Source organism: Quercus lobata, chromosome 6, assembly GCF_001633185.2.
Source record: "Quercus lobata isolate SW786 chromosome 6, ValleyOak3.0 Primary Assembly, whole genome shotgun sequence".
NCBI classification, from domain to species: Eukaryota; Viridiplantae; Streptophyta; class Magnoliopsida; order Fagales; family Fagaceae; genus Quercus; species Quercus lobata.
Window position 1 is genome coordinate 16,841,379 of NC_044909.1, and position 60,948 is coordinate 16,902,326.

The window sequence follows — 60,948 nt, forward strand, 5'->3', positions numbered from 1 at the left end:
TTCCACTAATGGCTCATTTACCATGTTTGATAGTCTGTGCTTTTGGAGTCGCCTTACTTCCGATTCGATTCATATGCACCTAACCCCATATTAGGATTTTTTTAATCTTGTGGTAAAAAAAAAGAACCTCACCGGCCAGTTAACCAAACTATCATATCATATTCACACGTCTTTGTTTTCCTTTTAGGGGTTGGTCACTAGGTTGGGTCAGTTCACTTTCCTGGTCTGTTTCACTTATTGCTAAAAACAAAAAGGGTTGAGCTGGATTGCTGGTTGTTACTCTGAAGGTTCCCATCTTCTACTTTTTCTCTAGCTATAAAAAGAAGTGATTCTTTTTGTCTTTCCAATACACAGAGACAGAAAATGGAGGCCAATTATAAAAATGAGGCTGAAGTTGAATCTGTTTACGATCGGCAAAGTGAAGTAAAAGCTTTTGATGATTCAAGAGCTGGTGTCAAGGGACTCATTGATGCCGGGGTGTCAAAAATCCCACGCATGTTTATCAATCAGCAACATGATCTGGATGATAATTCTGGTTGCAGTGACTCTCAGTTCAGTATCCCAATAATCGACCTCAATGGCATCGAAAAGGAGGCAAATATCCGTGCTGAGATTGTTGACAATGTCCGAAATGCATGTGAGAAGTGGGGTTTCTTTCAAGTGACCAATCATGGAATTCCTGCAAGTGTTCTGGATGAAATAATCAATGGCATTAGAAGATTTCATGAGCAGGATACTGAAGTGAAAAAAGAGTTCTACACGCGTGTTCTAAATAAAAAGGTGATATACAATTCCAATTTTGATCTGTTTACTGCAGCTGCAGCTAATTGGAGGGATACCTTTTCTTGTGTTCTAGCTCCTAGCCCTCCTGAGCCAGAAGAATTGCCTGCAATATGCAGGTATGTGTGGTAATACCGTAATACTAGAGTGCAGCTCTAATACGTGCATTAAGAAACAGTAAATTAACTATTTACCATGAGTCTTTTGTTTTTTTTTTGGGAGGAGTTACTAAGATTAAGCTACCTATCTTCCCATAATGGTAATTGACCTCTCCTGCGTGACTTATGTCTGGACTTTTTGTTTCATTTTGTTCACCTCAAAGCTAGACCACATTAGTACATATGAAATAGTTTAGTTTTTAACTATCTCAATAGGCAAAGGCTTACCTTCCTTCTAACACTCTCTCACACAAACAAAGCTTAGCTTTTAACTCACTCACAAATGAAAAGTTTATCTTCTATCTTTCTCTTACATGTAAACAACTTAAGCTTTTAGGATAATTTACCTTTTGATATAAGGCATATAGAGACCACTTAATCCAAAGGTTTAATTTATGGGTTTTGGCCTAATAATCTTATATGCATGGCTCATTTAACGTATTTTAGGGTCTAAGGTGACAACTTTAGTATGGTCTTTTATTAAATTTAATTATTAATTAAATTATTTTTTAATTATTTTTTCATTAAAAAATCTTACTTTTTGAGATGCAAAATTACTACTAATTATATTTTTCTGTTCAAGTTTGTGAACTTTTACTTTTCAATTGGTAATATGGCTAATCACTTCATATTTCTTGTGACATAGTTGATTTTAAATAAAATTTTATCAATTTTAATTTTGAAAACCTCCTTTTTGCAAACTCAACTGTAACATGCATTGTTAATAATATTTATGTAAGCGATACATGCATTAAGAAAAGAATCTATCATTTTAATATAATTTAGTGCGTTAATTGGATTATTTTAACTTATTTGTAAAACTTTTAAAACTTTCAATTCTAAAGAGAAATCTAAACCATCAATATCGGAATAATTATCATGTTTGGGATGGTCACTCTCTCTTGACAATGTTGAATTTTGAGTATTGAATATTGGATTTCAGTAATAAATTTTGTAAAAATAACTATTAATTTTGATAGAGAGAGAAATGAAGAGTTTATGGAAATTTCACGTGTTTAGAAGATTGAAGTTTTTTACATTCTTTAGTCTTGAACCACTGCAAATAAAGTAAAACATATTAAAAGAAGAGTCACGCTAACGAGTATCCTTAGGGCATTGGTCAACAATCAATTTTAGGAAAGTTTTGACACTATTTTTATGGGAAATGAAAAAAGTTGTCGAAACATTAATTAAATTTTTTTTTTTTCCCATAAAAACTTTCTTTAAATGGATTGTTAACCAATACTCTAAGGGCATTTGTTAGCATTTCCCTTAAAAAAATACATAACATTTGAAAAGACAAATTGACAATACATTTTATTGGTTGATAGAAAGGACCTTAAACTATTAGTTTTGGACTAGGTGAGCTTTTTTATTATTATGATTTTTTCTACACTATAAAACAATAGATATAATATAGTCTATCGTATAAAATACCTTTTTCTATTTGGGGCCTTAGTTCATTGCCTAATGGCCTAAGGGTTGAGCCCTCGCTTATATGTATTCTTTGACTTTTTTACTTGTCCTCTTTGTGGGATTCCACTCATGCCTGAATGTTCAACATAGTTAATAATTATAACATTTTAGTTTTGATATATGGTTTTTTCTCTTTTGGGAGCAAAATCATCGTTTTGATATATGGTTTAGTTCCTACTAGAGAACCTGTAGATTTATTTGAATGACAATTATGGCTATACATCACCTGCTATGTTCAATTTTATTTATTTATTTTTTAGCATTTCCAGTATTACATCAGATTCTGCTCCAACATCCAGAATTACCCCAACTTTTAATATCAGCTTAATCAATTTGCAGGGACATTGTAGCTGAATATTCAAAGCATATCATAAGATTGGGGTGTACTTTATTAGAATTAGTATCTGAAGCCCTTGGGCTCAATCCAAACCATCTGAGAGATATGGATTGTGCTGAGGGACTTCTCCTTCTGGGCCACTACTATCCACCATGCCCTGAACCAGAGTTAACATTGGGAGCGACCAAGCATACTGATAGTGACTTCCTCACAATACTCTTACAGGACCAACTGGGTGGCCTCCAAGTACTTCATGAGAACCAATGGATTGATCTTCCCCCCAAACCTGGCCATTTAGTAGTTAACATTGGAGATCTTTTACAGGCAAGTCTGTTAACGTACATATCAAGCTTAATATATTAATTACTTCCTTTGTCCCCAATTGTTGGTCCTTATTAATGCATTCTCTGTCGGGTAAAAATATACAAATTTCAACTCATTAATTAAAAAAAAAAAACATTGACGGTTTAGATAAAGTAAATTGTAAGATAAGAACTTTATTTATTAATTTTGAATAAAGGATTTTACTTTGGGACATCCTAAAATAGAATAGATGATTGTTGTCCTAAAATAGAATAGATGATCAACAATTTGGGAGTGAGTGAGTATTAAAAATACTATTATTATTAATTTATTATTGCTTATTGTTGTCAAAGCCTCTGAATTCAAACTAGAATGCACGAGTAGTTTTTTTCTAGAGTGAAGTAACTTCACAGGATATGGGCTCCCAATTGTGGCGGTGTTGGCTCTGCCAGCACCATTCAATTGCACTAGCTTAAACTGTAAGACATGGAATATTTAATCATTTAAAAATAATTTTAACAATAATCAGTTTTTTTTTTTTTTTTTTTTTTGTTGTTGATGGGAACAATAATCAGGTTTTAATTTTGTAACTTCTAAAAGATTCAATTTCTGACTTACTACTTAGGTTTAAACTTTTAACTTCAAACTTTTTAGTCTTTAGCCACATAATTTTTTCATAGAATTGTCTTTGAAAATTTGTGTTAGGTTGAGCCCAAAAAAGGTGAATACATGAGTAGGTGTGAAAATTTTGGAGATTTTTTTTGTCTGGCAGGACACTAATAAAATGTGCTAATATCTTCGTGTGTTCATGTGTTCTTCGGATGCAGCTCATCTCCAATGACAAGTTCAAAAGTGTTTATCACAGAGTGCTGGTGAAAAATGAGGGCCCAAGAATTTCTGTGGCATGTTTTTTGAGACCACAAGTTCAGATAGGAGATTCCTTGAAAGTTTATGGACCAATCAAAGAGTTGGTACCGGAAGATAGCTCTCCAATCTACAAGGAAACCTCTGTCAAAGACTACCTGCAACACTTCTATAAGAAAGGGCTTGACGGGACCTCTGCACTACCACATTTCAAGTTGTGATGTTAGCCTTTGTACTCATGAAATAGGTGTGAATACAAAACTCATGCTTATGTATTAGCCATGATGGCGATGCATGCCATGGCTATAGAAGGATTTTTCCCTAAGAAGCAGTATGGTTTTTTTTTTTTTTTTTTTTTGAATTATCAAATACTGTCTCAATGAAGTTTATATTTTAATACCAGTAAATTACCCACGATATCTGCGTTATAAATCACCAGTTCACCACTAAGGCACTAACTCTCTTGTCTCTAGAAATTTCTGGAGTTTCTCTCAATTTCTTTCTCTCCGGAATTTGCTTAACACTGTGTTTGGTTGCACATGGAAAGAGGGAAAAGAATGAGGTAAAGGATAGAAGAGAAAATGTTTCTCTCATATATGTTTGCAAACAGGAAAGGAAAGAGAAAAGAAAAAATAAATGGAAATACAAGAATTATTTTTTTACTTTTATACCCTTATGAAGTAGGAGAGACGAACAAAGAGTTAATGGCAAAATTGACATTTTGGGAGCTATTGAAAGTCAAAATTGGCTACTGGCATTTTTAATTGGAGTTTTCTTTCCATTCATCCCAATTTGGGTAGATAAAAAAAAAATGTGGGTCCGAGTGGTTTTCTTCCACTTTTGTATAATTTCATTCTATCAAAGCAACCAAACATAGGAAATACCATATTTTCCTTCCTTTTCCCTTCTCCTCTCTCCAATTCCACCATATCCAAACTGATGATGCCGAAAAATCACTAGTGAGCCACACAGTAGGAGAGAGAAACAAAGAGTTTATGGCAACATTGACATTTTGGGAGCTATTGAAAGTCAAAATTGGCTACTGGCATTTTTAACTAGAGTTTTTTTTCCATTCATCCCAATTTGGGTAGATAAAAAAAAAAGTGGGTTCGAGTGGTTTTCTTCCACTTTTGTATCATTTCTTTCTATCAAAGCAACCAAACATAGGAAATACCATATTTTCCTTCCTTTTCCCTTCTCCTCTCTCCAATTCCACCATATCCAAATTGATGATGCCGAAAAATCACTAGTGAGCCACACAGTCCTTACACACTCGAAACAATATTTGCACAATTAAGAGAGAAGACCTAATAGAGAGCATGGTGTGATGTCAGCCAAATACCCTACGAAGGTCAAGTTAGAACTTTTCACCACTCTAGAATGCTAGAGCTGGGGTAAATTATGTGTACCTGTTTTCTGAGGGTCTTTGGGTTTTTATAGTAGTGTAGAATCAAACTCCTTTACTTGCACAACAAGTCTTTTCTATGTAGGGAAGATCTTCGTTAATGGGTGTATTTTCTAGAATCTTTTTCGTATTAGAATTCTATTCATATTGAGATTCTATGAGTTAGGATTAATCGTGAGACGCAAGTCGTTTCCATTTAGGATTTCTTGAAGACCACATAATGACCAATTCAGCGCCACGTGGCCTTTTGAATGTATTTCTTACATTCACTCGATAGGGCTAGATGGGAACTCAGCATTATAACATTTCAAAATTTGAAGTTGGCTATATCAATGTTTGAGGTTAGCTTTAGTGATACTTACTGAACATGTTATAAGGTTCATCTTGTTCATGGAGTTTTAACACTGACCCTTAACTGTTGCTCCAAATGTGTTTATTTTTTAGGTCTTGCTTTGCTTGGATTTTCAATTATGTCCCATATGTGCATGTTTATTAACATTTTCTGACGTTTTAATGTTTGCCCATTGCCTAGCATATCAACTATCAAGCATGTCTTATGTGTAATAAATTTGAACTTATGTTGGTAATAGCTTGTGTATGGAATATCTATTACTTGTTAAATTGTGCACTTATATTGCTAGTAGCTCTGGTATAAATTGCTTGTAGAATCATGTTGTATTAATGTCCTATTTCATGCAAGTTATGATTCCATGATTCAGGTAAGTTATGATACTACCATTTGTTGAGACTAGGTGTTGGAGCATTTTAATATTAATTAATTAAAATGAATAAATATTACAACAAAGATGTGAGAATGAATATGGAAGATGAGGAGTTAGTGAAAATGTTTAATCCCACATTGAAAAGGAGAGAGATTATTTTATTCCTTTTAATTGTGGTGATTAATGGGCTAACATGAATTGTCTCAAATTTTGGGTTAGATACATGCGCAAGGGGAGGTGAAGGGCGGAGGATCGAAGGTATATATCTTTTAATTAAATCTCCTTAAAGAGAGCACAAGAATCCATCAGAAGTTTCTACCGATGAGATGAGTGAGGAAGAATGTAGTCTCGATCAAGAAAAAATAGATAAGTATACAAAAGATGAATATAATTGTCACTCTTATCTATTGAATTGTCTTGCCGATCATTTCTATGATTATTATGATACAACTTATAATTCTGTCAAGAAAATTTGGAAAGCTTTACAAAGCAAGTATGATACCAAGGAGGCTAGTACAAAGAAGTATGTTGCTAGTAGATTTTTCCATTACCAAATGGTGGATGGGAAATCGGTGGTGGATCAAGCACAAGACTTCCAAATGATTGTGGCAGAATTAAGATCCGAAGGCATAAAGATTGGAGACAATTTGGTGGTGGCTGGCATAATTGACAAACTACCACAATCTTGGAAGGAGTTCCAAAAGACTTTGCGGCACAGAAAAAAGGAGATATCCTTGGAGACTTTGATCACATGCATTCGTGTGGAGGAGGAGGCTAGAGGACAAGATGCACTCATGACACAAGAGAGCATTGATAATTCCACTACAAAGGTAAACCTTATTTCAACCAATAATAATATGCCCAAAAATCATTTTCCTAGAAATGGTCAATTGAAGCCTAAAAAGAGAGCCTTTAAAAATAATAATAGACCTCAAGGAAGGGGGAACCCGAATAAAAATTACAATAAGAACCAAGGACCCCCTTCACAAGATCAATTTAATAGATCTTGTTTTGTTTGTGGCAAGAGTGGGCATATTGCTCGATTTTGCAAATTTCGGAAACGTGAATTTGTCCCACAGGCTAACGTAACCGAAGAGCCTTTAGTGATTATGATTACAGACATTAATATGGTGCAATATGTTAAAGGTTGGTATGGTAGGCAAATTTTGGTGCTAGTAAGCATGTCTGCTATGACAAAAATTGGTTCAAGTTGTACACTCCTTTTGAAGAAGAAAAAACTGTTATGCTCGGTGACTCTAACAAAACCAAGGTTCTTGGGAGTGGTGAGGTTGAATTGAAATTTACTTCTGGACGTGTGCTAACATTGAAAGATGTACTTTACACTCCGTCCATGAGGAAGAATTTGATGTCAAGTTTTTTACTTAACAAGGCTGGCTTCAAGCAAACTATGGAATTTGATAATTATGTAATCACTAAAAAGGGATTATTTGTGGGTAAGGGTTATGCTTGTGATGGAATGTTTAAATTGAATGTTGAGAATAATAAAACATCTACCAGTTCAGTTTATATGCTTTCTTCTATTAATTTTTAGCATGCTCGTTTGTGTCATATAAATAGTAGATATGTGGCAATCATGAGTAGTTTAGGATTAATTCCAAGACTATCAAAAGAATTTTTAAAAATGTGAAACTTGTCGTCAAGCTAAGATTACAAAAAGGCCTCATAAAAGTGTTGTAAGAAATACCGAATTGCTTGAGTTAATTCACTCTGATTTATGTGAATTTGAGGGAATTTTAACTCATGGAGGAAATAGATATATTATCACTTTTATTGATGATTTCTCAAAATATGCAACTGTTTATTTGTTGAAAAATAAAGTGATGCTTTTGAAAAATTTCAAGATTTTTTAAAAGAAGTTGAAAATCAATTCGGTAGAAAAATAAAAAGAATAAGAAGTGATAGAGGTCGTAAGTATGAATCAAGTTCCCTCAACTCATTTGTTTAGTCTTTGGGAATTATCCATGAAACTATTGCACCATATTCACCTACTTATAATGGTGTGGCTGAAAGAAAATATAGAACTCTAATTGAGTTAACAAATGCCATGCTAATTGAATCTGGTGTACCTTTACATTTTTGGGGTGTTGCACCATATTCACCTACTTATAATGGTGTGGCTGAAAGAAATATAGAACTCTAATTGAGTTAACAAATGCCATGCTAATTGAATCTGGTGTACCTTTACATTTTTGGGGTGAAACTATTTTAATTGCATGTCATGTTTTGAATAGGGTGCCACATAAAAAATCACATACTGTACCTTTCAAGATGTGGAAAAGATATAAGCCAAATTTGGGATATTTGAAAGTATGGGGTTGTCTTGCTTATGTAAGGCTTATTGGCCCTAAAATACCTAAATTAGGTATAAGAGCTACTACCTGTGCTTTTCTTGATTATGCGATTAATAGTGCAGCCTATAGATTTTTTGATCTTGAAAACAAAATAATTTTTGAATCTAGTGATACAATTTTTCATGAAGAAAAATTTCCTTTTAAATTGAAAAATAGTGGGGGTGAAGAAAATATTTTGTCACAACCTAGTTCTTCTACTTCACATTTACAAAATCAAGAAAATTTTGAAATGGAACCTAGAAGGAGTAAAAGAGCTAGAGTTGAAAATGATTTTGGTCTTGATTATTATGTTTTTAACATTGAGGAAAATCCCCAAAATTTAAAAGAGGTTTTAACATCACCTAATGCGATATTTTGGAAAGAGGCTGTAAATGATGAAATGAAATCTTTAATTTCTAATAGAACTTCGAAATTAGTAGATCTTCCACTGAGTTGTAAGACCATAAGTTGTAAATAGATAAGTTTAAAGCTAGACTTGTTGCAAAAAGGCTTTAAACAAAAAGCTAATCTTAATTTCTTTGATACTTTTTTTTTGGTAACAAGAATTACATCTATTAGATTGTTAATTGCTATTGCTGCAATTTTTGATTTGAAAATTCATCAAATGGATGTAAAAACTGCTTTTCTAAATGGGGACCTAGAGGAAGAGATTTATATGGATCAACCTGAAGGCTTTGTAGAGCCTGGACAAGAAAGTAAGGTATGTAAGCTAACTAAATCCCTATATGGCTTAAAAGAAGCACCTAAGTAGTGGCATGAAAAGTTTGATTCCTGCATGATTGAGAATGGTTATAAATCAAATGAATGTGATAAATGTATTTATTCTAAATTATGGAATAATTTACATGTTATTATTAGCCTCTATATGGATGATATGTTGATTTTTGACTCAAATATGCATGTTATAAATGAGACAAAAAATATGCTTAAAAGCCATTTTGATATAAAAGATCTTGGTAAGGCTAATTTTATTTTTGGCATGAAAATTACAAAAACATGTGATGAAATATTTCTTGATCAATCACATTATGTTGAGAAAATATAATTTGCATGATCACCAAAGTGTAGCTACTCCTTTTGATTCTAGTGTTTATTTATTTCCTGTAAATAATGATGATGAGATTTTTAATCAAAAGGATTATGCTAGCATCATTGGTAGTTTGCGTTATGCTACTGATTGTACTAGACCTACATTGCATATGCAATAAGAGTGCTTAGCAGATTTACTAGCAAGCCTAGTAAAGATCATTAGCTAGCTATTGAGCAAGTTATGAGATATTTAATTGGTACCAAAAGCTGTGGCTTATTTTACAAAAAATATCCTGCTATGATTGAAGCTTTTAGTGATGCCAATTGGAATACTTTGTCAAGTGATTCTCTCTCTACCACTGGTTATATTTTTACCTTAGGTAATGGTGCTATTTGTTGGAAATCTAAAAAGCAAATAATAATTGCTAATTCAACAATGGAAGTTGAATTAATAGCATTAGCTTCAGCTAGTGAAAATGCAAATTGGCTTAGAGATTTATTATATGAAATTCCACTTTGGGAAAAGCCAATTCCACCTATATTAATTCATTGTGATAGCACTACCGTAATTGGTAGAGTTAAAAACTGTTACTACAATGATAAATCCAAACCTATAAGAAGAAAGCACAGTATCGTGCGATCTTATTTGAGTAGTGGCATTGTAACTGTGGATTATATTAAATCTAATGATAATCTTGCAGATCCATTTACCAAGGCCTTGGCAAAAGATAGGATTTGGAATGCATCGAGGGGGATGGGACTAAATTCCATAGAATCATGAGCCATGTATGAGGATACCCAACCCAAGGACCAAAGATCCTAAGAATTGGGTTCAATGAGAAAAACGAATCATACGATGGTCGTAAGAAATGCACTATTTATTTTTTTAATTATTTAATTGTAAATAATTTTTTAATTGTTCATCCCTATGATGTAAGCGCATTTATCCTGTAATGTGGAGAGGTTGAGTAAAAAACTCTTAATGTAATTTGTAACTCGTATGAGTGGGGTGTCAGAATTACAGGAGAACCCTTGACAAAATTTCACTTATGTGAGTATGGGAGTGGTGACGTTCTCTATGAGATTTGGACTTAATCTCAAATACACTCATGAAACTGGGATCAACACACGGCCGTAAAGTGCTAGCTATAAAAGCTCATGTCAACACCTAGGTTGTTATGTATAAGCAATGACGCTTAATTTCCCTAAAATAGTCCTAGTTCAAGTCGGAGACCACTACGACTCTAGAGTTGAGATTGTTGTTTTACTAAGTGAAGGTTCAATGCAGAGCACATCTTCATGATTCATAGTGACCTGTCTTTGCCTGGTAATCTCTCTTTAACTAAAAAAATTTAATATTAAAATGAGTGGGGGATAATTAATCTGATTAATTAGGTCCATTATTTTGATTTTTGATACCTCCCCTTTACGCATGTATCTAGCCCAATATTTGAGACAATTCATGTTAACTCATTAATCACCACAATTAAAAGGAATAAAATAGTCTCTCTCCTTTTTAATGTGGGATTAAACATCTTCACTAACTCCTCATCTTCCACATTCACTCCCACATCTTTATGTTTATGTTGTAATATTTATTCATTTTAATTAATTAATATTAAAATGCTCCAACACCAGGAATATCAAGTTTTGAAATCAAACAATTGAAAATTTTTCACAAATGTAAATTTGTATTAATCAACAAGTGTGTACAATTCTCTGTATTTATATTATAATACAATAGAATAATCATCTAATTCAATTTCTTTGGAAATGTCTTCAGTTCAAGTATTGTGCCAATGCAATCGTGAATAGAACAAAGGATATTTTCTATTTTTGGTTGAAAAGTGGACTGAATGTTCTTCTAATGCAATCTTGGGGAACCTACATGGAGGATGAGATAATAGTGAAACTCAAGAACAAGATGATGCATTTTGCTTGGGGATTTAAAAAAAAAAAAATCATTTTTAAAAATTAGGTGTATCTCTAGCATTACTCAAGATTTTTAGATCAACAGGCCAAGACACCAGTATATATATATATATATATATATATTTTAGATCATATAGAGTTTTTATGATGATTGCTCTTGATCATCAGGCTAAAACTTTGGTGTTTTAGTGTAGGTGAAGGGTTTGAACCTCAAATATCTTGTTCGGCACAACAAAAAATTATAGATTATATATATATATATATATATGTAGAAAGCATTATATGTTGTCTGTATGCAGGACTCATTTCACATTTTAAATGTGGATATCAATAAAAATTATGGACACCATTTAAACATGAATCACATAACACACCAAACTAATGACCCAAGAAAACCGATGACACAAACTATTTCACAATAAAAACTTGAGGAAATTTGACCATCAATCCTCAAGGCAACCACCACTAAAATTGAATGAAAGTTTGCATAGAATATTTAACACTAAATCTAATGCTACCCAATGGAGTACTTATTGAGGTGGCCACATGTAACTTTGAGATCCACAGACTCTTCTTCTAGGATGTGTTGTGCACAAACTCCTCGTTTATGATTCCAAGAAAACCACTTGAAGGTTTAGACCAACAATTTTGATGTAGACTGGATTGCATTATGGTTTCATAAAAGATTATCACTATGGCAATAGCAATACCATGTTGATTGTTATATATTTGCTCTTAAACTCTCACGGGTTGAATAGGTGGAAGTTTAGATCTAATTTATGAAAATCTTAGAGTTTCTACCTCTCTAGCCTCTCAATGACTCGTGCTTAATGGACCTTTATATAGGTTTTTCATTAGGGTTACAAAAACCCATGAGTACAACAAACTTAACAAATCACTTCAGATTTGAAAAAGTGAATCTACGATTCCTGATCTGTCGAACTTGGAATCTTTTTTTTTGAAAATGGACTGGGTGTCTTTCAATTAATCAAAATCAGAATTGTCCAAATACAAAGCCTCAAGGGCCGGGTGGGGTTGTTCTTCCAACCAAACAAGTTCCTCACTTACAAATTTAGCAAACCGGGCCAAGGAATTAGCCACACCGTTAGCACTACGTCTAACACAGCTAGCTGAAAGCCTACGGAACTTCAACGCCAGGCAGCGAGCATCCTCATAAATATTTCCTAGCATGGAATAATCAGGTTTTGTGGCTGTCAAACCCCTTATAACAGTGGCGTTATCTCCCTCAACAACCACCTCTTGAAATCCAGTCTCCACAGCAAACTCCAAGGCTCTCCGACACGCCAAAACCTCTGCTTCTTCGCTGCTGGATACCAGAGGACCCTTCACTGACAGCGCTGCCATCACAGCCCCTCTGTTGTTCCTTATAACAGCTCCAAAACCGGTCGACTCTGTATCCGGAAAAACTGCCGCATCAAAATTTAGCTTATACAAATTTCCTGAAGGTGGACTCCATGTCTGTATAACAACTGGATTTGTATGGACAGCCAGCTGGACTTGTGAAGCTTTAAACTCACCAAGCAAATCTGATGCCCGTGAGTTTAGTCTTGAAGGATCCTGGACTTTCCCTCCATGCACCACCGTGTTTCTGTGGTTCCATATTAACCAACAGTGGACCCAAAAAAGCTCTAACTCTTCCTCAGACAGTCTATGGAATAAGTCTTCTATCAGCTGCATGAAATCCCTATGTGCCGTGCCTACTTTCTGCAGTCTACGGGGACCACCTGCCCACACGTCTTGTGCTGCTCCGCATTCCCAAAGCACATGGAGAACTGATTCTGGGACCTGGTTACATCGTTCACAGTAGGCATCCGGGACTACTTTCCTGCGAAATAAATTCTCACGTGTAGGCAGAATGTTTTGGCAAGCTCTCCATGCAAACACTCGGATTTTATTTGGCACTTTCATCTTCCAAACTTTTGCCCAAACCTGAGATCCTTCCTCCAATTTTGAGCACTCCCCCATATCCTTTTCTTGCTTTTGAATTAATTGGGCAATGTGGTACCCCGAACGCACCGTGTACTCCCCATTCTTGGTGTAGAGCCATATCATAACATCTGAAACCAATCTGTGGCTCAACGGAATGCGAAGGATGGCTTCTGCATCCTCTCTATGGAATGCATCAATAATGAGTTCCTGGTCCCAAGTCCTAACCCGCCAGTCTATGAGCTCAGAAACTCTCCATTCCCACTCATCCACACGTGGTGGATGGAGTACTTTGTGTGTAGGATGGTTAGGAATCCAGCTGTCTTTGGTGACCCGAATAGAAGACCCATTGCCCACCCTCCAACAGCCACCTTTCCTTAATATAGGTTGAGCTGCTAATAAGCTCTTCCATATATAAGAACTATTTGGGATGTCTGTAGCTTCAAGGAAAGTACCATGTGGAAAGTATTTCGCCTTAAAGCACTTATACACCAAAGACTCCTGTTGTTGTAGCAATCTCCATCCTTGCTTGGCCAACATAGCTAGATTGAAATTGTGCAAATCTCGAAATCCCATTCCACCCTCCTTTTTTGATTGTGCTAGCACACTCCACTTCTTCCAATGGATCTTCCTTTCGTTGTCAATTTGCCCCCACCAAAACCGAGCACACATAGCATTAAGTTCTTCACAAAGTTTCATCAGTAGTTGAAAAACCCCCATAGTGTAAGTGGGGATGGATTGAGCTACCGCTTTGATCAGAATCTCCTTACCGGCTCTTGATAGTATTTTACCCTTCCACCCTTGGATTTTTTTCCACACTCTATCTTTTATAAATGAGAAAGTTTGGTATTTCGACCGGCCAACCAAGGTAGGTAAGCCCAAATAGGAGTCAAATCTTTCCACCTCCTTAACCCCCAATAAATCTTTTATCCCTTGTCTTCGTTTCTCCTTCACATTGCTACTGAAATAGACTGACTATTTTTCAAGATTAATACATTGTCCAGAAGAGACAGCATATAGTTGTAATACCTCTGAGATAGTTTGCACTTCATCCTGAGTAGCTTGGCAAAACAAAAGCGAGTCATCAGCAAATAGAAGATGAGAGATGGGTGGAGCCCTTCTACATACTGAAACCCCATGAAGCTGCCCCTCCTTTTCAGCTTTATCAAGTAAGGATGTGAAGCCCTCAGCACATAATAGGAACAAGTATGGAGATAATGGGTCACCCTGTCGAATCCCTCTAGATGGAATAATATTTCCATAAACTTTTCCATTGATGCGAACCGAGAAGCTAGGTGTAGTTACACAACTCATAACTCGATCAATCCATTTTTCAGGAAAACCCAACTTGGTCATGATACCCCTGAGAAAGGACCATTCAACACGGTCATATGCCTTACTGACATCCAACTTCAGTGCTAAGGAGCCTTTTTTCCCACTTTTTCTGCAATGCATGGCATGAAGTGTTTCATAAGCCACAAGGACATTATCAGTGATGAGACGTCCAGGAACAAAAGCACTTTGGGAAACAGAGATCACTTGGGGGAGGATCAGCTTTAACCTGTTAGCCAGCACTTTTGAAATAATTTTGTAAATAACATTACAAAGACTGATAGGCCTGTAATCCGACATTTTTTCCGGTGATTTTACTTTTGGAATGAGTACAATATGAGTATAGTTAATTTCAGGAATCATGTTTCCGGAATTCAGAAAATCTAAAACAGCTGCAATCACATCATTACCAACTATATGCCAAAATTTTTGATAAAACAAAGCATTCATACCTTCCGGTCCAGGAGCCTTGGTTGGTCCCATTTGGAACAACGCTGCTTTGATTTCCTCCGCACTAAATTCTCTGGACAAAGTCTCCTTCATATCAGCTGTCACCTTTTGGGGCACTACACTTAGGCATTCATCCATCCGGCTACAATCACCTGCTTCAAAGATAGACTCAAAGTACTTAGTTGCAACACCGGCAATATCCTCAATCTCCTCCACCCAATTGTTTTGTTGATCTTTCAATCCCTGAATAAAATTTCTCCGCCGCCTTTGTGATGCCTTGGAGTGGAAGAATTTGGTATTTTTGTCCCCATATTTCAGCCAATTAACCCGAGACCTTTGTGCCCAATAAATTTCTTGTTTGAGCAAAAGATCATCAAGTTTTTTACTTGCTGCCAAAAAATCTGTCTTGCTTTCCACAGTAGTCACCCCAACACTTAACTCTTCCACATGTTTCTGCAATCTTTTTATCTCCTTGGCATCGGGGTGGGTCCTAGAAGAACCCCATGCATGCAACTCAGCCCCACAGTGCTGAATTTTTTCTTTTGTATTTCCCAATGAATTCTGTGCCCTCCATTCTTTTGTCCAAGCTTCAGAGACAACCATTTCACACTCCTCCCATAAAAGCCACTTTTCTTCAAACTTAAAACTTGGAACTCCTCTGTTTCGCGGCCCCCCGTCATCCTTAGTTTGCAACAGCAATGGACGGTGATCAGAAGCATGGGAAAATAGATGCCTTAAGGTACTTGCTGGAAATTTTTCCCTCCATTCCATATTCACCACCGCCCGATCCAACCTCTCCCTAGTGTTCGCACTACCAGGCCTTTTGTTGTTCCACGTGAAAGGATACCCTTTGAACTTGGAATCTAATTGTCCATAATATGTTTTTCTACCTATAACAATAAAGTTCCTACATTCCATAATAATTTAGAGCTAGTGTTTCATAAAATAATTAAACATAAAGGATTATAACAGTCACACTATTTTAATGAAAATGGACGGTATGGCCAATATAAAACATAATCAAATATAGGAGGTCAAAATAAAAATTTTGAAATGTAAAAGGCGAAAATAAATATATCCCAAACTTTGAAGTGCCAAAACTTTAATTTAATAATAATAATAATAAATGGGTAAGAGGAAATGGGTAGGAATTTTTTTGGTTCTTCTCTATGGGCGAACCCGGTAGGAAGAAAAGTTGACATACCCAAAATAAATCTTTTACGATTTGTTGGATTTGCTTACTTTACTTTTGTGTGTGTGTGTGTGTGTGTGTTGATATCTTCAACGTAGCCACTCAAGGTTCCTAACTTCTTTGCCATAGATGGAGAAATTTACTCTTAGTGCCAATCAGTTCTTTTCTCCACAATTATACACCCTTTGTATTACACCTGCATTCTCCATCAAGAATTGTTTCAATCGTCTTTTTTTCCATTGGGAACTTGAGAATTCCATTAAAGTTTTTAATCCATTTGCAGAAATATAATAATTGATTAATCGAACAAGGTAAAGAGATTTGTAGGGTACTAGCACAGAATGTCCAAGAATCTCCATAGTTTTTTTCTGGGATGCACGGACGCGGCTCCGAACCCAGCGCACCCGCGTCCGACGCGGCGGGACACGCCGACGCGGGAGGGACGCCGCAGACCGCGCGTCCGTGCCGCGTCGTGCCACGTGGATTCTCCGACTCGCGCCGACGCGGCTCAAATCGGCGCCGACTCGCGCCAATTCGGCTCCCACGCACGCCGATTCGCGCCGAACCGGACGGATTCGCGCCGATTCGGGCCGAATCGGATTGTATCGGCAGAATATCGACGTGTTTCGGCCGGAAAAAGGAAATCGGCCGGTAAGGAAAAAAAAAAAAAAAAAAAGAAACCTTCTGGACTGGACTGGATATTCTTACGCTACTGTTGCCGGTGGACTGATTTGCTTCTTCGTGTTCTTCTTTGCATCATCTTCTGAGTTGTTCTCTGTTTTTTCTTTTTTTTTTTTTCTCTGGAAGTCTTCTGTAACGTAACTACTGTTTCTCTTTTTGACAAGTACAAAGACTTTTCTTTGGTTTTTGTCCCTCTCTGACCAAACGTGAGAGCCACATCCTCTCTCTCTTTTTTTTTTTTTCTTTTTCTTTTTTAATGGAAAGCTACACGTGAGAGCCTCCAACCTTTTTTGTTTTTTTGTTTTTTTTTTTACTTATTATTATCTATTTATTTTATTCTTATTATTTCTATACTATTATTATTATTATTATTATTATTATTATATGAGTTTTCTATTATTATTATTATTATTATATAAAAAAGCATGCTTAGTAATATATTAAAAATATTTTTAATAATTTTTTAATCGCCGAGTCCCGCCGCACCCGCACCCACTTTTTTCAAAAATTGCCGAGTCCCGCACCCGTACCCGCACCCGCACCCGAGTCCTAAAACGCACCCGTGCTTCATTGGTTTTTTTAGAACACATTTCAAGGAAGGGGATACCCATAGGATGTATGGACCAATCAAGAAGTTCCTATCAAAAGAAAAACCCCCCAGTTTACAGGGCAACAACCCTAAGGGAATTTGTTTCTAATATTTACTCAAAAGGGCTGGATGGGAACTCTAGAATAGATTAGAACCTTTCAAATTTTGAAGTTGGCTATCAATGCCCGAGGTCAGCTTTTGTGAGACTTACAGAACATGTTATATGGTTCATCTTTTTCATTCATTGGAGTTTTAACACTGACCCTCAGCTATTGCTCCAAATGTGTTTATTTTGCAGGTATAGCTTTACTTGGATTTTCATTTCTGTACCCATATGTGCATGTTAACATTGTCTGGCGTTGCAATGTTTTCACATCGCCTGGCATATCAACAATCAAGTGTCTTATGTATAACAAATTTGAACTAAAATTGTAAATAGCTTGTGTATGGAATGTCTATTACTTGTTGAATTGTGCACTCTTATTGCTAATTGCTCTGGTTTATGACTTGCTTGTAGAATTGACTTTTCAAAAATGCTCCCTCCCTCTTGTATTTTTGGTAAAAAGTAATAATAATTTTGGACAAAAATCTCAATAATGTACACCCCTAGATTTTGACTAAAAACATATAATGTATTTTTTATTCTCTCTAATTACTCTTATGTAATACATAACTCATTAAATTAAAGTGTAATATTTACTGTATACTATACATAGTTTTATTTTATTTTCATTAAATTGACTTGTAGATTTTTAGACATGTCAAGGCTTACTTTTTTTTTTTTTAACAAAGATTTAGACACACATTGGATGCAAATATTTTTGTTCATGTGAAAAAATATCATAAAATATTCTACTTCCTACCAAAATGCCAAACAAGCATTAAAGTCTATGGATGGCAATGGGGTGGGGCGGGGCTGGGTCGAAAGATGGGGTCTTCATCCCCCGCCCCGCATGGTTTTGTCTTGCCCCATCCCTATCCCGCCCCGCATGACGGGAAAAAATTTCTCAGCCCATCCCCGCCCCTTGGGGCCCTGCGAAGCCTTGTCCCACCCCATAAAACTCTACTTTTTGTTAATTTGCCCTACAACTAGTACAATTTTTTTTAATGAAATCTATTTCATTAATAAAAATATACTGGAAATTGCAACTAAATTTATCCCATCAAATCAAATCAATTTTTAGAAAAAATTGAATAATATATCCAAGTGTATAACAAGACAATCTTAAAAAAAAAAATCTCATAGTAAAACACAAAACAAAATAAAGACAGAGAACCACATTAGGTAGAATAAAATATGATACTATTAATATGTTTGTTTAAATAGTAGGGTTTTAGGGTATGAAAAATTTACAATTATAACCCTTAGTAACGCAAAGCGAGGCGCGGTGGGTCTAAAAAGTCTAAACTCATCCCCGTCCTGCCTATCGTGCGGGGCTAAAATCTTACCCTATCCTCGCCTCACCACCTTTGCGAGGCGGGGAAAACCTGCGCGGGACGAAGCGGGGAGGGGAAAAATTGCCATCCCTATTAAAGTCCCCTAAATGCATAAGAGACTAGCTTAAAATGTTCGTAGCTAATGCCTAATAATAGTGCTGATTTAGCTGGAGTGGGTACCTTGCATAGTTGCATAGGATCCAACCGCTCGCCAAGGCTGGCCCTAGGCCTAGGCCACTTAGGCCATCGCCTAGGGCCTCCTACTACAGAAAGGCCCCAAATTTTAGGGCAAAAATTAATATATTTTTTTGAGATATAGGGAAAAAATTAGTTTTACATTTTTCCTCTACTTTTAAGAAGTTCCAAAGAATTAAGTAATGTTAGAGATAACATAACTTTAAATACATAGGTCTTACAAATATATGTATACTAATCACAATAAATAATTCAGATAGGAAAATACTAGAAATATTATTAATTTTACTTGAAAAACTTTACAAATTGATGTGACAATTAATATGATATGTGAACGTTAACAACCTATTAACTACATTTTTGAATTACTTTTTGTAATTGTTGATATATCTTTATAAGTTTCATGTTATAAAATTTACAGTATTTCTAACATCATTCATTCAAATACTTGTTTATTATCTTCTTGAAATGTCACTAATCATATTCATTTCTACATCGTTTGTAAGTTGTTTTTAGTAAAATTTATTATAGTTTTAGCATTTTCCCAAAAAAAAAAGTATATTACAAATAAAAAAGAATGGATTTTTGTTATAAAAAATTATGATATTATACACTAGTTAAATATTATTTAAGTGATAACAAAAATGCCAAATTTAAATATATCGCTGTAGGCCTCCAAATTTGTTGGGCCATGCCTGCCGCCCCTGGTTGGGGGGGGGGGGGGGAGAGACTTAAAGTGCAATAATTAATAGTAATATTTAAAAAAAAAATTTAAAATGGGTTTTGAATTTTAATTAACTCAATTGGTAAAGTTTTTACATCTGGGATTTGAATATTTTCTACATAAAAAATCAATTGGTACTTTAGCTTAATGATAAATATAACGATTATCATAGAACGGATATTATAAGTTAAAATTCTATTATATTAATAAATAATAAATAAAATAATTTTTGAACTTTTATGGCATAGTCACGATTTAACACTCTTATTACTTACCAAATTATTAATAAAAAATAAAAAAAAATAAAAAGAGCTATCATGAACTCGGGAGTTGGTATAATTTTTTTTTTTTTTTTTTTTGATGATAAACTAGTATAAAAAATTGTTAATCGTTCATAAACCTATTACTCTATGCTTGTCTTGAAGTGGAAAAAGAATACCCTATTTTCGTTGCATGCTTCTTCTTCCTCACATGAGAGTGGACCCTACACTTCCTCACATGAGAGTGGACCCCACAAGTGTAGGGTCCACTCTCATGTGAGGGAGAAGAAACATACAACGGAAACACAGAATACTCTCTTGTAAAGGCATTCCTGATAATAACAATAAGTGGTCCTGTAAAAACAACATAAAGAAAAAATAAAAAAGAGACCTCATGGTGTTTTTGACAAATATGATAAATTATGAGTAGCGGATAAAAAATGATAATTCTATATAAAAGTGATACACAATAAAAAACTATTGGTCATACCAAAATTATAATAAAAAAAAGTTGTGGTACTAGAACCGGTGTTTTTTTTATTCTATTTTGTGTTGTTTCTTTCTTTAAGAGTTTGTTTGGAAAAGTTTATTTAGTTGAACTTGAAAATTTTTTGCTGAAATAGTACAGTAGGGACTCATGAATATTATTAAAAAAATACAATAAGACTCATAAATAATAGTAAAAATAAATTAAATAATAATTAAAAAAAAAAACTAAATAGTCAAAAAGATTAGTTTTTTAAGCTAATATCAAACGCATCCTAATTGACTTTATTAGAGAATTCAATGATTCATTCAAGGAAAAGTTTTCTGAACAGAGTTTTATATTTCACAAGGGCCACAAGTTTGTCAAGCTATATTGTTATACTTATTCTAAAAGAGAATACGAAATTTAAGAAAAAAAGAAAAAAAAAGAAAAAAAAGAAAAAAAAAAAATGATAGTCACAGGCCCAGGAGAAAATCAGGCTGAGCTTGAATCAAAGTATGACAGGAACACTGAGTTGAAGGCTTTTGATGACTCTAAAGCTGGAGTTAAGGGACTTGTGGATGTCGGGTTGGATAAGATCCCACGGATATTCATCCATGAGCAACATAAGCTTGATGAGAATTCAGGTAAAGTCTCCAACTTTGGCATTCCAATCATAGATTTGGAAGGCCTTGGCAAAGACGCTAGTCTACATAATGAGATTATAAACAAAGTCCAGTATGCTTGTGAGAAGTGGGGATTTTTCCAAGTGATTAATCATGGGATTCCAGTAAGTGTTTTGGATGAGATGATTGATGGGATACGTAGATTTCATGAGCAAGATCTTGAAGTGAAGAAACAGCTCTATTCGCGTGATTACACACAAAAGGTGATATATAATAGCAATTTTGATTTGTATCAAGCACAAGCTGCAAATTGGAGGGATACCTTGTCCTGTGTTTTGGCTCCTCATCCTCTGAGTCCTGAAGAGTTGCCTAATGTTTGCAGGTAATTAAGTTACACTACTATCATCCTAGCAAGATTTCTTTTTCCTTTTGTTTTGTTTTTTGTTTTCCCCAATAGCACTTTCTATTCATGGAAATACTATATATGGGTTATATAGCCAGTATTCATTGTTCACTTGGGTGTTGATGATTCATTTTCTTTGATAAATGAGAATTTCATTATTTACAGAGAAAAGGAATACCTAAAATCAATAAACAACACCAGAAGTAGGAAAGAGACACCCCAACAGATGCACAAAACTCTATTCTGTATAAACATTGTAACTTTTTTCTACAAGCTCCTACCTAAGCTCTAGCATCATTCCTTATAGCTAGATTACTATTCTTATTAGTTTTGATTAGTGTATTTAGGTTAGATTATTTATTCTAATTAATCAAATAATATTTATTTATAACATTCTTTTATTTTATTTTTTAAAAGTCCCATCCCAAATATACCATGTAATTACTTTGAGGAATTCCTAAAAGGTAGTTCTAAGAAATTGGTTAGGAATTTTGAATTTAAAACCTTCTAGATGATCTCATGACATTTTTTTTTTTTTTTGGTTGATAATTAAGAGTAATTCTATTAAGAAGAAAGAGGGGCCTAAGCTACCTCTACCATATGGGTAGAAAACCCAATCAGGAAGGTAAAAGATGGTTAAAAGTTTATCCCAATTACAAAAGGTGCCTAAGAAATTGTTGGGATTTGTGGAGCCTAGTTATGTTTGATCCGGTTGATGATCCAATCCAACCTAAATAATGTTGCGTGGTTTTTAATGGGAGATTTTATGAGGCTTAGTCCATGGAGTGGAAGCTTGGTATTTTTTTTCCCTGATAATAATGAAATCTCTGCAACTCCGTGAACATAAACAAATTGCCGAACCATGTAAATATTGTCTTAAGCATGTGATTGTTTTTCTTTAACGTGTGTTTTCTCTATTTTTTGTTTCTCACAGGTTGGAAATTTTGTGTTAATTTCCCTACAGAAACAATATTGTGGGCCAAAATATTTAGGTTCGTGGGAACTGAAAGTTCAAATATGTGTATAAACACTCTTGAACGTTTAGACCCTCAATTTACAAATTAATCAATTCAAGTTTTATGTCAAACAACTAGTGTGCGGAAAATGAACCTAAGCTATAATATAGAATTGGTAAACAATTTATGCCAATTAAAATCACATCCACAACAGAAAATAAAAGGCAAAGATAAAGGGAAGAGAGATGCAAACACAAGGATAACACACGATGTGTTATCGAAGAGGAAACCGAAACCCTCAGCGTAAAACCTCTCCGCCGCCCTCCAAGCGGTCAATAATCCACTAGAAAATGTAGTTGGGATACATGAACAGCAATAGACCCTCCAAGCCTAATCTACCCGATGTACCTAAGCCCTCCAAACTTCTTGCTCCAACGAGGTTGCGCCGAACCTTTTTCTTTTCTAACTTACCAGATTCCGCTACTAGACCGTAGCATCCGCCATCCTTGGCATCTTCCAATACTTCCCAAAACTCCAAAAACACTCAACACTCTAAATTAGTGTGGGTAGTGTTTGGATAGAAATCTCCTCTCAATAGGTATGACAATGAGAGAGGCAATGAGAAGAGACTACAAAGGTTTCTCTCTAAGAATGAGTAGCTCTCTCTAATTGGGTGGATGTTTTGAAGAAACCTCTCTTAGGGTTTTTCTTTCTGAATAGTCACTCATATTTTGTGGGAATGAGGGATATTTATACTGGTGTGAGAATGGAATGCAAAGAGTCAGTTTTTCCAAAACAGGGCAGGCTAGCGACTTGACCTCGCGACTTGACTGAGTCGCGAGTTCAAGCCGTGAGTTAGCTGAATGGCCAGTTTGGATTTTTGTCCTGTAGTTCTCCAGCTGGCATGACTGTTCAGCTCCCTTGCATGCTCTGCACGTGTGTAACTTTTGGCGGCTTGCAAGCCACGAGCCTCCCGCAAGTCCTAGCCACGAGTCTCTGCTTCACTGCACTGTCTTGAACATTTCTTCACACTCTCTCACACACTACCCTTACATGATTCCCACCTAAATACAGGGTTTCTAAGTGCTGTATTACAAGAAAATTTGTTATGGAATAAAGTCAATATATGGTTGATTAAATTCAACCTTACAGGAACAAAATAGAATTCCTAGCAAGAGAGGGATTTTAAAGAGTCATTTTCAACGTTCAAAATAGGATCAAGGAAATCTAGTGAACAAACCGTTAGGGATAAGAGGGCTACATTGACTTCATGAAGGAGGGGTTCTGATTCTCAGTTGATATTTATAATATTCTAATTTAATGTTGGTGGGGGAAATTAATTGGAATTGGGAAGTGCCAACTGTTTTAGGGTGTAGTTGACATTTTTATTTTTAATTTTGATATAATATAATTTTGACATATTTTGAAAAGCTTTGCAATATATATAAAACTATGTGTTACCAAATTAAGATTTTGGTGCTTGTTATTGCAGAGATAGGAACTAGAAAATATAAGCTAGTGAAATTTTATTCATGACTTCATGATATGTACTTTTGCAGAGATATAGTGATAGACTTCTCAAACAAAGTAATGAGATTAGGGGTTACTCTATTTGAGCTGCTGTCAGAAGCACTTGGCCTCGATCCAAGCCACCTGAAAGACACTGGCTGTGCAGAGGGACTCTTTTTCCTTGGCCATTACTACCCAGCATGTCCTGAGCCAGAGCTGACTTGGGGCACTAGTGCCCATTCTGACAGTAGCTTCCTCACTGTGCTCTTACAAGACAAAATTGGTGGCCTTCAAGTTCTCCATGAAAATCAATGGGTTGATGTTAACCCCATTCCTGGAGCTCTAGTAGTGAACCTGGGAGATATGTTACAGGCAAGTCTATAATTATAAATCTATATATTATTTAAAAGAAGACAAGAAATTTCCATATTATTATGTGTTCAAGCCCAAATTAAGCATGAACTTAAGATGAACACTCACAATAGAGTATGTCATACTTGGCTGCTTGACTTGTGAGGCTTGATTTGGTTGTCAACCATGGTGGTATCTAGTATATAAGCATGACACGCTTTTTGAGCAACCATTGAAATCAAATGTCATCTTTATAGACATTTGACATACAAGCTGAAAAGTAATTGTTCAACAAATGAAGGGGGGGAAATATCAAGTAACCTTATGCATCAGCTTGATTTTAATAGAACAAACTTACACTGGCACAATTATATTGTGGGGGTTATGACTAAGAGCCTTTTAGCGACTGGATGGCATCTCCAGTTGTTTCCAATGGAGACATCCAATATTCAAATCTCCCTAGATATTGAATTGTCCAAAAAAAAGATATTCAGGGGTTACAATAAAAAAATTTAAAAAAAAAAAAAAAAAATCAGGGGGGTTCTTTTACTAATTTCCATCTGTCTTTGTGCAGCTAATCTCTAATGACAGGTTTATAAGTGTCAACCACAGAGTATTTGCCAAAAATGTAGGTCCAAGAATTTCAGTTGCAAGTTTCTTCAGAACACATCTTCCACCGGAAAATGCCTCGAGACTATACGGGCCAATTAAGGAGTTGTTATCAGAAGAAACGCCCCCTAAATATAGGAAAACCACTATGAAAGAGTTCGTGTCACACTATTACATGAAAGGGCTGAATGGAATCCCTGCACTAGATCATTTCAAGCTGTGAGGCCGTGGATAATTTCGGTCAGCTATGGTAGCTTTCCAGTACTCAATGCATGGCATTGGATTCTATATGTAATTAATAATAATATAATAAATTTACTCGTAAACTTAATGTTTGTCCCTAGAGAAACCAAATCCAAGATATGTGAAATGCAAATTAAATAATTAAACTAATTGCTAATATGTACGATGCATGAGTTTATCTCTTTGAGTAGCTTTTGTTATGAAACATGTGAGTGTTCTTAGCGTTCATAAAGATGTTACTAAGAAACATTACCTGAAACATTTGGACATGTAATGTGGTTCTAGTTGTTAGATAGTTAGCTGATGATAGTCATGCGAAATGTTTGTAGATTGAAAGTGTGAAATGTTTATAAATTGAAAGACAAAAGCTGATAGTACATTTTAAATAGAATAAAACGTTTGTGCTTGTTGCATACTCTCATAAATAAATAATTAGAAAACTGATACTAAATTTTGAACAGAAATTCATAATATATTTTTGGCTTGTATAATAACCCATAAAACAAATAATTAGAAAGCATGAAATTGATCTTCTAAAGAGAATCACATCTTTCAATCCTTTGCCTCTGAGACAACTTGAAGTTTTCTAACATCTTAGTCCACGTGTGCAATATATTGCAACCTGTTGAGGTATTTTTCTCTCTGGATTACCCTCTGGTTTTTTGGGGCATCCATTTAGGCCATTCACTTTCCACTTTAAATGCTCATCATCCAAATTAAAAACTTAAATTGAACCTCCACCCAAGATGAAAATTCCTACACACTTTCTTTTGGCTCAAGCATTAAGATTATCACACATATATACAAAATTACATATATATTCAAACTAAATAATATGCTTCTAAGATCTTAGCGAAATCAATTTGGATGTAAGACACTAAAATCCATGTCCAAGATATCCATGCAAATGCTACAAAGCAGTCTCACACACATAGAAGAATTCAAAAAGCTAGAGAGTTTCTACATAGAAGTGTTTGTAACTTTTAGTTTTGGTTGATTTTGATTTCTTCAGATAATAAATTAAGTTAAGCCTAATGGTTTAGTTCAAATTTCATATTATCCATTAGTTCAAATTTCATATTATTGTAATTTATGTATTATTCCTTCATTCAATATTTGAATTTGGTGACCAAATGGTTGATCTTGATCAGCATATCCAACAGTGCAAGCTCATTTGCCAGGTAAGGTAGGTATGCACTTTGATGCCAAAAGGCATCAATGTATTGGGTTGATCAGCATCTCCAAGATATATATATATATACACACACACATAGTGGTTGTGGACCTCGTACTCGGTCTTGGTCTTTTTTCTATATACAAATTGTTTCTTTTTTCTTTACCTATCTTTAATAGAGAATTCATGCCAATCTTTGTAGGAGCAATTGGTGATAATTGCGGAATTCAGGAAATTGGTAAAGACAAGACTCAAAGAAGTTCGATGATAGCTGGAGCTCAAAGGGTTCAAATTCAGTGGGTAGATTAAACTTAAAGGGTCTCTTTCTATTCATGTACTTCAACTGATTTACCAGTGGATCATTTTAACAAATCGGGCTACGAAGAGGTTTTTCTACCAGGTTCTCTAGTTTTCTTCTTCAATAACATATCGTGTTATCTTGTATTTGCTCCCTTCTTCTCTTACTACTTGTACTTTTACTTAATTATCAATTATATTTATCCCTATACAAGTTAGTAGTCCTAGTTGACTATCTGTTTATTTCTCTTATTCTCTATTGTTTAGAGTAAATTAAAAGTAATTTAACTGTAATTTAAAATTTAGGGGTCTAAACTTATTCTAATGTTTATACTAGTTTGCTTTCAAATATATATATATATATATATATATATATATATATTTATATAATGTTGCACTAATCTACCACCTCGATCCATACACCCTTACACTATAAGAAAAAAATGGTGAGCTGAGTTCTGAGATTAGAAACCTAAGAAGGGAGTTGCATGGGCTTTTGGACGATGAGGAGCTATATTGGGGTCAAAGAGCCAAGGCACATTGGTTAAAGGAGGGCGATAGGAACACAAAATTCTTTCATGCCCATGCTTTAGAAAGGTGTAAACAAAACACAATCCTGGGATTATAGGACGAACATGGCAGGTGGTGTGAGGGGAAGGAATCTATTGCCCGGGCAACTGTGGACTATTTTGAAAACATTTTCTCCACCGCTTTCCCTACTCAGGTTGAAGAGGTCGTTGAAGCTATCCCCTCTAAGGTGACCGAGGAGATGAATGAAAGCTTATCTTGTGCATTTACTAGAAAAGAAGTGGCTACAGCTCTCAAGCAAATTCATCCTACCAAAGCTCCCGAACCTGACGGTCTGCCCGCTATTTTTTACCAGAAATATTGGAATATAGTAGGGAATAGCATTACTAATACGGTCCTAAATGTCCTCAACAACAATTTGCCCATGAATGAAATTAATAAAACTAATATTTCCCTCATCCCAAAAATAAGCAACCCAAAGAAAATGACTGAATTTAGACCCATTGGCCTTTGCAACGTTATCTACAAGCTTATCTCCAAAACTTTGGCCAACAGACTCAAAAACCTTCTCCCAGATATCATCTCTAAGAACCAAAGTGCTTTTACCCCGGACCGCCTCATTACGGACAACGTGTTAGTGGCTTTTGAATTAATGCACTACCTAAACCACAAAATAGCGGGAAAAGAGGGTTATATGGCTGTTAAGCTTGATATGAGCAAGGCTTTTGACAAGGTAGAATGGGCTTTTATTAAAAGGGTCATGGAAAAGCTTGGTTTCTGTTCTAAATGGGTGAATCTCATTATGCAATGCATTACATCAGTCTCCTATTCAGTCCTAATAAATGGGGTGGCTTATAGGAACATCACTCCATCTAGGGGTCTATGCCAAGGCGACCCCCTCTCCCCAAGCCTTTTCCTTCTTTGTGCTGAGGGTCTCTCGGCCATCATTCACAAGGCAGCAAGAAATCACTCCCTTAATGGCATTTCTATTTCTCGTAATTGCCCTAACATTACCCATCTCTTCTTCGCAAATGATAGCATCCTTTTTTGTAAGGCTAAGCCCGAAGAGTGCCAAGAGCTTAAGCAAATTTTTCGGAGGTATGAGGATGCTTTAGGCTAGAAGATTAATATAGATAAATCCTCGGTGTTTTTCAACCCGAATACTCATCAGGATATAAAGGATGCAATCTTTGCCATTTTGGGGCCAATGCAAGACTCAAGGCACTCCAAATATCTTGGACTTCCATCTTTCATTGGAAGGTCAAAAAATCAAGTCTTCTCTATTCTTAAGGAGCGGGTTGGGCAAAAACTAGCCGGTTGGAAGGGTAAATTGCTCTCTATGGATGGAAAGGAAATCCTCATTAAGGCGGTCGCCCAAGCGATCCCCACCTACACCATGAGCCGTTTTCAGTTCCCCCAGGGCCTATGTGATGATCTTGAAAGCATGATGAGGAATTTTTGGTGGGGCCAAAAGCACCAAGAGACAAAAATGGCTTGGGTTGGTTGGAAGCAAATGTGCTATCCTAAATCTAAAGGGGGTTTGGGCTTCCGGAACTTGCAAGCTTTTAATCTAGCCATGTTGGCAAAACAAACTTGGAGAATCCTCACAAACCCAACTTCCCTTATTGCTTAGGTCCTCAAAGCACGCTATTTTCCTTCCGGTGACATTCTTAGTGCAACTCTTGGCTCTAATCCATCCTACTCTTGGCGGAGCATTTTTAACAGTTTTGAGGTTATTAGGAAAGGAACTCAGTGGCATGTGGGCAATAGCAAACAAATTCACATATGGGATGACAAATGACTTCCCACCCCCACCACACACAAAGTCATCACTCCCCCTAATAATCCCCTAATCTTTCCCATGGTCTCTTCCCTCATTGAGCCGGCCACAAAATGGTGGAGAGTTGATGTTATTAGAGCAACCTTCCTTCCCTTTGAAGCTGAAACAATCCTCAAGTTGCCTCTTAGTCGAAGCTTGCCTGAAGACAAATTAATATTGATGGGGAACAGCCATGAGGAGTTCACTGTGAAGAGTGCATACCACTTTGCCCACTGCTCGGTTGAAGATAAGGATGATGTGAGAAGCTCTATGGGAGATCCTCTCAAGCCCCTTTGGAAGTGTTTGTGGCACCTCAACCTCCCTGCAAAGATTAAAATCTTTGCTTGGAGGGCTTGTGTCAGTGGGCTACCTTCCAAGGAAAAGATGTGCTCCCGTGGCATTATAACCAGCAATGAATGCCCGATTTGCAATGGGGGGATTGAATCTATTTATCATACTTTATTACATTGTGAGTTTGCTACCCAGGTTTGGAATCTTTGGTGTGATGGGCTGCAACTGTACCAAAGGAGCAATTGGACTCTCCCTGACTTGGCCATGTTCATTCTTGCTCACAAGCCTTCTCAAGATCTTGAATTATTCTTCACTGCAGCTTAGGCAATCTTGTATAAGAGAAACAGAGTTATTCATGAAGGCAAGTGCTCTTCCCCCTTACAGGTCTGGCAGATGGCTAGAAGTTCCATTGAGGACTTCTCTGATGCAGCAACCATTGATTTTTCTGCTCCAAGGCCGACCCTTGCTAGTTGCTAGCCCCCTCCACCTCCTGGTGTATTAAATATTAATGTGGATGGAGCCTCTTCAGACCTTGATGGAACCTCTAGTATTGGAGTCATCATCAGAGATTACAATGGCGAAACATTTGCTGCCCTCTGCAAACCTCCAGTCCCACTTCCCAGCGGAATTAGCAGAAGTCCTTGCTTTGGAGCAAGGCATTTTGCTCACCCAAGATTTGCAGCTCACTCATGTGATGATTGAAAGTGATGCTTCCAATGTGATAAATGTTGTCAATGATTCTGCCTTAGGGACTCCATTTGGGCACATTATTCAGGACGTTATTCAAGCCAAAGAAACCTTTGCTTTCTGCTCTTTTAGGCACCTAAACCAGGCTTCTAATTATGCAGCTCATGAGCTTGCTCTCTTTGCCCGTGGGAATGGATCTCATCATTTGTGGAAAGGGGTTACTCCCTCCTTTTTAGAATCAACTGTACAAGCAGACTTACTGCTCTAAAAGTCTTGCACAGCAGGCTTCTTTCTATATTTCCCTTTTCTTTTGCAATGCAATCTATGTTCCTTTTCAAAAAAAAAAAAAATTTATTTTGTCTTTTGTCGAATGTCGATGGCACTTATGATAGTGAAAGTGTGAAACAGAACAAAAGAAAAGACAAAAGCCGCTTCAGCGGAAGTCAATGGTACATTGGGATCAATTATTTTGTTTTGGCAAAAATACTTGTTAATTGTTAACGTATATTATGTTATGGGCTTTAGGCCCAACTAGGTTACTTGTATAGTACACTTGTACTTGTACTACACTTTACTTGTACCGCACACATAGGTCTCCTATATTAAGGCACTGATGTATATTCTTTGATTAAGAAATACAATACATTCATTCAGTATTTCTAACATGGTATCAGAGCCACTGCTCTGACCTTTTCTTAGCAGTCTTGTCTTCATTGTGTGACTTCCTTTCTTTTACTAACGCTTCCGCCATCACAACTGCCGCCGCAGCCTATCGCCGTTGAACCTCCGACGTCATCCAGCCGTCGTCCTTAGGTTCCGGACCTGCAGCCGCCGTCGTTCAGGAGTTTCACACTACACAGACCACTGCTCTTTGCATCACCGCAGCAAATATTACTCCGATTTCATTTTTGAAGGTACCACTGAGATCGTCCTGCGCCGATCTACACATCCGTGGAAGCCTCGTCGTCATCGGAGACATCACGCGCCCTCACGCGCCGCTCAAAGTTGCTGTTTCGACGATCACGCGCCACACGCGCCTCCACGCGCCGGAATTTCAAGTCACGCGCTGCACACGCGCCGTCACCCGCCGTCAATTTGCCGCCACGCGCCTGCACGCGCCCTCACGCGCCCTCACCTGGTCTGCTGACGTCATCTCACCTGCCACGTCAGCCCTAGCTGCGTCAGCATCCACTATTCTGCTGACGTCAGCGCCACGTCATCCAGTGACGTCATCTTCTGACCGTTGACAGATCGTTGACCTTTGACCGAGGGTTGACCGTTGACCAGCGTTGACCGTTGACTTTGACCGTTGACTTTTCCGGGTTGACTTTTTTCTGTCCAGGTGCTCCTTACCCAGTTTTTCGCGTAGATTTCGTTTTTGCAGTCCATTTTTGCATATTTTGCTTCAAAATGAAGAATAAGGACAAGTCTTCTTCCTTTTGCAACAATCGTCGCCGACAATCCAACAAACGTTTTTGCAATTTTTGCAAACGTTTTGGCCATAATATTGAGACTTGCTATCAACGCAACAAATCAGTTGTTTCCATTTCTGCTGCTACTGTTGCTAACACTGAGAGTGTCCAACCTATGGCTCCCGTCTCTGCAAAGTCTCAGTCTTCTGGATCCACTTTCACCATTTCCAGAGATGACCTTATAAATATCATCGCCAATGTCGTTCGTATGGTTGGTAATGCATCTTATTCCTCTTCTCTCTCAGCTTTATCTGGTATGTCTCCTACCTCTTGGCTTATGGATTCTGCTTGTTGCAATCACATGACACCACACTCGTCCTTATTTTCTGACCTTAAACCTGCACCACACCCTCTTAATATTCGCACAGCAAATGGTTCCACAATGTCTGGTCATAATATAGGTTCCGTTGCGACCTCCAATCTCTCGATTCCTGGAGTCTTTAATGTTCCTGACCTTTCTTATAATTTGTTTTCTGTTGGACAATTAGCTGAGTTGGGTTATCGCATTATCTTTGATTATTCTGGGTGTATTGTGCAGGATTCAAGGACGGGACAGGAGCTTGGGACTGGTCCCAGAGTTGGGCGTATGTTTCCCGTGGACAACCTTCGTCTTCCACTTGTTGCTCCTGTTTCTGTTGCTGCAGCTGCTACAGCTTCTTCAATTCCTTCCCTTGCACTTTGGCATGCTCGACTTGGTCATGCATCTTCCTCTCGGGTACAACAATTAGCTTCTAGAGGTTTGTTAGGTTCAGTGTCTACAAAAAATTTTGATTGTGTTTCGTGCCAATTAGGAAAACAACCAGCTTTGCCTTTCAATACTAGTGAATCAATATCCACTGATATCTTTGACCTTATTCATTCTGATGTTTGGGGCCCTTCCTCTGTCTCTAGTATTGGTGGGTCTCGATATTTTGTTGTCTTTGTTGATGATTACTCTCGCTATAGCTGGATTTTTAATATGAAACATCGTTCTGAATTATTGCAAGTATATTCTAATTTTGCAAAAATGGTTGAAACTCAGTTTTCCAAACGCATCAAAATTTTTCGATCTGATAATGCTCTTGAATATACTCAATATGCTTTCCAAGCTGTTTTGCATTCCTATGGCACTGTTCATCAACTAACTTGTCCAGGTACCTCTCAGCAAAATGGTAGAGCCGAACGGAAACTTCGTCATATTCTTGACACTGTTCGTGCTCTCCTTCTCTCTGCCAAAGTTCCTGCTCCTTTTTGGGGTGAAGCTGCTCTTCATGCTGTTCATGCTATTAATTGCATTCCGAGTCCGGTTATCCAAAATCAAACTCCATATGAGCGCCTTTTTGGGTCATCTCCAGACTATCACCACCTTCGCTCCTTTGGTTCTGCTTGTTTCGTTCTTCTTCAGCCACATGAGCATAACAAACTTGAGCCTCGGTCAAGGCTTTGTTGTTTTCTTGGCTATGGCGAAACTCAAAAGGGGTATCGGTGTTATGACCCTGTCTCTCATCGTTTTCGTGTTTCCCGCAATGTTGTCTTTTGGGAACATCGCCTCTTTGTCGAGCTCTCTCACTTTCGTGCCTCCCTATCTTCCTCCTCTGTTTTAGATCTTTTTCCAGATGAGGCACATATTCCTTCTGTAGCTGCTCCTGATCCTCCTGTAGTTGCTCCTGATTCTCTTGTAGACTTCTCTGTCCAACCACCAGATATTACTGATCCCTTTCCTAGTTCACCCTTTAATGAACAGGTGGAAGATGAACAGGTTGAAGACGAGCTACCCAACCCCAACCCTGAGCTTGGGTCCCCTGCTCCTGCTCCGCCTGAAGATCTTGCACAAGACATTCCACCTCGTCACTCAACTCGAGTAAGATCTATTCCTGCACATTTACTTGACTATCATTGTTACACTGCTCTTGCTACACTACATGAGCCTCACACCTATCGTGAGGCTTCCACTGACCCTTTATGGCAGATTGCAATGAAAGAGGAACTTGATGCATTATCTAAAAATCATACTTGGGATTTGGTGACACTCCCTCCCGGGAAATCTGTGGTTGGTTGTAAGTGGATCTACAAGATTAAGACTCGCTCTGATGGGTCCATTGAGCGCTACAAAGCTCGTCTTGTTGCAAAAGGTTTTACACAGGAGTATGGGATTGATTATGAAGAGACCTTTGCTCCGGTTGCTCGTATCTCATCTGTCCGTGCCCTCTTAGCTGTTGCTGCTGCCCGTAAATGGGATCTTTTTCAGATGGATGTCAAAAATGCATTCCTTAATGGGGAGTTAAATGAAGAAGTTTATATGCAACCTCCTCCTGGTCTCTCTGTTGACTCAAACAAGGTTTGTTACCTTCGACGTGCTCTTTATGGCCTTAAACAAGCTCCACGAGCTTGGTTTGCCAAATTCAGCTCTACCATCTCTCATTTGGGTTACATGGCCAGTCATTATGATTCTGCCTTATTTCTTCGTCGCACTGACAAAGGCACTATTTTACTTCTCCTGTATGTGGATGATATGATCATAACTGGTGATGACCTCAGTGGCATTCAAGAACTCAAGGGTTTTCTCAGTCAGCAATTTGAGATGAAAGATCTTGGACATCTCAGCTACTTCTTGGGTCTTGAAATCACTCATTCTACAGATGGACTTTATCTTACTCAGACTAAGTATGCTTCTGAACTCTTGTCTCGAGCTGGACTCACTGATAGCAAGACTGTTGACACTCCAGTTGAACTTAATGCGCATCTGACTCCCTCAGGGGGGAAACCATTGTCTAATCCCTCTCTTTACAGACGATTGGTTGGCAGCCTAGTTTATCTCACAGTTACTCGTCCAGACATCTCCTATGCTGTTCATCAGGTGAGCCAGTATCTGTCTGCTCCACGATCAACTCACTATGCTGCTGTTCTGCGCATTCTTCGATACCTGAAGGGCACCCTCTTTCATGGCCTTTTCTACTCAGCTCAGTCTCCTCTTGTACTCCGTGCATTCTCTGATGCTGATTGGGCAGGAGATCCCACTGATCGCAGGTCCACTACAGGTTATTGCTTTCTCCTTGGTTCTTCTTTGATTTCTTGGCGAAGTAAGAAACAAACCTTTGTGGCCCGCTCTAGTACTGAAGCAGAATATCGTGCCCTTGCTGATACCACATCTGAGCTTCTTTGGCTACGATGGCTTCTTAAGGATTTAGGTGTGTCCACATCCTCTGCTACTCCCCTTTATTGTGACAACCAGAGTGCCATTCATATTGCTCACAATGATGTCTTCCATGAACGGACTAAACACATCGAGATTGATTGTCATTTTATCCGTTATCATCTTGTCCATGGTGCTCTCAAGCTTTTCTCCGTCTCCTCCAAAGATCAACTTGCAGATATCTTCACCAAGTCACTTCCTAAGGGACGCACTCGTGATTTGGTTGACAACCTCAAGCTGGTCTCACATCCACCTTGAGTTTGAGGGGGGCTGTTAACGTATATTATGTTATGGGCTTTAGGCCCAACTAGGTTACTTGTATAGTACACTTGTACTTGTACTACACTTTACTTGTACCGCACACATAGGTCTCCTATATTAAGGCACTGATGTATATTCTTTGATTAAGAAATACAATACATTCATTCAGTATTTCTAACATTAATTAACGACAACACCTAACTGGGCAGTTTTATCCATCCAGTTAATGGAAGAAAGTTGATCTCTCAATTCTTGACCTATATCCCTCATCAAAAAATAAAAAAATAAAAAAAAATCTTATTTTCACAAGCTCAGCGGAATTACTGGCAAACATGAAATCCAACTATGATCGGAGAAGTGAATTGAAGACTTTTGATGAGTCTAAAGCTGGGGTAAAAGGACTCGTTGATGCTGGAGTGGAAAAGATCCCACGGATATTCATCCATGAGCAAAATAAGCATTACAATGTGTCAGATTCTTCCTGTGACTCCAAGTTCAGCATTCCAATCATAGACTTTGAAGGCATCGATAAAGATGTTACTCTACGTGATAACATAGTTAACAAAGTCCGAGATGCTTGTGAGAACTGGGGTATCTTTCAGGTTGTCAATCATGGAGTTGAGGTAACTGTGCTTGATGAGATTATCGATAGGATAAGAGGATTTCACGAGCAAGATTTGGAGGTTAAAAAAGAATTTTATACACGTGATTTGTCAAGAAGTTTTACATACAATGCCAATTTTGATTTCTATCAAGCTCAAGTAGCTATTTGGAGGGATACCATATATTGTTCTATGGCACCTTGTCCACCAAATCCTGTAGAATTGCCAGAAGTATGCAGGTTTTTTTTTTTTTTTTTTTTGGTAATTATTTTATTATTATTATTATTTTTTTTTTTAGGTATTTTCTTAAAGTTTTCAACTAGAGATTAATCACTGTTTGCGACGGGTGGGTCCTGCACTAATTACTGTTCACAACAAATGGGCCCATAGTAGTGTAAATTGTTAACCCAAAGAATTTTTTCAAAGTATTAGTGCCTGAACTTGAACTACGGATTCCCTAATCAAACCAAGACAACCACTTTTTAATGCCATATGAGCAATTGCATCACCAATCTTAGATACCATTTTTTTTTTCTTTTAATTTTGCTAAAAAGCTAATAAAGCAACCGTACTCTAATTAATCTTAAACTATATTGTTCTCTATTATTTATAAATTTCCATATAAATAAAAACAAAAAAAGGGGGGGTGGGAGGAGGGCAAGAAGGTATATTTCTTTCATTAAAGTTTGTGATTCTTTTTATATTTTATGTTTTATAATTTTATTTTAGCCTTTCATGCTTGATTTTAGTTTTATATTGGTCATATCATTCATTTATCTTAATAATCTAACTTTGTATCATCCTTGTCTGCCTATAACAATGAAGTTCTTACATCCCATAGCAATATGAAGCTAATATTTCATAAAATGGTTATGAAGGTACATAACAGTCACATTATTTTAATGGAAATGAATGACATGACTCATATGAGAAGGGAACCAAATATGAAATATCAAAATAAAATTCTGAAACATAAAGGATCAACAAAAAAATAATCACAAACTCTAAATGCCAAAAAGTGTAAGTAAAATGAAATATTTTAAGGGGTAGGAAATCCACCCTCACCCCGTCTCCTCCTTGGGCTAACGGGCAGGAAAAAAATAAAAGGACGAAATATATATATATATATATATATATATATATTTGTGGATTTTGATCAAATCTATCTTCAGTGTAGTCCATCAAAGTTCCTAAGTTCTTGGCCATGGAAGGAGAAGTTTATTTTTAGTCCCAAACAGTTCTTCTCCTCACTACAATCTGAAACCCTTTGCATTACATCTGCATCCCCCATAAAAAATTAAAAAAAAAAAAAAAAAAAATCATTCTAGTTTGTATTGTTATTATTTATCGGGTAGTTGAAAATCGTACTTATATTTTTGATCAAATTGCAGAGATATAATGATTGATTACACGAAGAAGGCAATGAAATTAGGGCTAACAATATCCGAGTTGCTGTCAGAAGCTCTGGGTCTCAAACTCAACCACCTCAAAGACATGGGCTGTGTTGAGGGACTTTCTCTTTTGGGTCATTACTATCCAGCATGCCCTGAACCAGATATGACATTGGGCCTTACCGAACATAGTGATGCTACATTCGTCACTATTCTTTTGCAAGACCAAATAAGTGGCCTTCAAGTCCTCTATCAAAATCAATGGGTCGATGTTATCCCCATTCCTGGATCACTGGTAGTGAACCTGGGAGACATGATGCAGGTAAGTAATTTTCATGCTTCACAAATCATACTTATTATAATTTTTATTTACATATATAATAATAATAATAATAATAATAATAAAATGGGAAAAATCTTCTTTAACTTTAATGTGTGTTTAATTTGGTGCAGCTAATCTCCAATGATAAATTCAAAAGCGTATTTCATAGGGTACTGGCAAGGAATGTAGGTCCAAGAATCTCTGTAGCTTGTTTTTTTAGAACACATAACAAGCAAGGGAGCACCCATAGGTTGTATGGACCAATCAAGGAGTTGTTATCAAAAGAAAACCCCCCAATCTACAGGGACACAACCGTAAAAGACTGTTTCTTACATTCAGTCGATAGGGCTGGATGGGAACTCAGGATTAGAACATTTCAAAATTTGAAGTTGGCTATATTAATGTCCGAGGTTAGATTTTGTGAAGAAATTATAACATCCTCATGGTAGACCACGTCATTTATCCACCATTTAACTAAAAAACTCACTTATTTAAAATTGTTGAATCGGAAAAAAATAAAATAAAATTAGCATAAACTAATTACTGACTCAACAATTTTAAATAAGTAGGAATCTTTTAGTAGAATGGTAGACAAATAACATGGTCTACTATAAGAACTCTATAATTTCTCGCTTTTGTGAGACTTACAGAACATGTTATAAGGTTTGTCTTGTTCATTGAAGTTTTAACAGTGATCCTCAACTATTGCTTCAAATGTGTTTGTTTGTTAGGTCTTGCTTTGCTTGGATTTTCAATTATGCCCCGTATGTGCATGTTAATTAACATTTTCTGACGTTGCAATGTTTGCCCGTTGTCTGGCATATCAACTATCAAGTGTCTTATGTGAAATAAATTTGAACTTATATTGTTAATAGCTTGTGTATGGAATATCTATTACTAGTTGAATTGTGCACTTGAATTGCTAGCAGTTGTGGTATAAATTATTGAGTAATTCTTAGGTAATCTCAGAGCACGTTAAGTAATCTCAGAACACGGTAAATGATGCTCCTTTCTTTCATAATCATGATGGGGTCTACTAATTAAATTTAAAGTAAGATTAATTATAAATATGAGAAAAGGGAGCATCATTTCACTATACTCCAAGACTAATTAAGTATTTTTCTAAACTGCTTATAGAATCATGTTATATTTAATTTCTTCCTATTTCATGCAAGTTCTGATTCCATGATCCAGGCAAGTTATGATACAACAATTTGTTGAGACTAGGAATATGCCAGTCAGCCACGTTTGTGATATATATACAAAAACAAAAACAACAGTAGTGAATGCTTGATGAGATTCAGTTCAGCACCATCCCTGCTATGTCATCTTAGTCAAGGGCCGTGTGGGGAGGCTCAGGGCCCTTGACTTTTCAAAAATTCTCCACCCCCCCCCCCCCCCCCCCTTCTTGTATTTTTGGTAAAAATAAAAATAATTTTGGGTATAAATTTCAATAATGGGCGCTCTCTTAGATTTTGACTAAAAACATGTATGCATTTATATAGTTGACTTTTTTTTTTATTCCCTCTATTAACTCTTAAGTAATACATAACTCATTAAATTAAAGTGTATTTATTTTATACCATACATAATTTAATTCTATTTTATTTTTATTAAATTGACTTATATATTTTTAGACAAGTCAAGACTTAATTTTTTTTTTTTTTTTGGCAAAGATGTAAACACGTATTGGCTATAAATATTTTTGTTTACATAAGAAAATATCATATTTAATTTTAAATCAAAATTACAAACATTCTATGTACAAGCAATAAATAAATATTATATGTGTGTGTTATTTCATTGTCCACATCCACACAATTCAGCTATTACAATCTCCCACACTTATCAAATGCCTCGATAGTAGATGATGTAAACAACTAAACACAAAATTTTAAATTTGAAAATCAAACAATTGAAACAATTTCACAAGCTATCAAGAAACCATTTTACAAATGTAATATTGTATTGTGGGGCCCCAAATGATTTTTGGGCCAAGCCCATCTACCCGGGGAGAATCCAAAGGCCCAAGCCGAGGAGGGCTATGGCCCAAACTTGACAAGATAGCCTTTGGATACTGCCGAGGGTAGTACAGTCCTCGGCAGACCCAGAGTACCCCCAGAAAGAAGGGTAAAAACGGCAAAGGATTGAAACTTGGAAGAAAGATCTAAAATATCCAGGGAAAGCTACTATTACTGTCATTTAATGCTCTGAACCTGACAGAGCTGCATTCTTTAGTTTTTACGACCATCCCCAATGACTTTGGGTATGGACTGACGGGACAAGTATCAACCTTGGAAAGGTTGACCCTATACGTGGATGAAGGATAGTGGACTCAGGCGAGTATAAAAGGAAAGAGAAGGAACCTAGAGGGGGGGTGGGGAAAAATGGCCAAAAACCAGAGCCTCCTAGCCCACCTCCAGAAGAAAGACTCCATGGGTGAAGGAAAACTTAACCTTGTATGAACACCACGAAAAACCCACCGCCTGTCGACCAAGGCCTAGCCTTCCAAACCCACGCTCTACAAATGATATTGTTTGGGCCTTTTTACGTGCGAACCCGACACCGTTACGGTCCGCCACGAATCGTGTCCTTACATGTATCAATAAACAAGTGGGTAAAATTCTCTATATTTATATTCTAATATAATAGAATAATCATCCGATTCAATTTCCCTAGAGCATTCACATCCCGAATCTTCAAAGTTCAAATTATTCTATTTTACCATCTCAAAACCTACTTTATCATTTATACAATACCATTTTACAATATATCCAACATCCCAATTTCTATTTTCTTATTCTAATCATTTAAATAATATATCTACATAGTAAAATATATTTTTTCCTTTTTTGTTTTTTTCCAATTTTCTCCTCCACACGTGTATGTACCTTCCCTCAACCTCTAGCACCACGCCTCCACTGCCCAGTCACCACCATCGCACCTTCACCATTCCCACCACACCACCACTGCCTATTGCCCACCAAAATCCCACCAGAACAAAAGCCCATTAAAAAAAAAAAACAAAAAAAAATAAAAAAACAAAAAAAAACGCAGAACCCAGAAGCACCAAAACACAAAAAACGTAGAACCCCATCAGAACCACCATGCATGACCTCACCACGATCCATGCCGACCACCACGCATGACCTCGTCACGACCCACATCGATCTCCACCGCTGCACAAACCCCATTGGAACCCATAACCACTTATCCCAAAACCCATTAAACTCGAAACCCATCAACCACCGTGAGAGACCCATCAGCAAGCATGCTTATTCAACCACAACTCAGCAAAAAAAAAAAAAACAAAAAAACAAAAAAACAAAAAAACAAAAAAAAAAAACAAAAAACAAAAAACAAAACCAAACAAAAACAAAACAAAAACAAAACAAAAAGCCATAACTCAGCAAACCCATCGCCATGCCACCACACCAATCAAGAAACCCACTACACCAATCAGACCCACGGTGGCAACTAGAGAGAGAAATCGACCATGGCGACAAGCAGATTGCACAGATAGAGAAGAGGGAGAAATGAAAAGTACTGTGCACAGATAGAGAAGAGGGAGAAGAGAGGAGTGTCTGAGCGTGAAAGACAGAGGAGAGAGAGTGAGCAATAAAAAAATGAAATTTAATTTTACAATTGGTGAATAGTGACTTCTATAAGTAGAATTGTATTGTAGCAATATTGTAAAACTTTTTAGAATTGGAAGACCAGATGGAGGGGTTGTTTTATGCTTTTATGCTAAAGTTTTTCTACATATGCCATTTAACATGCCTAGTGCGAATGCTCTTAGAAAAGTCTTCAATTCAAGTATTGTGCCAATGCAATCTTAAATCGAACACAAAATATCTTCTATTTTGGTCAGAAAGTGATTGAATGATCTTCCAATGCAATCCTGAGAAAACTACATAGTTAATGAGGTCATGGAGAAGCTCATGAACAAGATGACAAATTTAGTATTGATTGAGCTAAAAAAAATGAATAATAAGTGTGATTCGAAGGTCTTAAATAGGAAATGAACTCCAAAAATTAAAATCTTTTAAAAAACAAAAAGGAGTGAGAAAATGCTATATTAAAAAAAAGAAATTAGATTGAGATCAGGTACAATACCATGAGTATTGCACTTGATGCAATAGCTCGCAATGACTAAGATTAAGAGTTGAAAAAACTATTTTCAATCTCAACCATTAAATAAATAAAAAATAAAATAAAAATAAAGTGATAGCAGTAGAAACTTAAGGAAACTACATAGTGGATGAGGTCATGGAGAAGCTCATGAAAAAAAATGACAAATTTTGCATTGATTAAGCTAAAAAAATGAATAGTAAATGTGATTTGGAAGTCTCAAATAGGAAATGAACTCCAAAAATTGAAATCTTTTAAAAAACAAAAAGGAGTGAGAAAATTAGAAGATAAACTGATTGAGATCATGTGCAATACATTGAGTATTGTACTTGATGCAATAACTCGTAATGATTGAGATTGAAGGTTGAAAAAAACTACTTTAATCTCAACCATTATATAAAAAATAGTATGAAAAAGTTAAAAAAGTGACAATAGTAGAAAATTGAGGAAACTACATTGTGGATGAGGTCATGGAGAATCTCATGAACAAAATGACAAATTTCGCATTAATTGAGCTAAAAAAATGAATAGTAAATGTGATTTGAAAGTCTCAAATTGGAGATGAATTCCAAAGATTAAAATCTCTTAAAATACAAAAGAAGCGAGAAAATGCTATAGTCAAAAAATTGGAAGACAAGTAGATTGAGATTGAGATTGAGATCAAATGCAATATTCAAGAAATTGCACCTGATGCCACAACTCGTAATGGTTGAAATTGAAAGCTGAAAAAAGCTACTTTTAGGGTCTGTTTGGATAGAACTTATTTTGCTGAAACTGAAAACTGAAAACACTGTAGCAAAATAATTTTTAAATATGTGAATAGTACAGTGAGACCCATTTTTAATGAAAAAGTTGCTGAAAAGTGTAATTTATGGATCCGTAAACAGTCCACATATACACTGTTCACGGTCAAAAGTTGCGGCTACTGTTTATAACCGTGATGAACAGTAACGTTTTAGCGTCACCAAAAAAAAAAAAAAACTGAAATGTAAACGTGAAACGCAGCAGTTTCAGTGGATCCAAACACACACTTAATCTCAAACATTAGATGGAAAAGTGAGATAAAATTAAGTGAGAGTAGTTGAAACTTTTTGTAAAAAGGGAATATGATATTGCATTGGATCCTAATTCGCTAGATACAACTAACGCGGATGGAAGTAAAAAGTTTGATTGAGGTTGAGACGTTTAGCACGTGTTGCAGGTAAGAGTGCATCATGCATTCATGCTTGGGCGTGCAAGAACTTAAATAGTGGCAATCCCCCACCCCCTCCTCACCACCACCCCCCCCCCCCCCCCCCCCCCCCCCCCCCCCCCCCCCCCCCCCAAAAAAAAAAAAAGTCAAAAAATACAAAGAAGATTACAGGAAATCTCAACACCACAGGATCGACCAAATCTTGAATAAGCCCAACCACAGAAGGGCAAAACTAGGCTCAGCCTGAGAGAAGACTGATCATGATTATTATTCTTATTTTATATTATAGAACTTTTTTTCACCTATGTTCATGATTCATGCCCACATCCTAATTATAGATTGGTTTTCACTTTTTTCTTTTTAAATACAATTATTATTTTAAGATTCTTGATCTGATTTAAAATACTTTCCCTTCTGTCAGTTCTATCTCCTATGTAAAACCTTGATTCTAATAACCATAATTATAAGTGTTTTTTTTTTTTTTTTTCCTCAATAATCCGAGAGTTACTACAATAATTAAGAGAGGATTTGAACCTAAAACTATTAAAGTAAATCTTATATCATAAATTAAAAAAATGTATATAATATTGTAAATTTTGTATTTTTTTACAAATATGTATAATATTATAGATATTTATTTAGTTTATAAGGTAAATATTATATTGCTAGATGCTAGTACACTATAAACTATTTTTGATAGTAGTTGAGATGACAGTTGTGATGTGTGTATGGTTCCACCTGATAAAAATAAATAAATAAATAAAAGTGATGCTCACAATACAAATAACGTTGCACTAATCTATTATCTATCTACCACCTCCATAAGTTATTAATAAAATTTATGAAATTCATTGAGACCATTGTCATTTTCCGTGAAAACAAAACAAAAGGACAAAAGCCACTTCAGTGGGGACAATCACTCCGTTAATTCATGACAACGACACAACGTACTCGTAACTAGGCAGCTTTATCTATCTAGTTGGAAGCCAGAGAAAGTTGATTTCTCACGTGTTGTCCCTTCAAACGGGAAAAAAAAAAAAAAAATATTGTTTTCACAAGCTCAGCCTAATTACTGGCAGAAATGGAATCCAACTATGATCGAAGAAGTGAATTGAAGGCTTTTGATGAGTCTAAAGCTGGGGTAAAAGGACTCGTTGATGCTGGAGTGGAAAAGATCCCACGGATATTCATCCATGAGCAAAATAAGCACTACAATGTGTCAGATTCTTCCTGTGACTCCAAGTTCAGCATTCCAATCATAGACTTTGAAGGCATCGATAAAGATGTTACTCTACGTGATAACATAGTTAACAAAGTCCGAGATGCTTGTGAGAATTGGGGTATCTTTCAGGTTGTCAATCATGGAGTCGAGGTAACTGTGCTTGATGAGATTATCGATAGGATACGAGGATTTCACGAGCAAGACTTGGAGGTTAAAAAAGAATTTTATACACGTGATTTCTCGAGAAGTTTTATATACAACACCAATTTTTATTTCTATCAAGCTCCAGCAGCTAATTGGAGGGATACCATATATTGTTCTATGGCACCTAGTCCACCCAATCCTGCAGAATTGCCAGAAATATGCAGGTAATTGATAATGTCAAATGAGCAATTGCAGAACCAATCTTAGTTAAAATTTTTTTTTTTTTTTTTTTATATTGTCTCTTTACATTTTTAAATTTATATTTTGATTTTTTCAAGTTTAGCTTTGTTTTCATATGAGTTATTTTATTCATTAATGTTAATACTTTGATTGTACACAGTATGTTTTTCTACCTACAACAACGAAGGTCTTCAATTTCATAGCAATATAGAGCTAATATTTCATAAAATAATTAACCATGAAAGTGATGGACGACATAGCAATATGAGTACAAAATCAAACATATACGAAAGGTTCAAGTAAATTTTTAAAATGAAAAACCTCAAACTTTAAAAATTAAAAGTGTAAATTAGTAAAAAGAAATATGTAAAAGAAAACCAACGCGAAATGTTGTCACAGAAGTTTATAATATGTGGATTAGTGGATCAGTGTAGTCCATCAAAGTTCCTAACTTCTTGGCCATGGAACCAGAAGTTTATTTTTAGAGCCAATCAGTTCTTCTCACTACAATTAGAAGCCCTTTGCATTATGTTTGCATCCCCATAAGAAAAAAAGTAAAGTTTCATTCTTCTTTTCTTTTTCTTTTTTAATTTCTTGGGGTGTTGAAAGTAGCATTTATATTTTTGATCAATGTGCAGAGATACAATGATTGATTACTCGAACAAGGTAATGAAATTAGGGCTTGCTATATCGGAGTTGCTGTCAGAAGCTCTCGGTCTCAAACCCAACCACCTCAAAGACATGGGCTGTGTTGAGGGACTTTCTCTTTTGGGCCATTACTATCCAGCATGCCCTGAACCAGATTTGACAATGGGCCTTACCAAACACAGTGATGCTACATTCCTCACTATTCTTCTGCAAGACCAAATAGGTGGCCTTCAAGTCCTCTATCAAAATCAATGGGTCGATGTTATCACCATTCCTGGATCGTTGGTAGTGAACGTGGGAGACATGATGCAGGTAAGTAATTTTCATGCGTTACAAATGATACAGATATAATTTCTATTTGCATTAAGATTATTATTGAAAAAAAAAAAAACAACAACAACAACAACTTAAATTTTAATGCGTGTCCTATGCAAGCAACTATATGTTTGTTGATTATTATTCTTCTGTTTCACATTTATTCAATCGTACATGCATCAATAGGCTCATCATTGAACCCAAAGCTAAAACACGTTGAAGGCAAAATTACCTGTTCCTTCTTTGAATAAATATAAGGGAATATATTATAAAAATCCTATGTTGAACTTCTTCTTTTTCTTTCTTTTTTTCTTTTTTTTTTAATTCTTTAATTTTAATGTGTCTTGGTGCAGCTAGTCTCCAATGATAAATTCAAAAGCATATTTCATAGGGTACTGGCAAAGAATGTAGGTCCAAGAATCTCTGTAGCTTGTTTTTTTAGAACACATAACAAGCAAGGGAGTACCCATAGGATTTATGGACCAATCAAGGAGTTGTTATCGAAAGAAAATCCCCCAATCTACAAGGATACAACCGTGAAGGATTATGTTTCTTATGTTCAGTCCATAGTGCTGGATGGGAACTCAGGATTAGAACATTTCAAAATTTGAAGTTGGCCATATCAATATCCGAGGTTGGCTTTACTGAGACTCACAGAACATGTTATTTGGTTCATCTTGTTCGTTGGAGTTTTAACACTAACCCTCAACTATTACTCCAAATGTGTTTATTTTTCAGGTCTAGCTTTGCTTGGATTTTCAATTTCTGTCTCCACATGTGCATGTTAATAAACATTGTCTGGCGTTGCATTGTTTGCCCATCGCCTGGCATGTCAACTATCAAGTGTGTCTTATGTGAAATAAATTTGAACTTATACTGTTAATAACTTGCTGAATTGTGCACTTGCTAGCAGCTCTGGTATGAATTGCTTGTAGAATTGTGTCGAATTAATGTCGTCCTATTTCATACAATTTATGATTCCATGATTCAGGCAAGCTACTATATGTTGAGACCAAGAATATGCCAGTTGCCCACATTTGTGATATAGACAAAAGCATCAGTTATAAATGGAGCTGTCTTCGTGTTATTTTCATAATTCAAACCTAGTGCATGCTTGATAAGATTCAGCATTGTCCCTGCAATGTCATCATAGTCCACATCCACTCAATTCAGGGTATTACGATCTCCAACACTTATTAAAGGCCTCAATAGTAGATAATGTAAACAACTAAACACAAAATTTCAAATTTGGAAACCAAACAATTTTAAAAATGTAATTTTTTTTTTTTTTTTAATAAGATTGAGTACATTTTTCTATGTTTGTATTCTAATACAAAAGAATAATCACCTGATTTGACTTCCTTGAAAAAATCTTCAATTCAAGTATTGTGTCAATGCAAATCTTGAATCAAATCTAAAATATCTTCCATTATATATATAAAGCATTATATGTTGTACATACGTATGACTCATTTCACGTTTAAATGTGGATATCAATAAAAATTATGGACAACACGAACATGAATCACTTAAGTCACCAAACTAATGACCTAGGAAAATAGATCAAACAAATTATTTCACAATAAAAATCTAGGGGATTTAACAATCAATCATTAAGGCAACAAATTCATTAAAATAGAATGAAAGTTTACGCATTTAACCTTAAATCTAATGCGACCTCATGGAGTACTTATTGACGTGGCCACACGTAGCTCCAAGATTCACAAACTCCTCTTTTCTGATTTGTTGCACATAAACTCCCCATTTGTGACTCCAAGAAACCCACTTGAAAGTTTAGATGAGCAACTTTGATATAACTGGATTGTTTTATGGCTTCATAAAAGATTTGCATTGTGGAAATAGCAACAGTGTGTTGATTGTTCTCTATTTGCTTTCGAACTCTCACGGGTTGAATAGGTGGAGGCTTAGATCTACTTTCTTAAAAGCTTAGGGTTTTTATGTCTCTAACCTCTTAATAACTCATGCTTAATGGATCTTTATATAAGCTTTTCATTAGGTTTTCAAAAAGACACAAGTACAGCAGACTTAAAAAATCATGTCAAATATGAAAAAATGAATCTATGATTCTCGATCTATTGAACTTGGAATTTAACCATCCATAATATGTTTTTCTACCTACAACAATGAAGTTCCTACATTCCATAATAATTTAGAGCGAGTGTTTCATAAAATAATTGAACATGGAGGATCATAATGGTCACATAATTTTAATGAAAATGGATAGCATGTCTAATATAAACAACTAGTTGCTAACTCGTGCGATTTAAAAAAAAAAAAAAAAAAAAAGCAATATTGCAATTATCATCTCCATAAAAATGCATAAATGCCAAAAAGATTAATACCACTACCATAGGTCCATTGGCAATGAAGTTATTTTCATAGTTACATATATACTGTGAATAAACAAATAAACAAATTGCAATAATGATCACAATCTTATTTTCATAATAAATAAATAGAATATAGTTACCAATGTCAAATTCTTTTGCGATGAATCAAAAAGAGTAGAGAAAGAACATAATACAACAAATCTGCATTATATAGAAGAGTACATCATATATTTATTCAATATAAAACATTGAGTTTTATAAATCTTCTTTGCTTGCTCACATTCCCAACCATAGATATTACTTTTTCAAAATCACGAATAGACTTTGCCAATAAAGCCTTTTCTCCATGTCAAACCCTTTTGCTTTGCCTTGAAATAGTTCCTAGAAAACAGCTGCTTTACCCAAGTTAGGGGCTTTGAGAATAGAAGAAGAATTATAGTATATGAGAAAGTGCGATAACCACAACATATTGGTGTTATTTTCATATATAACAAATAACGAAATGTGGAAACACCATTACTAAACAAAACTTGTTCTTTAAACTTAGAAAGTATCATTAACAGGCAATTCTGTCAACTTCTTCTCTCTTTTCTTAAGGGGAAAAAAAATTGCTTTACACCTACCATAGGCAAAAGGACCATAATCCAAAGCTCTACCCAAATACAATTTAGGATAGTTAAGGACAACCAATATGAGAATCAACTTCAAAATAATTAAATAAGAAATAAAGACCACCATAGCTCAATTTTTAAAGTAGCTTTCCTCATAGACACATGCATAAGAAATCACTATATCAGACACATAAAGAATCAACATTTAAAGCAACCCAAATGAGATTTCAAGAAAAATAAGCTCGACTAAATTAATTATGAAACCCAGATGTCATAGTAGTGAAGCTAAAATTTTTTTAACTGTGACTTATGAACAATTATGAAGCATATATAAATCATTAAACAAACTTTTTAAAAAATCAATGACATAGATAATCCATTTTCACCACCCTTTCTTCTACCAAAGTTCCAGACTTGTCCTGTAAATTCACCTACTTGGCTGCCCTGTTTTCAATTGATATAATAGTGGTTAGGATGTTGAGAGATAGGCAGAGACTCTTTTTACTTTCAAATAGGGTATAATCAAACCAAGTCTCACATGTGTATGAGATACAAATTGCAATGCATGACAACTCCATGTAAGGTCAAGCAATATAAATTTTGCATTAAATAGCATAAAAACCCAGCCATTGTTACACTGCACCATTGCATTGCCCTGTAACTTGTACATTGCAAGCAATAAAAAAATCAGCATAGCCGTTTTGCATAAATCAACATATAATGAATGACTCTAAAGGATTTTCTAGCAAAATCCTGTTGATGGCATTAGTATGAAGCAGCATAGTAACCATAAGAAACAACAATTAAACTTCCTTAGCTCCAGGGTTCAATTGTTGTTTCAAACCTAAATTGCTCAATTTTGTTCCAGATAATAGAAAATAAATAAAAAATTTCTGTAATTCTGTCAAATTTATCATTGCTCCCCATATGCAGAATCCCATTAAGACCTAGTATCAAACACCTGAGAGGCACAAACATTTAAATTGCCACAATTAAAAGCACAACCACCATTTAAAATTTGAGAGATAAGTAGGATAATTAATCGATATTTAGTTATAATAAAATATGAAGACGAAGCAGAAGAAGAGTTTGAAGAAGTTACCCATGACTGGATTAGATTATAGCTTGCTCTTGCTCTTCTTCGTCATCCCCAAAATCGCAGATCTTCAAAATCTTTTTTTGCTTTTGGGTTGTGAGTTTGATATGGTCTGATTATGGTGGTTTATTGGTTGCGGTTGTTGTGGGTGGTGGTGGTGCTGCTACTGCTGCCTGCTAAGTTCTGGTGGTTGTGGGTGGAACGGGAAAGGAAAAGGGGAACGGTGGGTAGGTGTCTTTAGATGATTTGATGTCGATTTGCCGTCGGTTTGATGGAGGAGGACCTGGTAGAGAAGGAGCTGGTAGAGGAAGGAAGGGCATGCATTTTGGTGTTTGGTGAAAGAAAAGGCCAGAGCATCGTGAAAGAGTTTTGGTGAAAGAAAAGGTATAGCATCATGAAAGAGAAGGCAGAGCATCGGGTTTGAGTTTTAGAAAAGTTTTATATCGGGTTTGAGTTTTAAAAATTTATTATTATTTTAATTTTTTTTTAATATTGTGCTGATGTGAAAAATTGTAGGAGTTTCAAAAATTTCGGTTTTATATATATATATAGATAATCAGACATAAGAGGTCATAATAAAAATTTTAAAAATGTAAAAAGCCAAAATAAATATACCCTAAACTTTTAAGGGCCAAAACTTTAATTTAATAATTAAAAAATGGATAAGAGGAAACGGGTAGGGATTTTTTTTTGAGCTAACTGGGTGGGGAAAATGTTGACATAGCTATTATTAATTTGCTACAATTTGCTGGATTTACTTGCTTTGCTTTCGTGTATGTGTCTTTGTTTCGATATCTTCAATTTAAACAATTAAACACAAAATTTTAAGTTTGAAAATCAAATAATTGAAATAGTTTCAAAATTGTAAAATTGCATTGATAAACAAGCGGGAACAATTTTCTTTCTTTATATTTTAATATAATAAAAATAATTCTCTAATTCGATTTCCTTTGAAAAGTCTTTGGTTTAAGTAATGGGTCAATGCAATCTTGAATCAAACACAAAATATCTTCTTTTTGTCAGAAAGTGGATTGAATGATCTTCCAATGCAATCTTGAGAAACCTACATAGTGGATGAGGATGAGGTCACGGAGAAACTCATGAACAAGATAACAAATTTTGCATTGATTAAGGTAAAAAAAAAAGAATAATGTTTAATTTGGATGTCTCAAACAGGTATTGAACATTTGAACTACAAAAAATTGGAGGACATATGGATTGAGATCGGGAATATTGCACCTAATTCAATAGCTTTTAATGTCTTAATCATTAAATAAATAAATAAACAAAAGTGAGAAAAAGTTAAAAAGTGTGAATAGTAAAAACCTTTTGTAAGAAGGGAAGAAGATATTACACTGGTTGAAGTTTTTTTTTTTTTTGCTGAATAAGACATATATTGATTGAGGTTGAGAAGTGTAGCACATGACACGTGTAAGAGTGCACTTCCCCCACACCCCAAAACAAAGACAAAATAGCAAATAACGAAAAAACCAAAAACAAAAAACAAAAGATGATTACATGAAATCACAACTCCACAGGATTTGAACTCATCTTGAATAAGCCCAACCACAGAAAGTATCTTATTAAATACAGAGAAGGGCAAAACTAGGCTCAGTCTAAATTTATTGACACCCAATTTGGTAAGAAGTATAGAAAGAACGAGACCGATGGACCCGCACCAACAATAAAGAACTCAAAAGCACCATGTGACATGTCATCATCGCTATTGAAAACTTTATAAAGTCTGATAGGCGTCTATGATGAAATTGATTAAACAAAAAGTGGGTGCGCTTTCATTTTGGCTCAACCTTTGTGTAGGCCATTCAAATTGTACTGTTGACGAGCCTCAAAACCTTCATGACCCAATGTAACTCTTGAATTGAAGGTATGATTTTATGACAGTGAAGTCTTGAAATCATCTTTAGAAGGACCATACCTTTTCCATGGTCCCATAGAATTAAGATTGGACTTGGCGCACATATATGGGATAAATTAGGCCTGAGCGGCTCAGGCCTAGGATAAATTAGGCCTAAGAGGTTAGGTTTTAAGGATGCGTTTGGATACCATTTATTTTACTGAAACTGAAAACTTATTACTGAAAATATTATAAATAAAGGTAAAAGTTAGTTAAAATAGTATAGTAGAGCTCATAAGTAGTACCAAAAAGTGCAGTGAAGCCTATGAATAGTAACAAAAATAAGCTGAATAGTAAAATAATTTTAATTTTAATTTTTTAAATAATTTTACGATTTATAAAAATGCCCTAATCCCATTATAAAAGCTTAAAATTGTAGAGTGATATTATAAATACTAGTATGTAACTAGTGTTTATGCACGGGAATGATGAATTGTAATGGTACTATTGATGTTAGCTTGGGTTATAAAACATATAGGATATTAGTTTGATAAGGACATTTGGAGGTATTAAAATAGTTTTTCCTTACAATTTTCATAATATTAGTTATGCCAAGTTTCTCATTCCATTGCTATAATATATATAATTTTAAAAATCATTATTTGATACTATATATACAATATCAATTCATAATCATTGTCCATGAAATTCTACTAAATACGACATAAAATAAAATAATAAATTGGTCGTATCTCCTAATAGGTGGATGTGATCATTCAGCTTAATTACAATTTGTTATGTTCAAGATCCTGGCATACAAAATAACTAAATAGAAACATTATAAAAAAATATGTTTACTAGTTTAGAGAAAAAATAACAGCAAAAATCTAAGCAATTTAATTTATACGAAAAGTTAACAAAAGCAAAATCCAATTATGATTTTAATTGAATTTTCTCTAAGCATTGGTTAGAGATATATATATATTACCTAGTTAGTACTGGACCGTATATAGTCATGGTATATTACATAAATGACTTATAAATTTGAATTATTTTTAGTTACAAAAAAAAAAAAAAAAAAAAAAAAAAACATAAATATAAAATCATTCAAACTCTTTCTTCCACTAATTTTATATATAGAGTTAGATATATGATTAGGTTTTTTATGGTTTATTTATATTGAACTTCTCGTTTTCTACACTGAATTAACTCACTTGGCACAAAAATTTAAAAACTTAGATTATATGAGACACGCGGCGCAAATTTAAACTCTAATTGAATTCCAACTTTTACACTGAATTAACTAGCTTGTTATAAAAATTTAAATTAGATGGGACACGTGGAGCAAAATTAGATTCTAATTGAATTTTCTCTCAATTTTGACTATATATATATATATATATATGTATATACTAATGATACGATTAACCCTACTGCAGATATGGAACCAGAACCATCCAATGGATCGTTCCTGCACACCATCAGTAGGATTAACTTCCAAAAATGGCATTCCAAAGTCAGGATTGTCATAAGCAAAGATTTTGAAATTGAAGTTGTCGCCCTAATAGATTCAGGTGCTGATCTCAATTGTATTCAAGAAGGCATTATCCCCTCTAAATACTTCCAGAAAACCAAAGAAAGGTTAACTTCTGCAAGTGGTGGGAAAATGCAGATTGATTTCAAAATCCCAGATGCACAGGTTTGTCAAGACAATACGTGTTTTAGAACCACTTTTGTCCTTGTCAAAAATATAACAGATATATATATATGTATATATATATGAGAGTTGCTATGTCCACAATATTTTCACAACATTTTTATAACAAATCATAGGTGGTTAGTTGTTATTGGTACGTTTAAATTTGAACCTAACACTAAGATTACTTTTTTGACCCAATAATAACAACCAGTAACAACTTGTCACTTAGAATTTGTTGTGAAAATATTGTGGACATATCATCTCTCTCTCTCTCTCTCTCTCTCTCTCTCTCTCTCTCTATATATATATATATATATATATATATATTACAAATTTTTGTTTAACCAATTAAAAAAATAATTAAATTCAAAATTCCATTTATTATTATGTTGTTGAAGACTACCAATTACACTCATCACCACATCAATTTGTGTGCTATATGTAGTAAAAGTTGTAGTACAATTAGCATTTTACAATATTGAATGATTGTGTTTTTTCTTTCTTTAAAAAAAAAAAAAAAAAAAAAAAAAAAAAAAGAAGAAGAAGAAGAAGACGAAGAAGAAGAAGAAGAGAGAGAGATAAGATCAGGTTAATTTTTTTTTTTTTTTTTTAAAGCAGAGGTTGTGTATTATTTTTTCACCTCCAAAGGACTCCAAAATATTATAACAATAAAAACTCAACCCAATTGAAAATCATAAACATTTTGGGGCAAAATTTTTTTATGCTTTAATTTTTGTAAGTTATTAATATTCTACACAATATATTTTCAATATTACCCATCTAATCTTTTACATAACCACACACCAAACAATCTATATCTCTTTCTTAATACCAAAATCAATACAAAAACTAAAGTAAATTAACCTTTCTTCTAAAAGAATAATAAATTTTCTTTTTTAAAAAAATGAATTTTTATTTTTTTGAGATAAAAAATAGAAACTTGTATTGAAAATCTATAAAAGAAAAACAAATTATTTTCTTAAAACATGATATTTGATTCTCTATATGAAAATAACTTTAGTTGAATAGTATTAATTCAAATTTTTTATAATAAAAAAATCATCAAATTAACATTGGTTTCTTTAAAAATATTTATTGAATTAATATTTAAATACAAAGACTCCACTTAAAATTATCACCTTAGGTTCCCAACTATATTGAGCCCCCTACTTCAAGGCCTCCATAATTGCTTGATTCAAAGTACCATGCAACACCTTGTATGGTGCGTGTGTTTGTGGTAGGAATGATTTTTTTTTTTTTTTAAATGGTTGATGGTGACCGAGCCAAGCAATAATTGGTGGAGGTTTAGATTGTTGGAAAATTGAGAGTGACGAAGAAAAAACTGATCGAGAACAATAAAGATTCATACCCAACAAGCACTTATACTCAAACTGATCCCATACCAATCATAGACTTTCAAGGCATTCATGAAGATTCAAATACAAACTTATGGGTAAAACTCACCCTTGAAAACTAGCTTGTAAGGAGAGGATGCCCAATAGCTTATAAACACATGTTTAATTAAGTTTATACTTAATTCTTGTGGGACAAGGATCATAATAGATTCAAGTCTACATTCTCTTGTCATTGACAAAATTTGAGATGCTTGTGAGAAGTGGGGTTTCTTCCAAGTAGTCAGTCATGGAATTCAGGCAAGAGTTTTGGATGAGATGATCGGAGGTGTACATAGATTTAACGATCAAGACCTTGAAGGTCGGAAAAATTTTTATATGCATGATGAAACAAAAAAGGTGATTTATTAGAACAATTTTGATTTCTATCAGTCACCAGCAGCTAACCGGAGAGATTCCTTGAGCTGTGTTATGGCACCTTGTCCTCCTAATCCAGAAGAATTACCAGAAGTTTGTAGGTAGATGATAAACGCACTAGCTTTTTTCTTTTGAAGGTTTCCTTTAGAGCTCCTACTCTCTTAGAATTGTTAAACAATCTTGATCATACATCTTTACTTACTTTTGACACTTTTACAACTAATTGTTTAAGTATTTGAGCTCAACTTTAAAAAAAATAATTTTTATAAGACTTTTTGCAACAAATCCATCATTTTTTAAGGTATATATCTTGCCTTAACTGATATTTTACCTACTAAAATTTTCTATTAGCTCAAAAAGTTAGGTCATTTTGTAATGGTATTCTGATTATATAATGTATTATAAGTCTATTTAAAAAACTCTATATATTACTTTTATGTTTGTGTGTTCTAATAAGTATTACCATTTCCTAAAAAAAAAAAAAAAAAAAAAAAAATCATCATGATTGATTATTCTTATTCTTATTTTATATTATAGAAGAGTTTATCATCTATGTTTATCTTACATGAACACATCCTATTTATTGATGGTTTTTAACTTTTTATTTTAAATAAAGGGAAATGTTAACGAATTCCTGTTTAGGAACTATTTTTAGAAACATTTTATGAGAAAGTGATAAAATAATTAATTTTATTAATAACTTTTTATATTTTCTATAAAAGTAGTGTCAAAACTTTCTTATTATAATTTATTAACAATTGCCATAAAGACACCCTTTAACATAACCCTTAAATAAAATTATGATTTATGATTCTCGATATCTCCTATTAAGACCTTGATCTTAATAACCATAATTATATGTCTATTCCTTCTTCTTCTTTTTTTTCTTTTATGATCCAATAATTGCTATCATAAATAAAGGGAGTTATGAACATAAGAATCTAAGATATCTCTATTGGAAATATCATGACCAATTCAACCACAAAACTCATGGCATGTGTATTTCCTTTCAATGACATATTTTCATAGAATTATTTTTATTGCATGACATTGATGAACTTGCAGGGATATATTGATTGATTACTCAAACAAAGTAATGAAATTAGGGATTACTATACTTGAGTTGCTATCAGAAGCACTTGAGCTCAATCCCAAACACCTCAAAGACATAGGTTGTGCCGATGGACTTAACAGTGTGTGCCAATGCTACACAGCATGCCCCGAACCACATTTGACTTTGGGCAATGCCAAACACACCGACAGTGCATTCCTCACAGTGGTTTTACAAGACCAATTGGGTGGCCTTCAAGTCCTCCATCAAAATCAATGGGTTTATTCTTTTTGAAAACAACAGTTTTCAGTGTTTAAATACTGAAAACTATTGTTTAAAATCACCAATCAAATCATAATGTTACGCCCATACGCAGATCTCTAGCAGTGAACCTGGGAGATATGATGCAAGCAAGTGTACTTCACTAATAAGATTACACCTTTTTTTGTTTTGTTTCTTGATTTTTATGTGTCTAAAGGCAGTGAATATTATGACCTCACTTGACAAGTTAATTTGGATGTTCCAAAGCTGAGTTATATGGAGAATTATGTATAAAACGCATGTCAGTATGATTAGTGGGATAACTAATAGACTTAAGAGTGACCCTACGTCAAGAAATTTGTTGTTAGAGCATTAGCATCAAATGTGTTAAATGTTAAATTTTTAGTATTTTGTACATCAAACACAAAAATCACCCCCATTAAATGTGTAAAATACCAAATAAATTTGGTATAAGTTATAGTAACATTCTAATAATAGTAGCGTATAGGGAGATTGATAAATATTCAAACTTTCTCTCACTTCTATTTCTTCAACAACATTGGGAACAATAAAACAGAAAGAATTAAAAAAAAAATTAGAAAGAATATTTAAATAAAGTAATAAAAGAATAAAATATGTGATTTATGCCAGCGGTAAAAGCTAGTTAAGCCTGCCCCTTTTATCTTGTATTTAAATGAGTTTAAGCCTTGGTTAATAGTTATAATGGTAGTTGGAATAAAGTAATATGTATTTGAATGTGAAGTAATCATATATTCAATTGCGTAAATATTTGTTTTTAGACCCCTTAAAATACAACCTGATTAACCTAGTTATTTAGTCAAGTGATTAACTTAGGTAAATTATGCAGATCTACGTTAACACATACAAATCATATCATTGACAAGTGCAGAAAATAAATAACACAATGATATGATAACCCAGGAAAACCAAACCGGTAAAAAACCTGGGAAAGATTTAACCTAACTATCCTCAAGATAAAACTGAATCCACTATGAAAGAATTGAAATTTACACAATAGCGACTTAGACCACTAACATCCTATTGCTACATCGAGTGGAAAACTTACTACCACGATTATGTGATAGCTCCGAGTCTACGGACTACTTCTTTCTTGAATTCCTAGCAAGCACAAGCACACCCGCTTGTGTATCTTTAAGCTCTTGAATGCAGCAACTGAATCGATCACTAAGTTCTTGACATAATCTTGAAACTTGGAAACTGTAAGTATGTGTGAAGGCGACCACCTCTTGGTCTCACAAAAGATTCACACACACAACATAAGGAGCAACACTAAAAACGTGGCAAGGGTTTTTCCTTTTATACTTAAGGTAAAACATAAAATCCTACACGTCAAATGAGATTGGACTGAGTTGGAAAATTCTGCAAAAAAACAATTTGCATGAGCTTCGATCGATCAAGTTTAATTTTCAATCGATCGAGCTAGGTAGATTTACACAATAAATCTTGTAGAACACTTGATTCCAGCTTTACATATAAACACACTTTAAGCAAGTCGAAAACAAAGACTAAAACGTTTTGATCATGGTTTGCCAACATTACAAATTGAAGTTCTAATACATTTAAACCTAAAGTCTTATAACTCAACAGTAAATTTAAAGATATGGAAGCAGAGTCACTTATCTCTAATGGTTTGCAATCCCAGCTGTACAGCTTCTATGAGTTAATAATATCCCAACAGAGTGACCCCAGTGGTAGAGAGGCTGTTTGCCATGATAACTTCAAGATTGAGGGGGAAAAATGGGTGCAACTTATGGGAGAGAGAGTATTTCTAGCTGTGTGTAGGGGTTGGTTAAGCTTGTCCCTCTTATTGTGCACTTAAATGAGTTTTTCCCTTGACAATGCTCTTTTAGTTGTTGTGAAGTTATGAATAGTGTTGTCTTTCATGAGAAAGGCTTTTGTATGGAGTATTTGTGTCTTCTAAGAGAATGGCTTTATGAAAGATAGATTTGTGCCTTCTAGGAGAATGGCTTTAGGAAGTTCATGCCTTCTATGAGAAGGGTTTTTAGTATGAGTGTTTGATATCTCTTAAGAAGTGTGGAGATGGCAAAAGATATAGATGTGTTGTGAGATGTAATATTTGTAATATATATATAATATGGAAGTATGAGAGATATGGAGGTTAAACATAGTAAAAATGTGGGATTATAACTGCAGGAGAAGTTGTAGAGATTGATTTCCAAGAGGACAGATTTTGTAAGAGAAGAGTATGGAGATGTGTTTAGGTATTTGGAGATAGAAGCAGTAAGATAGACATATTTTCTGGATATGGAGAGTGAGAGAATGAGAATAAGAGGGGTAATAGTGTCGTAGTGTGTTTAGCAATGTTGCTGAGATTTATTGTTGGGATTTTCTGTTGGGAGGATTTATGAGGGCTTATGAAGGGCATTTATGGATTAAGGGCTGGAGAGTTTAGTTTCTAATTTGGGAACTAAAAACCGAAAATCTCAGTACTTCATTGAGAGCTTAAGAAGATCCTTAGAGGGAGAGAGAATAGAGAAGTTTTATGAGAGAGTTGTTCTTTTCCATTAGTGACCCCCTTTGAGGTGTTGATGAAGGGTCCCCTTTAGAGCTGAGTTTAAGGGGGTATTTTAGTAAAGAATATCAGCCAAAATTTGGCCCAAATAGCAATGAATTTTCAGAGAATCCATATTAAGATTTGGCCGAAAATGGTATGTTTAGTTTTAAGGTATTCTTGCTGTTTCAGGTAAGAGCTACTGAGGAAAGAGTAGCAGAAAAGAAAAGTATTTTAGCAAGAGAAAGGTAGTTACTTTAGTTGGTTTTGGCTTTAGCCAAATGTGGAAAAATCAGTAATGCTCAGACTGCTGGGTTAGCTGTCACAGCTGTTCTGAAAAGGCTATCACAGCTGTTCTGAAAAAGTTGTTCCAGTTTTCAGGGAAAAGCTATGACAACTATCCTGAGACAGCTGTCATAAAACAGCTGTTTGCTTTGGGCAAAAGCAAATGAGGTCAGTTGGGTGATTTCAAGCTGTTGGAGAGGTCATTTAATAGATTTGGCTGAAAAATGGTAAGATCTCTTTCAAGGATATCTTGCTATTTTGGGTATAGCAGCTGGTTGCTAGGATTTCAACATTAAATGGCTGATGATATCACTTCCAGCAAGGTGTTAAGTGCTGAATACATTGCTAGGGTTCAGTTGGAATTTTTTCCTTTTTTCGGTGTTTGTGTTTTTGGTCCAAGGTTCCATTACAACACATTTTTAGCAAGTAATAGAAGAATTGGTTGAAAGTTAATGAAGTTTTAGAGATTTAATCAAAGTCTCATTGTGTTATGACATAATCTTGGTAAGCAAGAAGAGTATTTAAAGCTCTGCTCTAGCAGCTGGCAGAGAAATATATGGTCTGATTGTGGCAGACAACAACTAGATATGAGAGATATCATGAATATTTTGTATATAGTTGGAGATTAAAGATAGCCAATCAGATTAGGTCATGTGTTTGAGTTGGATTTTAATGGAAATAAGTAATGAGATCATGTAGAATGATATGATGAAGTTTCTAAATTTGTATAGCAACAGTTGAGGATTGAATGAACAGTTATTTTCTCAGCAGTCAGATGACTAGAGATATTGAGTATTTATCACATGATGAATATTAAGTTTTAGGAAAAGAGCAATGATGAATTTTATCATCTAAAGTGCTATGTGATAAGAGATGCTTATCATATGTTACCCGCTACACACGAATTCGTCAAAGTTCAGGGAGTTGGAGAAGACAAGCCAAGCAACATGTCTCTTTTATCAAATTTAAACCGCTGGAACTTTACTGAACATACCTCTTGGCCCTCCAAACCACGACTCCCAAAGTTTCCCCAAAGAGACTTATGAGCTTGGATTATAAGCCGAAGATGAGATGACATACCTCGGATTTTGTTGTCATTTTGTGTAAACATGGGCTCTTGTTGAAGAAGCCACTTGCCATGAGTGTAAGAGAGATAATATGGGCCGTGAGCTTTGATTCATTACTTAAGCCCAATCCATATGTTGATGTTGATGATGTTGTGGGGTTATGATCCTAATTGATGAAGAGAAAATGTGGACCATGATTCTGCCTCTTAAAGTAAGGATCTCGCAGGCCATGTGAGCCCAATCCATGTAGTAGAAATGAGATATGAGCTTATTTTGGGTTTTAAATAGATTTACTCAAAAAATCAATAATATGTTGATATGGCATGGGTTGCCAATGAAGTAATGCCACATGAGCTGAAAAAATGGTTCTCAACAGAAATTTTACCAGTTGAGTTAATTAAAACCAACAATAATCACGTTATTGAGCAGATAAGATTATTGTTTATGCAGCTAATCTCAAACTATAAGTTCAAAAGCGTGTATCATAGACTCAGAGTACTAGCAAATAAAGTAGATCCTAGAATTTGTGTCCAATTTTTTCAGAACACATTCTGAGCAAGATAGTACCCTGAGGCTGTATGATCTGATCAATGAGTTGCTCACAGAGGAAATCCCCCCATCTACCGCCAAACTGGTATTGAAGAATATCTCACATATATCTATTCTAAAGGGCTTGAGGGGACCTCCAGACTAGCACATTTCAAGCTTTGAAGCTGACTATGTAAGTATTTATTTAATGATTGTTGATTATTGACGTAGAACAAATAGCATAGGCTTTCCTAGGGCAGGGAGGTGCCAATTCAAGTTTTCGCAATATCAAAAAAAAAAAAAAAAAAAAAAGTTTTCGCAATATCAATTATATTTATTGTACTTCAAAATTTAAATATATTCTTTATCCAAAATATGTAAGAAAATAATTCACGTTGTATAATTACTTGAAAATGTATATAGTATGCATGATTGTTCAACTTGTACTTACTATGCTTGTACAATTTCGCTAGCCTTGAAAGTTTGCCTTGTCATAACATTTTTTTTTTTCTTAAAAGGTTTTAATTGGGTTTGTTTTTTATTGGCTTGTTTCAACCTACGGCGT

The 60,948-nt window shown here is 35.2% G+C and overlaps 2 protein-coding genes and 2 pseudogenes across 2 annotated transcripts; all 4 read left to right on the plus strand.

The window, feature by feature from the left end:
- The first annotated feature begins 188 nt into the window (after positions 1-188).
- On the plus strand, positions 189-4,315 carry LOC115994496 (1-aminocyclopropane-1-carboxylate oxidase homolog 1-like). The gene is made up of 3 exons (XM_031118668.1): positions 189-899; positions 2,754-3,075; positions 3,882-4,315. The coding sequence occupies exons 1-3, from the start codon at positions 364-366 to the stop codon at positions 4,137-4,139; spliced, it is 1,116 nt and encodes a 371-aa protein (XP_030974528.1). The 5' UTR covers positions 189-363; the 3' UTR covers positions 4,140-4,315.
- A 16,712-nt stretch (positions 4,316-21,027) lies between these two features.
- Positions 21,028-37,751, plus strand: LOC115994194 (annotated as a pseudogene).
- A 5,920-nt stretch (positions 37,752-43,671) lies between these two features.
- LOC115995131 (1-aminocyclopropane-1-carboxylate oxidase homolog 1-like) lies at positions 43,672-46,363 on the plus strand. Its single transcript, XM_031119570.1, has 4 exons — positions 43,672-44,277; positions 44,932-45,253; positions 45,610-45,890; positions 45,995-46,363. Exons 1-3 carry the CDS (start codon positions 43,769-43,771, stop codon positions 45,865-45,867), a joined length of 1,089 nt encoding a protein of 362 aa, XP_030975430.1. The 5' UTR covers positions 43,672-43,768; the 3' UTR covers positions 45,868-45,890; positions 45,995-46,363.
- Positions 46,364-52,610: 6,247 nt separating this feature from the next.
- On the plus strand, positions 52,611-60,566 carry LOC115949907 (annotated as a pseudogene).
- The last annotated feature ends 382 nt before the right edge of the window (positions 60,567-60,948 follow it).

Excerpts from the sequence above, each read along its gene's own strand:
- LOC115994496 (XM_031118668.1), top strand. The coding sequence starts at position 364 with ATGGAGGCCAATTATAAAAATGAGGCTGAAGTTGAATCTGTTTACGAT. Across the intron at positions 900-2,753 it reads GAATTGCCTGCAATATGCAG|GGACATTGTAGCTGAATATT; the intron begins GTATGTGTGGTA and ends ATCAATTTGCAG. Across the intron at positions 3,076-3,881 it reads ACATTGGAGATCTTTTACAG|CTCATCTCCAATGACAAGTT; the intron begins GCAAGTCTGTTA and ends CTTCGGATGCAG.
- LOC115995131 (XM_031119570.1), top strand. The coding sequence starts at position 43,769 with ATGGAATCCAACTATGATCGAAGAAGTGAATTGAAGGCTTTTGATGAG. Across the intron at positions 44,278-44,931 it reads GAATTGCCAGAAATATGCAG|AGATACAATGATTGATTACT; the intron begins GTAATTGATAAT and ends ATCAATGTGCAG. Across the intron at positions 45,254-45,609 it reads ACGTGGGAGACATGATGCAG|CTAGTCTCCAATGATAAATT; the intron begins GTAAGTAATTTT and ends GTCTTGGTGCAG.